This window comes from Aythya ferina (assembly GCF_964211825.1).
Source record: "Aythya ferina genome assembly, chromosome: 6".
Lineage (NCBI taxonomy): Eukaryota > Metazoa > Chordata > Aves > Anseriformes > Anatidae > Aythya > Aythya ferina.
In genome coordinates this window covers 31178926-31231912 of record NC_140303.1, presented here as the reverse complement: position 1 = coordinate 31231912, position 52987 = coordinate 31178926, and the positions used below count along the sequence as shown (strand labels likewise).

The 52987-nt window shown below is 37.7% G+C and overlaps 1 protein-coding gene across 1 annotated transcript; it reads right to left on the bottom strand.

The window, feature by feature from the left end:
• Positions 1-958: 958 nt before the first annotated feature.
• On the bottom strand, positions 959-39957 carry DARS1 (aspartyl-tRNA synthetase 1). The gene is made up of 16 exons (XM_084524240.1): positions 39823-39957; positions 38702-38759; positions 33289-33381; positions 28234-28336; positions 20024-20126; positions 18789-18869; positions 18294-18353; positions 10451-10562; positions 8529-8663; positions 7223-7370; positions 6079-6225; positions 5034-5076; positions 4306-4386; positions 3535-3646; positions 2582-2653; positions 959-1172 (listed from the first exon to the last, which is right to left on the bottom strand). The coding sequence occupies exons 1-16, from the start codon at positions 39898-39900 to the stop codon at positions 1081-1083; spliced, it is 1518 nt and encodes a 505-aa protein (XP_084380366.1). The 5' UTR covers positions 39901-39957; the 3' UTR covers positions 959-1080.
• Positions 39958-52987: the final 13030 nt, after the last annotated feature.

Here is a 52987-nt window from a genome sequence, read left to right as displayed (position 1 = left end):
TGGGGTTGGGAGGAGGAAGAGAAGTAGGTTTACATGCCACTGCAAAATAAGGAGATTCAAGGAGGTGATTCGTTTGATGTCTAGAATTTTAGAAGTACTCTGACTTAGAGAAACACCCAATTTCTCCAGATGTACAACTTTCAAACAGTTTGTGGCATTTATAGATGGAAAAAAATAAGATAGGTTTGCTTACATTATTTCCTTTTGTTTCATTGGCAATAGATATATGAAATCCTCATTGATTTACTTAGTTGTCATAGAGGCATGCAAACACTTGGCCTGTTCTCAAATTCACCATCCATTCATTTTCTGAGAATATTATATATCCCTCATGCATCCCATGAATGTATATAACCTCCTATCCAGTCTCAAACAGTAAAAAAATAAAGAATGGGCATGACTTCTATACAACTTCCAAAAAAAAAAGGCAAAAAATAAATTTAAACTTTAGACATTTATTACATCAGGTTTTTTTGCTTGTTTCAGTAAAACATTAACGATTCATGATTATCTTGTGAGGATATAAAGCAAAAATGAGAAAGGCATATCTTATCTAATTTATTTTGAGAGATTTATTGCAATCTGTTAAGATTTTTTGTTAAGAATGTTCCACTTCTCACCTGCTTTCTCTACCTAATACTCATGTAAATTAACAATTGGCTGGTTTCCTCCTGCTTTTTGAATTGCAAACATCCAGCTATTTCAGCTTTGAGCCACTTCTGTACTCCAAAACATTAAATCTTGCTGACATGAGTTAAAAATGCAGATTTTTTTATTGCATAATTTATTTAAATGTTTAGAAACTTGATACAATTTAATGTGACACTAGAACACTAGCTCCAAGTATCACATTTTCATTAAAAATGTGCAGTTGCCAATACAAAGTCTTGATCTGTTAAAATATTTTTTTTAAATAAATACCAAAGGGTAAAAAAAATTATTGTGGCACTTTAGCAAATGAGATGATCTTCTTTTATTGCATATTATAATGCTTAGATCAATACAGGTTCATCAGTAGCAAGAGATATGCTCACAATCATATTCTCAGGGCAAATCACCTCAAATTTTCAGAAGCTCTCATTAGGGTGTCAGTCGTTTGGGATCCCGTGGGAACATGGAGGTCTGACGAACATTATGCAGCCCTAGGTACAACATAGTTACTCTTTCTAGCCCTGCAACAAATGAAAAGAACACACATCAGTATAGTAAGTCTTTGGTACCAATCTGAAGCGCTGGTTCCAAACACTTCAGAGACATTAACTGCCATAGGCAACTACAGTAAAAACCTGCTTGGGGAATTTCATTCCAAACACTCTACAGTGCAGGAATACAGATTCAGCAATATGTACCCACGTACCTATTTGCCAATATCTTTATGATAATAAATACTTCACTGGTCATTGTGTTCTTTCTTCCCAAAACCTTAGAGGTTTGTGCATACTGAAAAACGTGTAAAGATGTCCACATCCATGGGGCTAGATACGCACCCCAGCCACACTGACAAGAAACCCAGATGCCTACTCGTATTCACACACTGCTCCCCCTGTGTTAAAGTTTCCAGCTAAAACAACTAGAGAACAGTGATCATTCTCACAGCATCTTTGGTTTGGCAGATACTTGGGCCTGGCCTCTGGGATGTGTGATGAGGAGCATTTACATTGCAGAAAAGACACAGCTTCAGCTTCCTCGATATCAGTTGTGACTGGCCTAAATGATTGGGGATTGTCTATAAATGCTGATGATCACTGATGCTAACATCTTTTAAGTATTTCAAAACAGCTGTCCCAAAAGCATATTGCATTTCAACACATTTACTAAAGGCATACTTAGGAGGTTGTTCTCTTAACGTGCCAGGAATATATTAAGCGTACCTTACCACAGTGAGGCAAATGCAGAAAGACTGAATCAAAGAACTCACTGTGCATATTGCTCAGGACCTAACAAAGTATCTTATTTCCACATACATAAAGAGATTTCATTCTACTAATGAAAGCAGTGTCTATAAGTGAAAATTGTTATCATTAAGATATGAAAAAACTCTTTGTTCATTTTAGTATGTACAATGCTCACACCCAAGACAGGAAGGCTGTAGACATCAATACCTTTGCAGAAACTATTAGCATCAGCCGAAGTTAATCAGTAACATTCAGTCAAATTGCAGTGAATAAAGACAGAAGCAATCACTTGCTTCTTTTCACTGCACAACAGCTTAATCAAATGCATTAAGATACCAGTGGCTTCTGGTATTAGTAGACTGTGATATATCCATACATAATGCAGTATTTTCTTGCCTCCTTACATTTTTCTCTTTGGTAAAATTCAAAGATGACCTGCTAGGCTAATAAATCAGTGTATTTTCTCTTGTGATCACCTACCTTTTAAATTTGGCACACTCTGCCATTATTTTTTGCCATTACATCTTACTGTTTACTTTCTCTCCTTAAATTCCTCAGGATAAACATTTCCACACATTTTGCTAACAAGACTACTACCATGAATTTTATATTGAACCCTGACAGAGAATGAACAGCTTAAGTTAAGGTCAGGCTAACACAGAATATAATAAAATAAACATACTTACCTATACCACCACCAGCATGTGGAGGTGCACCAAACCGAAAGGAATCGATATATGCCTTTATTTTCTCCAGATCTAGGCAAGAAAAAGGTGCATTTGGCTTGGGGTTCATTAAACAGGTGAGAAACATGTAAGTGACTAGGGGACTGCAAACAAAACAAAAAATCTACCAAGGTGACTTAAAAACTAGCAGTGTGGTTTCACTCATAAAGTGCAAATAAATTACCCAGCAATGTCTACAAGTTATGCCCATAGCAATTTTATTCTATTACTGTTAATAATTTAAATCAGGGAACTGAGTAAGAGCTAAGCTTGTCATCATTTATGGAAACTAGTGAATTCCTGAATAAACTGCAATGAGAAAGTAATGATTTAATAACTGTTTTTCTCTCATGCTACAGTGAGAGATACTCCTTTTTTGCTAGTATCTTCTTGACATTTCACTTCACTATGCACTGAAAGCATAATTTCAATCTACACTTTACATTCCCGATCTCTACCAAATTTACTCTTCTACCCTTTTACTATTAGTCAGCTTTGTCCTTAAATTTCATCACTTATTGCTTATTTGCTCTCAGTTCAAGATATAAAAAAGGGACAACCAACCACTCTGCTGGAGTACTCCACAAGAAGTCTGTGAGAGTACAGAATGAGACTTGTTTGCCTACCCTCCTTCTATTGAAGGTATTTCCTGTGTTACGTCCTCTCTAAAGCCCTTGGAAACAATTCCTTTTCATCAAGGTGTTGCTGGGAAACTAATTAGTTTCTTAATACCACCACTCTAGATTAAAATGGTTGAACAATTAGATGGATCAACATTATGCATGAAACAGTGTTGTGATTTTAGCATTACCACCACGTATTAAATTCTGTCCCAAATTCTTCCTCTAAACAAAGCTAATCCAATCACAATTTATAATCTTTTAAACTGAGCTTTAAGTTGTTTATCTTGTTACCAATGCCGTGATGCTGGGCTCTTTCTGTCAGCAGCTGAGGATCATGAATTCTCTGAGCTCCAGACAAAATCTCTTCTCCCCTCATGAACATATCATAAGAGTTAGAGTTTTTCTGGAAAGACAAAGATTAGTTTATTTCCCATCTAAAGTTGCTTCATTCTTAGATGGCAAATACACACCTCTCAGTAACTTCACTTAGATATCCAAAGCTATGTAGTAACAGTGCAATGTATGTGGGTCTGCCCTGGAATTAGAGTATATTTTCTCCCCTCGTTAGTTTTGAGTCTATTTTAAAGAACAAAAGTTCCTCCACACACACTTTGAAAAAGACATTGCATCTGCAGGCAGTAATCCAAGCAAAAGACGCTGTAAAGATATTTACTCTGTATTCTGGAATAAACTGGGGAATTTTTTATCAATGCAAAAAAGTGGATTTCTGTTGAAGTGTCTGTTGCCCTCAAAGAATGTTTTTGTCTCTTTTTAGTGATGGAGGAACTGGAGATCTCTTCTAGTGGCTGTGGAGATCTCTTCAGTAAAGCTCCTCCAATTTCAGCTATATATACGTATTTCTTTCTGGTATGTTTTCACTGGTGAAGGGCAACTGTAAACACTTTGTGGGCCACATACAACTGACCTACTCTTGTTACCAGAATTTCAATTACAACAGCAGATCATATAAAAATACTTTATCTATTCTGTCAAGTTATCCCTATACAGTGTAATTTCAACTTCAAGAAAGCCCCCCAGACATCAACAAAGAACTTTACTTACAGGGTTTACTGGGTCTGGCATTGTGTAAAAAGGCCTCACAGCAAGAGGGTATTTGTCAAGTATATAGAAGTCTGTGTCATACTGAAAGATGATGATTTTCAGAAGTTAGCAAAAGTGAAAACAAAGTGAAGAACAATTTAATACTACACACAATCAGTGAATCTTTGAAATCTTAAAAAAAAAATCCCATTAACTTTGCATAAGTTTGACAGTATTATCTTCAAAAATGAGTTATCAATAAAAGTAGTATATTATTTATCCATTTCCCAATACTTCTTCTATCACGAACTTAAGAATTTTTAGCAGCAAAACATCTTGCCAAAGTAATAGCCCCCCCGCCCAAGATCTCATTTTTCTTCCTGAAGAACTTAGAATCCGTTCTGCTGGTTTTTAATTATCCTAATAAACGTTTTTTCAGAAGTACTATCCTGTTTGGTATGTTCAACATAAATAGTAAAATATTGAAAATGGTTTGGAATATATTATTAATAAAGACAAAGCTGTTGGTAGATTAAAATGGCAAAAACAAAATGGTAATGCAGTCACACAATTAGGAAATGCTATGCTAATCACAAATCCTTCACAACTTTTGCATGTTGATACTGTTTTCTTAATCAGTGTGTAAGAAATTAAGTTACACGAAGTAGCCATTTATATGTACCCAGTGATTCCATTATATCAGGCTTCAGATTCAATGACAAACATATTTATTCTAAAATGATCATTACCTTTTCCTTTACCAGGCGTCCCAGGAGCTTTTCATTAGGTGTGCTGAAAAAGATTATCATCATTATCATTAAGTGATTTAAACTTTTACTGATTATATACTTCATAAAGCTAAAAAGACTAAGCTACAGGTTTGCTGCAGTCTGTCCTTCAGAAAATGTATTCTTTGTTTCTGTGTGTTTTGGATTGTACAAACAAATTTCAGAAATCAAGTACATTTATTTCTGTTCCTAAGTACTTCGTATGGGTCCTAGGAGTCCCTTAAATTAACTGATACCTAACAATATTCTTGTTCTTATTATAGCTACTTTCTAGTCACTGTATTCATATTACTGAATACTTGTGTAATCTGTTTTATATGGGCATATATCTTGTGCAGTGATTTCTTTTCAGACACAGTGAGAAATGCTCTAAGCAGCTAGCGAGGAAATTATTTTGCTATAGCAAGGTCTTACAACTGAAATGTCTTTGACACAAAGTTCCTTTAATTGTAATATCACATATTATCCTAATGGTTCCGGATATATTATTGGAAAGAACAGAAATGTTTTATCATAGTAAGCATCTTCAGAAATATCTATATATAATCAGTTAATTAAAACCATCTTTCAAGCCAATCAATGGGAATGCAATCAACTGCTTAACCATTTTCCTCAGGGGTGGAAAAAGGTAATGGGAAGGCATTACTGAAAAGACAGACCTTAAGACTGAAGAATCTTTTTGTTTAACCCTATCCAAATACATACATCAATTCACATGAAGGACTGCAATTGTTATATAAAAAAGCGCTTCTTCTAACCTTAGAAGGTTCAAGTTCCTCTCACTTCATGTTGTAACTTTTAGTTTTTTAAATTTTAGAGTTTATATGTATAGCCTACAGTAAGAGAAAGGACTACTTCCATATCCATTCCTTTATTTGTCAAGTGATCTGGATATAAGTGCTGTTTATTCCTCTCAAACTTTGCAGTTCCTTCTTGAGGGCTCAGTTGCACAGTACGGGATTTAAACCTTAACTTCGACTGACACATTTGGGCATTGCCAAAGTACCTCAGGTCATCTTCATCACCCATCTCAACACCAGCCTCCCTAAGCATGGCCACACCTTCACGATATTCCAGTCTCAGAGTTGGCTCCAAGAACTTAAATGGCTCACATGGGAACTGTTTGTTCACAGTCTGAATTTCAGTTTGGAATCTACACAGAAGAAAACAAGAATAGACGCAAAATACAAAATAATTATGAAGCGTATCTAATAATGATTTTTCATTGACCATACAAGAATAATACAAGTCTGCCACAAGAGGTCCCTCTTGCAACATAAAAAACTTTTTTAAAGCATCTTCCTGGAGAAATTCTGTATAATCCCAATGAAATGTTTCACATAATGTTTCACAAACGTTTCACATGCAATCCAATGATATATGTGTTAATATTTTACTATTACTTCTGTTTTACTCCTTTTGTAAGAAATAATTGACTAGGTCAAATTTTCACAGTTAATACATCTAGAAACCAACCCTTTCATTTGTAATCTTTAGCAGAGATCTCCTTTGATTTAAGTAATACCCTATTTCAAATATAAAAGAGAAATTTCTTTCTAGACTGATGAAAAGATTTGCATTTCTTCTGGCAAAATAGTCTAACTTGTAAGCAAATGAAAACCACTTCCTAAACTTCTGGCCTGGCTTTTTAATGAGTTAGACTATGAATAATGGAAACTAGTTTTTGTTGCTGTCATGGCAGAGACGCGGGCTGTTACAATAAATTTTATTCAGGAAAGCCACCTTAAACAGTTAATATTGATCTTAATTTCAAAACAGAACAATCAGTCTACCTGTGGTGGAACAACAGGAAGCATATTTTACATTAATGATAGATCATTTGTATTAGAAAGCCCATTCAGCAATGAACAGCAAGTTTTTGTGGCACAAACTGGCATACTGTAGGAAATTCAAGTTTGGCTAAAAACAGACAATGTACTGGCCTATGGTTTTAGCAAACTTTTGAAGTCAGGTACAAAGAAATGGTTAAGAGCAAAACAACAGTGTTTGAAGTTCTCTTGTTGTAAATCAGGTTACTAGTGATTGATTCTCTGACAGGCTGAGGACAAAATGCTTACCCATTTGATACCACAGTGCAAGAGATTTCAAACAAATGAAGTTGCTCATGAAATGGAAAATGTTCTCATTACCTCTCCTGAAGTCCCTTGAATATCTGCACCATGGTATCTGCAATCTCATCTACCACTTCATGATAGTGATAGTTAAAAGCCATTTCAATATCCAGACCAACAAACTCGGTCAGGTGTCTGTGTGTATTGGAGTCCTCAGCTCTAAAAACTGTAAAATTAAACAGAAATTCTAACTGACCTGAAATTGTAATTCTGTTTTGAAAAAATAACACAGACAATCAAACACATCAGTAATTGGACCACAGACAATGCTGTCTCCAGACACAACAATTTTTACTGAGAAACAAGAAGAAAACTAGCTGCCTCAAAGCATCATTTCTAACAACAATGACAGCATTATTGTAGCTGTGGTGGTCAAAGGATGCAAGACAGACAAGACTTGCAGAGAGGTAGTACCTCTTGTCACACTAACAGACAGAAGCGGGAAAAACAGACGAGCCTTCAGGCACACACAATTCTCAGATTTAAAAACTACCTTTTTCACAGGAAACATACTTGTATGTGTGAATGTTCTGATTTTTTTTTTCAGGTATATGAGTCTGACATATAAACATGCCTTCCTAAAAAACACGACTCGTGTTAGTAATTAATGAGACATTTAAGGTCTTCTGAATTACTTGCTTTTTTTTTTTTTTTTAGTTTTACATGCTGTTATTGATTTGTTTTCCAGCATTTTCACTTTACATATCTTTAAACCTGTCTTTGAGGTCTTAGCAAAAGATGCTTTATTGCCACCTGATAGGCAACGTCCTATCAGCTTATGAGAAAGACAGAGTATGAGACAAGAAAATATTAAATTTGGATTATTTACTGACAGCCCAGTTACAAGTACACATTTTCTACATAACGCTGTTTGGTACATATACAAGAGCAAGGGATAAGTACTTGTTAATATGCAATCTGAAGTACATAAAACTTAGCTTGCCTATTTTAGCTGCTTGCCACTGGGCAACTAAAGCATGCTTAATAGCCAACTATGGCTTCAGTAATTGCAGTGTTCTTCCAAGTTCTCCATCATACTATTAGCTTCCAGTGCAACTCTATTCTTTCTCCCCAGAGAACAGCAGACACTGGAGAAGACAATTCCATCTGTATTTCAGCATCTTAGTTATACTTCCAGCAACCTCCCCGTCGACTTTATTCTCATTTGTCACCCCAACTGAAATTTCTGTTTGGTGTGTGAAACCATATTAAGTGAAAGCATTCAAGGCTTTCAAGTTATGTGATATCTTACTTGTAACTGCTAAAAGCCATCACTGCAAACATCATAATATAGATAAGCCAATGCATTTCTTATGTTTCTTACCTGGCCCAACACAGAAAACTTTTTCAAAGTCAGCACATATACACATCTGCTTGTACAGCTGGGGGGACTGAGCCAGGTAGGCACTGCTTTTGAAGTATGATACAGTAAACACATTGGCTCCTCCTTCACTGGCAGCTGAAAAGCAAATGCTTAATCATTAAAATAAAAATGTAAAAAAAAATATAGGTAAACTGATAGCCATACATCTAAAGATAAGCAGATTTTTGTACAAAGCATGTTAAGAGGAAAAAGATAGGCTTTCTTAATGCTAAGGGAAGCTTTGCAGCTCAGGACTGTCAGACATTGTCTTGCAAATCTGCAAATTGAGTTGAGAGAGTTTAATATGTTACTATTCCCAGCTGTCCCTCACCCTCACCTTTTAGTGAGGACGGCAGAGAACGTATGCTCATACCACACCACATCTACTTGCAGCCCAACATTTCTGTAGAAACCAATCTTTATCAGCGATGCAAGCTTCAAAGACAGTTAACTGCAAAGGCCGAGATCTGAGGCACATCCTGTTTTGCCAGGACCGTCCTTTCTAACAGAGGACTGGGCAAATGTCTGAGTTGTCTGAAGGCACTAATATATCTCAGAGCCCAAACTAGATTTAACATTACTTAATAGTCTTTGAAGATTCTTATGTTAAGATAACACTAAACAAAGTGCTAATTACTATTATTACTAGCCTTTCCACTATAATTAATCTTCTTCTTTCATCACCACTACTCCCACTGAAATAGTTTCAGTGACTTGTTATTTTTGAATACAGGTAACCTTTTAAATATCAAATCTTAAAACAACTATGATATGTAGCTTCAAAGTTTAGTAAGGACTGCATTGATTTAACTTAGTTATTTTTTAAAAACGTTATCTCATTCAAACAATAGGATGCATGCTTGCTTGCTTGCTTTCAATGGTACATTGCACAGTAAGAATAGCACACTTCCTCAAAGGTCCTAGGTAAATAAACTGGCTGCTTGGGAGTCTTTAACATTTCATGATATTCATCTGTCTCTGTAGGAAAAGTTATCCTATTTTCAATGATACTTTCCATATTGTAAGAATAGTTGCTTGAATGAATTTTCTTAAAAAGTCCTGGTTTCATCTCAATCAAGAGCTGTCTTCAAAAATATAAATACAGAGGTGTAAAACTCAGTAGGCAAAAGGAATGCATACCATGAGCACATACAATGAGAATAATACAAACATTCTACCCTCCAGTAATGTTTTACATGTCTTAGTGACATCAATAACATCTAAAAGCACACCAATAAGATTGAAGAAAAAACATCCACCTGTAAATCATGGATTTTGACAATATAACAGATCAGCAACAGAATCAGAAGCAAAATCAACACAGCCAGACTTTTAGTCAGGCTAAAACCTTTGGACCATACTAACAGGAAAATGATACTACCAATCCTCCATCCAGCCATCTGTTCATCGGTACAGAAGTGACACACTTTATACAGTGGCATCATGTTATACCATGGTGTGTTTGTTGTAGCTTCTTTATGATGCAAGCTGCTTTTAGTCTAATTTAGAATTTTTTATTTCAATACTGGGAATGGAATTTTAGACTCAACACTAAGAACACTGATCTGAAGACCAATGTATATGATCAGGCATCCATATTTAAACAAATTAAAACTTTAAAGGTACTGCCAAATACCTAAGTCAGGTATATACAGAATTTGTCTTATCAATCTTTTAGCATCCAAAGACAGGAGAAGAATGAAGAACAACTTCCATACTTCCTTTGTTTGTTAGGTTGTCTAAATTTGTTTGTTTGTTATCTAAATGAGAAATACAATTTTATTTTTTTGTTAATAAAGTAGTTACCAAATTTTTAGCAGATAGGTACACTGAGCAAATATAAAAGAAGCAGATCTATAGCTCCTGGATCAAATATACAATACCTGAAATGATTTTGGGAGTCTGAATTTCCACAAATCCTTTGCGAATGAGAGTTTCTCTGAAAAGCTGACAAATACCAGACTGAAGGCAGAAAACTGCCTGACTGGTGGAGGTCTATAAAGAGAAGATAAAATAAAGAATCCTAAGTTAGTTTAATTTTCCCAACTCTGTTGCTTTTTCTGTACAGCTGTCAGAACAATATAAACTACATTTATTCTCTTAGGAACGGTAGGCTGTTGTATTTGCTTAAACAGAGAAAAGTGCAGTTTAGTAATTATTTAATACACAAGAAGAAATAGGGATGGAAACAACAGAAACTCCTCATTTCAGTTTACAGCATATTCTGTTATAAAGGAGGCATTATGGTCAATTCAACATTTAAACACTGATTTATAAGTTATGCTTCTGCAAATAAAGGTTTTATAGTAAAAAATTGAATAAAAACACTAAACCTATTAAAAAGCTTTCAGCACACTTAGCTAGAACAGTTGCAGCCATATACCATGCATGATAAGAGCAAAGCCCTTACTTACATAAGGTCAAAATGTTTGTGCCTACTAAAGACTACAGAATACATGTTTGTCACGTAAAACCAGTCACGTGCTAACCACATATGACACAGGCACAAAAACATCCTCAAAAGAAGGTCTGAACCCCCAACAGCATTTAACAGTCCACGTAGCACCTGATCACATGAACTGCAGTTTTTCTGTTCTTTCCAAGTTTACTTCAGAAGTACATTTAGCTGAAAACCTGAACTGATCAGCTTCTGCTTGTTTATGCACATGACACAGGTAAGCCACTTATCTGGTTAACAAATATCTACACTAAACATTCTTTGAACACTCTTGGGTTTTAGTGTGAAGAAAAAAATCCCTTAGCAAATGCTCAAAGCACTGCAACACGTCAGCACTGAACCCGTATCTGATTTTGTGCTTGCAGCATTTAAGAACTGGCAGTTAGCAACCTACAAACGTAGACAGAACCTAACGAATTCCTGCAAACAACTTAGAAAACATTTCTTTACGACAACCTGCGTCACAGCACTGTTTACTTCTCCTTTCTGCAAGGTACCCTACTTGTCAGTTAGGGTAAGGAGAGCCTTGTGGGCTTTTTCACATGACTCCTACCAAACCACAAAACAAAAGAACGCAGTCAAAACAAAATACATAAGCACCCAAATTTAGACAGTCAGTTAGTGGATATGTTGAAATAAATCTACATTTATCATCTCTGGGAGATGAAGATAGCACCTAACTGAAAAACTGAAAGAAAACTGTAATAATACTGCATATTTGTAGTAATTTGGAGTTATCTGCAATTTTAGCAGACTGGTATCTCAGGAGCGTAAGGGGCTGAGCCTAGTCAATAATTGCTAGCAGCTCTCGCTGTCTGATAGCATTAACCACAGCCACTACTCTTACTGCTTTCAAAATGAAGGAAATGAGGTTTTGAGCAACAGTTACAAAAGCACCCTCAAACTTTTTCACCTTTTTTCCACAGGTCTCCCAGAGTCAGACATATGCTAGGACCAGAAAGGTAGCCCAAGCTGGGTGTGTAATTTGTGGTAGCGTTATATCAAAGCACCCAAATGATTCAAAGGGATATAATAAATACACATTTTACATATGCATATATCTATTTAACTATCTCCTATTTAGAAGCTGAAAGAGATTTTACAAGAAATTACAACCCAAACAGTCACATTTGGGTTTACCAATACAGTTTTTGATAAAGTACACAAGCTTTAAAAAAAATTAAGAAACAAAACGTGCAACAATTACTTAAGGTAGGACAGTAACAACGACTCCTCTATCCTTCTTATGAACCAGCACCAGCTCCATGCCAGAGCAGGTAGGAATAGTACTAAGGTATACACTCTCAGGAAAAAGAGAAATGGTGATGTGCTAAGCCCAATCTGAGAGCAATTACTTGCTCTGAAGCCTAGAGGCGTGCACAAAAACACAGCTGGTAAATAACTAACACACCTCTACTAATAATACTTTGCCAGGTAGTAACAACCCTTTGCCTTAGTGAGGATGCAGAGCAAAGACACTGTCTTCCCAATCCCATCTGTAATGATAAACTATCTTAAAAAATAATGCTTATGAAAAGAGCCACATTCATTGGTCTGGACACACTGAAGCTTTTGCTTTAACTATAGACCAAGAAAAGAACAAGCAGCAATTCTCCACACCTCAAATTACATCTGACAAGACCACTCTTCTTACTACCAAAGGTAACTGAGCTTCAGTGCTCATTCATTCAGAGACTGCCAGAAGGGTAACTGTTGAGTATATGATCCTGCAGTCAGTCTCCTTGCAAGAATTAAAGAGGCCAAGAAGACAGTTGAGATAAACTCCTAAAGAAGTGCATCTATCAACACGCAGTGGAGTCAAATGGATGACCTCAAACTACAACTTTCCAAAGATTTTAAATATGTGTCTACACAAAGCAATTTTTTCGGATCCAATTATGTCCTCTGCACTGGAATGTTTGGGACAAAAAGAGACTAAATTTATCTGAAGAAAATAATTCATGCTGTTGTCTTTAACTGAGACACTGGTATGTGTGTTATGAGGTCTGGTTATACTGGTAGGTAACAGTTCCCATTTGAGATACCACACTTAGCTGCAAACATAACAATCTGAAGGCAGAGACAGCTGTCAAAGAGAATCGATTTTTACCTTTGTCTCAAACAACATTTCACTATGGCATTCTTTTCCTGTGGTGTTTACTCTAATATAAACTCTTCCCCTTATATACTGGGAAATTCTTGTCTGAGACAATGACAAAGACAGTAAATGATCCTTCAAGTGTGAAGCAGAAACTGAAACAAACTTATGCCACTTAAATGTTGTTGCTGTTAACAGTGTTGATGTTTAAACTTGGTCAGCAGAATTTATTTCACAAGAAAATTTGTTATTTCTAATAATCAAAGCAGAAAAGATGTTTAGCTAACAATAGCTTACAGTTGGACCAGATGATCTTGGAGGTCTCTTCCAACCTTAATGATTCTATGAGTGCTGAAATACAAGTTTTCATCATAACTTCACTGTGTTTAGTATTTAAATGCTATAAAGGGAAGTGATATTAGAACAGAGTAGCTTAACACTGTACAACTATAAAAACAATTATCAAATTCTATTTAACACAATCTGCAACATTAAAATAATTGCATTTATGTAAGTCAGAGATGAATATGTTTCAGAAGAATCAAGGGCAGTTAACACCTTACATGATTGTATCTCTAAGAGGTGTGACTGAGGCATAGATGTGCAAAGCTGTGAATTTTGTTTTACGCACATCAGCCACGGAATTTGTTCTGCACTTTTTACATTTTTGTTTGCCTGCTGTAGCTACCTATCTTCTATCACAATCACTAATACATACTATGGGCTAAACAAAAAGGGAAAATAATGTCAACTATTGTTTCAAATAACATACATTATTTTAAATAAGGTAGATAATTTCCCAAATCCTTTATCTTATATGTGAGGAATCAAGTTTTTGCTAGGAAACCAGGATTATTTTGCTAGGAAACCAGGATTAAAAGATTGTTACTTAAGGTAAATCCTAAGTGGTTGAAATCAATTGTTTCATTCACATTCAGTATCAGTTTATAGTACAACAGAAAGATATGAACGTGAAGTTTGCCTAAGAGACTGGGAGTGTGTTATGTCATCACAGCCAAATCACTACACACAATAAAACAAGCTGTATATCAGGTTGTTCATTATAGCTTTAAGTCAGTCAGGAAAACTACAGCTTTTGCAATGAGTAAACTGAATTCAACACAATGAAATCAAGCTTAAAGTAATCAAGTATTTTGAAAAACCAAACTACATTAAGATCAATGAACAGCACTATCACATAACAGTCTGACATCCATAAACTACTAAACATACAGGTTTAATGGTTATGCACTACCCTGAGCAGTTTAAACAAGATAATATTGACTCTAAAAGGACTACGCTTTGGTCTCAGTGAGCTGTGCATTAGCAGACATAATTATAGCATCAGGACCACTAAATGCATATAATTCAAGCCAAATGCAGACAGATACCATTAAGATAAAAACCCTGCTGGACATCAAAAAATAAGCCAGAGCAAGGACATCAGTCAGGACATTGTTAAAACCCAATGAACCTGAATTGGTTTTTAATTCAGAGCAAGACATACTAGGAAGCAAAATCCAAAAAACAGTGTTTCACTTGATGCCTTGTCTTTATTGCTTTTTGCTTACCACTAATCTTCACGAAATGTCTGTTTAACAATTTCTGTAGGTGTTCTTACATATATGATAAGTCACTGAATACTGCAGTCAAACTTTAGCACAGCAGAAAGTAGAGATTTAAAAATACCATCAGTACTCTAGTTTACTTTTTTTGACTTGTTCCAAGAAGGAGCTATAAAGGAAATGTATACAGAATCAAATACTTGAACTCCATTAAGATATCATGAAAAACGGATACTTAGGTCAGCAGCAGTTTCCTCACAGTCACCTGTGGCTAAGTTAAAGGATATCTGATCTGTACAAGGACTCCTCTTCATTCACACCATCTCTCTTGACACTAGACCCTCAGTTTTTCTAACTCTATAATTATGGGATCTGTATTTTATGAGTTAACTCATCAGGAAGATTCTACCTAAGTCATCATTCCTTGGAAAGTTGTTTGTTGTTGTTGTTTTTTTGTTTTTTTTTTTTTTTCTGAAAACCAGCTCCTTTCATTTATGCAAGTTTTACAGCTCCACTTCATCATGATTTCATCCCACCCAAAGAACTCACTGTTAATCACTACTTAAGATTAGATAAATCACTACTAAACTACTTTAAAGATTGTATTAAATGGACAAATGTAATTTTAGTTCCATGCTAAGGATTTTTTTAGTCCATGTCTAGCCAAGGTACATGCATTTAGTTTAAATCTTCAGTTTGTTAAATCAGTATCTTTATTTTTTATATTCAATGACCTCCTTCTTCCTTAAAAAATTGGGGCGCTAAGGAAACCAGAACTAGATGGCACATCTGTGGTTGGACTTCCTCCCGCACCTGCAAGCACAGATCATCACAGCATCTCCATCAGAACTGTTCTGTTAACATTTCTTCCCTGGCGCCCATGATTTGGTTGTACCAGAAAGAAGAGGTATGGAGGAACAAAGTAGCTAACAATGATTTTAGATACCCCTGTGAGCTTTTAATACATCATGCCTAATCCTCCTTAGAATGTAACTTACGCAGTGCATTTGAAACACTGGGGGCTCTCTGAAGTCCCACTTGTACTACAGCTTCAGTCTATGAAACCAAATCACTGAAAATCAATTACTACTTGTCAGGAATTTTTTTTTCTTTTAAAGTTATTTTGAAGGATGAACTGCCTTCTTTTCCTTGCTTGTGTGCATACAGTACTTTGAATGTGCACATATATATTAGTACATCTGTTCTCACTGGGATTTTCCCTTTCTGCATTAAACACTTTTTCTGCTTTATCAGCTCTCCCCTTTAAAAAAAAAAAACAAAACACATAACTACTTAGAATCCTCTTTTGCACAAGCATAGCTCCTGCAGAACAGAGAAAGCAAACATATGATTAGGCATGAGCCTACCCAAAATAACCTTTGTTCTGAAACAAAGAATGAAGTAAGCAACAGAAGACACAAAAATGTGACACAGGCAGACACGGGAACTTTTTCTACACGTAGAAGGAAGGCAGAATAGATAACTAACCCTAATCAAGGGGAAGCTGTGGCCAGGTTACATCCAGCCACAGGAACAAGCAGAGAACAAGACATATATAAGGCTCTGAAATTTGATATTTCACCCTTCCATTAGTTTAGTAAAAACTTAATCTGAATTCCCTTTTAGCATGAAAAGAAACAGCTGTTTAGCATCTTTATCCAGTAGCTGTTGGAAATATGGAGAAAAATGGCTTCTACAGAAGACAGAGTTAAGGTTCAGACCTCAAAATGAGGGGCCAAACAGTAATTGCTGAATAAATGGGATACTGACAATGGTTAGGCTGTACCATAATCATAGAATCATTAAGGTTAGAAGAGACCTTCATGATAATCTGGTCCAAACATCACCCTACTACCAACAGCACCCACTAAGCCATGTCCCCCAAGCATCAGAATCGTCTACAGTCATATAATTTAGAAAAGAAAGAAGGATCCACTTAGGTCAGAAGTTGCACCCTCCAAGTAGACTGGTGACAACTTATTTATTGGCAGATACATCAGAAGTATTTGGAGAGTCCTGCTGAACTACTGCCTATGTCTAGGGATGGAAGAATTTTAGCCCATCTCTTTGTTTCATCTCTTGTATTTACTCTGGCATTACAGTCTTCCTTCTTTTTCCATTACTAGATACCTTCTCAGGTTTTACTCCACAGATGCTCTCACCTGACATAGCTTTCATGCCATTATTTTCAGCTATTATTTTCATGTTATATCCATTTGTATTAATTCTCTCTTCTTTTCAGGGTTCAAAGCTCTTTTCAGTTTATCATACAGGTATTTCATTCATTTAAAGAGTTTTCTTAAGTTTCTCTGGCATGTTGTTCAGCATTTTTCTGCATCATCAGAAGCTCAAGTGAAACTTTACTTTTTAAGATCCCAGAGTTCTACCTTCAATTTAGAAAACTGCCTTACCATCACCATAATGTGACAATCCTTTAAATATTTCTCACTAGTACAGAATTCTTTCTGTGAAAGACTTAAAACAAAGACAAAAAAACTAATATAATGAGATACTAAATATCCTGAAAAGTAATTACAAATCGAAGTTGCTAAGTATCACACATGATAAGGTCAGGTGAAAAGCCATTAGCATTGATCCAAATAAAACAATTTGCACAAGTAGTTTTAGTTGCTGAAATAGAGATCGTATGTTCAAATGCTTTAAGCACCTCAGTCCCAGAACTTTTCTACATTTTCCAATAAATAAATGACTTTTTTATTTCCCAGGCCCATGGATTGGTTTACTGAGAAGCTACCATAATCCTAATTTTGAAGACAGTACTAGAAACACCATAAAAACAAGCTAAGCACACTCATCATTCAATGAAAAGCTAATTAAAATTGTATCATGGAGAGCCAAGTATGACAAAAAGAAACGTGACCAGAAAAAGTCACGTCAACAGGGCTGCAGTTAGTTAATTATGTGTTTAGTGTTGCTATTTTTATTTTTTAAAGAACAGTTCTGCAATTTTTTTTTATTGCTGATCAGAAACAGTAAGTATTTGGGAAGTATATTAACTAGCAGAAAGCTGCAAAGAAAAGTATTCCAGATAGAAAAAAAAAAAAAATGGGTAGAAGAAACAAACAATGAGACTGGCGTGACAGCCTGCTACAATTTCACTTGCAAGAGATGCATTACAGCACCTCAGCTATATGTTAAGTTCAAAATTTCCATCCTGTATTTCAAAACAGAGCTCTTACTACACTTTCTGGTACTATACTTGAGAAGAAATGTTGTCTCCAAATTGTCTTTATTCAGTCACCTTTGACTTCTGGAAATAAAAAAAAAACAGCTGTAGATGGCCACATGCCAAATTCTAAATGTTCACCTTTAAACGACTAGTAAGTGATTCTCTCATGAATGTCAGAAAAGTTGCTTTTTTTTTTTTTTTTCTGTTGTTTGCATGTCCACATGTAGATGAAACTGAGTTCTCACAATGTCACTCACAAATTGAAAAACATGTTTAGTTTAGTAAAAAATTGTTTAGTTTTCCCTCTGGCCAACAAAACATTTCCATCAAATCCACTGCTTTATTGCTTCATGGATATGAGCGGTGTGGACAATCAATGCTTGCAGGTAAGCACATAACAAAGCATATTGCTTACCCTCAGATCAATGACTCTGTTGTCCAGTCTTGTGTCTTGGTTTACAGTAGCTCTTCCATCCTAAACAGTTGTGCAAAAAATACATAATGAATATTAACACCTAAAAAAGATTAGTAGAGAAAAACATCTTTTGGTTAAAAAAAAACAGGGTTACTTCTGAATTCAGAACTTCCAGATCAGTCTGAAGATCATACAATAAACTGCCAGTGTAGCAAGGCTTAAGGTATAACTTCCCAGTGGTCACAGGCAGAAACCAGCTAAGAGGATCAACAACACAAACGCAAGACTTCAAGCCCTCTGGTTTTGTTTTTCTACTGCAGTTCAGTAGAGAAGAAAGCTATAGAAATTTCTAACATAGTTCTGGAGAAATATAAGGGAAGTAAAATGCAAGCCTAACAAAACCCCAAAAGCACTGCATGAAGGAAATGCCAGGCTTTCATGCCTTTCTTCAATTACAGATATAGGAAAACATGTTTGAAGATGCAAAGTTTTCACCTCTTCGCCTTCCACTTCTGGACGAACAGCATCATCCAGCTGTAAGGGGAGTCGGGGTTCAGCTAAACTGATCACATAGATCTGAAAGTGAGAAGAACAAAAATAACATGAACTTCAGCTCACAAAAGGAGGTGTGATTTACAAAAGGATATTTTTGGCATAAACATGAAACAGTGTTTGCATAGGCTGTTAGCTGGAAGACTGTGATTTTATTCATATAGCCAAGATACATGGGTGGATTCTCACAATAATACTCAAAGTGCTTAAATCTGATTTTCCTTTGGAAAGATGTTTATTTTTTTTCCCAGGGAGTAAAAAAAACACTGAGTTGAACAAGTACACACTGCCTACAGGACAAGCCTACTGGCACTAATGTCAGGTCTGGAACTACAAGATTTCACAGTTTTAGGTTCAGCTTGCAGCCAGATCTTCTCATTCTCTCTGTTGTTAAAGTACTGTTTTACTTACCACCTAACTGGAGCTGAAAGAGCCATTTCAGACTGGTAATTCATTTGACTGAAAAAGCACAGTCAGAGAAAGGCACCTTGACATACAGGCTAGTCATATGTGCATGATTTCCATAATGCTGTTAACTTAAATTTACCTTACTACTACAACTATAATAGCTATTGTACTCTACTGTCGAAGTGACTGTGTTTCAGTAGTTCTGTAAACACACAGTTTGTATATTGGCTGAACACCTTTAGATGAAGAATATACTGCATAAAGGTTTAAATACACATTCTATTTAAATAAACTATAAAGCTACGCTTCCTCCAGACCTATGGCACAAGCTATGGAAAATTTAGATTTCAAGAGCTCCCCTATTGTTAAGCCAGTACTTTCCTTCAGCTGAGAGTTATGTATTCCACTCCATTTCACTAAGGGGAAGATAGTAACTCCCTGATATAGAAGAAACTTCTGTCTTGCATTACAGTACCTGCTGCAGTTAAGAATCAAAACAAAATGACAAGCACTCTTAGCCAAATTGTTCCAGTGAGATTCTCTATTTTACTTGCTAGCGTACTTCAAGTGGCAGGTAAAAATCAAATCTTTTAAAAACAGGGATGTTTCATGTTTATGTATTATATATCAAAGTTCGTAGTTTAAAGCAGTATTATTTCTCTGGTATTGGACCGCTTACTTACAAGGTTTATAAATGTAAAAAGACAGACTAGATAGGACAGATAATTTCTCAAACAATTAACCAGTGCTCAGTTTTCTCAAAAAATTACCCTTTGAACATGCAGCTCAACGTCTTGCTGAGTACAACCTCCAATTTTCTGATGTGCTTTCCTCACAACGCCTTCTACATCCACAATGCTCTCTTTGTTGATGCTGTCAATAAAGATAGTAGGCTTACTAAATTTCATTGCACACTGCACCAGATTCAGTATACTTTGCACTAGGATGTTCATGTGCTGTATGAACTGCTGGAACAACAAAACAGTTAAGGATTTAGATAGTTCTTTATTATATATAATCGCTTAATAATAAAGGATGTCACTAAAGTATTCCCAGCCACAACAAACTCAAACTGGGATGGAAGACTTGGGAGGGAAAGAATTATAATTAAGCTCAGTGATTGCTCATTCTTTGTGTGTGTATACATTAAGTGACAAGTTGCATAGTTCTTTTTCTAGGCCACATATACTCTTGCATGTGTCAGTTGATGCAATTATCTGAAAGATGGGTCTTGAGCAGCAGAACAACAGACTGAAAGGAAGTCCTAGATCTGGAAGGGAAAATCAAACTGATTGAGCTTGTTTAAACTAGATGACTTGTTACTGAAAGATGCAAGATGCTTGTATGCCATTTCTTTAAGACAGAGGACATCTTAATTGCTCTCCATTAACAGTCACTAATAGTATACTAAAACACTATATACTATCTTGAAAATCTTCCAACGATATGATGGAAAGTATGTGTGCTAAGCAATCAGTAACAAAAGCCTCAAGAGCGACAGATGAAAAACAATTCCTACGAATGGTTTTCATTTAGGTACTTAAATATTGGACTTTAAGCCAATTACTTTCTACATGTAATTTCATCCCTACTGGAAATACATCTTTACTTTGTGTCTTTGGCAGCCTGAGTACAAAAAGCAAAATATCTGAAAATACTTATCCTCTTTTTGAAAAATAACTGTTACCATTAACTTTATCTTTCACTTCTCAAGCACTTTTGAGATGATTGGAAAGCGCTTTAACTCATCACTTGACCATGTAAGCCCTCAGAAAGCAAGCAGGTAGTAGACCCATAATTTGACTTCAAATCAGTTGAGCAAGGATGTCGTTAGACAAGTGGGCCACTACTGACTTTGGGAAATCAAACATCAATTAGCAATCTTCAGGTTTACGAGGTCAGCTCACTAGTTAGCAAGACTCCTCCCCACACCCCAGAAATCCCCAAAACAATAAATCCTCTAACTTAACTAAATGGCAAAAGGTTGGGTTAACAAGAAATATTTTACTGTACAAGACTGAGGGGCAATAACCCCTGCCCAGTTAAAGAAGAGGACACAGTGCAAGCAGATACAAGCTACTGCTGATGGTAACTGCAGTCCTAATCACTTGCATCTGCATCAGTTTATCTAGCACTGCCCAGAGTCAGCCTAAGAGAGGTGAACAAAATCTAGATATTCTAGACAGACAGTCTTTTTGTACAGCTACAGTAAAGCCACATGAGAAACTCATTAGGATTAAAAGTTCTCTTTTTAGAAATATGTATGTTTGGAACCAGTCATCCTCTCACATGAATTACCCAGCTAAACAAAGAAGTTTCTCTTTTTAGTTGATGAGGGGAACTTGGCCTTCTTCTCTGACAAAGCCCAAGTGCTTTGACCCAGAAGCAACGGAGATGCAAAACAGTACGTGTTGCAGAGTATGACTACTCGCTTGTCCTGCTCTCTACTATTCCGGAAGCATCCACACAAGTCCTAGGAGAAGCTAGATGGATCTTTGGTCTACAAACTATTTTATGTTATGAAGTTAAGTTCAAAATCTAAGTTATTTGAAGTTATTAAAATTATTAAGTTTTTAATTAAAAAAATAAGTTATCCAACCGATTTTTTGAATAAAAGTGATCAAAGTTTTTAAAAATCTATTGAAGTTGAAGTAACAGTGGGCAATTCAAGCACTAAAATTCTCAAAACTTAACAGCATCATTAGAAATCAATCAGAAGTGGCTAAAAAAAAAAAAAAAATCAGCATTTTAGCATTTCAGCATTCAACTATTTCTTTGATGGCAATACTTTCAGGTGATAGAACTCATTGGCAGCTGCTCTAAAAGTTACACAGACCACGGTGCTTTATATGCCTAACCATTAGGTAATTCCATTTCCTATTTAATATTCCTGAATAGTGTGCTTTTTTGTTTTATTTATATTTTGAAAGAGCTACAGTTGCCAAAATCAGTATAACAAACAAATGACTGAATTTGTAAAAAGCAAAGGCCAACAGTAGGCTTTAAATCAGAATTCATTAAGTAAAGGTTGAGTGTCCATTCATCTCAAATACTGAAGATGAGACAACAAATTCAGCACATAGCAATGACAGTAAGTGCTTACAAAGAGTTTGCTCTCTTACAAATGGTTTTGTTTAAAATTACTGAAAAAGACTAAGGCAGGAATACATCACTTTGAATGCAAAAGACAACATGAAGATAAGAAATGCACAGAGAATGCCTCATGGTAAAACAGTACTAGGTGTAACTACAAATTCCACCTACTTTTCCAATAAGTGAAAGTTTAAAAGAAAATAAGTTGTACTCTTCTGCTAACTTTCTCCCCCCGCCCCAAAACAGTTCTCTTCTAATTCTCCTGCTTCCTTTTTCACATCAACATTTTGTCAAATGCCCAGAAAAATACTACTAATGACACCAACAGCAGTGTATTAATTGAAATTATAATTTTCTAGTCTGCTGAATAAAACCCCTCCCACAAATAATTGCTAATGAGAATGCTTTTAGTGCATCAAAGCAAATTCTACATGTTGCAAAAAAAGAAAATAATAGTTAAATGTGTTTTATGACTCAAATCACAGATCCCATGGCGGCAAACTGGTATTAAAGAAGTCATTACAGAGCTATGCTCAGAACGTGCCCAGAATTCACAACACACGGAAGTCTAACAGTTTAAAAATACAGGAAGAAACTGACTTTTACATCATTGCAACTGTAATATCACTTTGCAAACTTGCAGAACAACTCCAAAACTTTGCAGTTGTGATTAAGTGCGCTTTCACTTTTTTCCCCTCTCTCTCTGAACTAGAACTACAATTGAAACGATGTATTTCTTGGTCTGGAACACACTTTAAAAACCGTGACATCCCTTAGTCCCTAATTTTTTTGGAACTTCATGATGCCTTTGAACTCAGTTCCTACCAATGTAAATACCTGCATCCAAATATGCATGTAATTGCCTGGACATACATATGTACCACCAAGTTTTCTACTGCATATAAACATCTTTACATCTACAAATATTCATAATCTACTCTAAATGTTCATCTGATAATTATAAAACATACTTTTCCTCATTCAGACTACATATCTGATCTGGTAGTAAAGTAAAAGCTCATGCTTTGAGTTCTATTTGAACTGAATTCAGCAAAATCTAGTGCTGGTGAAGCCTAAAGTTCCTAATGTAGTTCATCAAATGTAAACTACAGAAACCTAGAAGATGCTGCTTTCATCCTAACAGTTAATTCCAAGGATGTTACTGAAATGGTAATTTCAGTTCAAATTAGAACAAAAAAAAGATGCTTTAGTTAAATGGTAGTAACTACAGCAAGATCTTCAAAGTGTTCCCTACAACATCAGTCCTAAACCATCTCAGTAACTTTTTGATAGAATTCCCATGAGTAACAAAAAACAATCAAGCCAAACCAAAGTGAACAAAGAGCAGAAAAACACCAAAGCTATCATCATTTCCATCAAAGACAATAACATTTCTATCTCTAACTAAAATTGCAAAGGACCAGAAAATAAATTGGTATGCATGAAGAAGACAGATGATACCCTTATGTTGCTTAACCCTGAATAAAATTATTTTAGTGACAGACTCAAAGCCCAAAGCTAAAAACTTCCTCTGTATATCAAACTTTTATTGTAATGTTTCTTCCCAAAAATCAAGACTAATTATTAAAATGTCCATTAGATGCCTTATGTAGCTTTTAATTATCTGTGTGCCTGTTAGCCAAGACTTTCTCTTCTAACCACAGGATTGCATTATTGCAGTCTGTATGACAACACCTTTCATCAACAGCTTCATGTTGCAAGCTGAACCCCATGTGGGCCCCTCTACTTGAATCATAGTATTTTCTTGATCAAAAGTCTAAAAAATTAGAAGAAACTTGATTATTTATTTACTTTAACTATAAGATGTTTTAATTAGTGAAAGCATCTATACTTCAGACATTTTCTTTTTTAAGACTTATGCAAGCAGACTGCACAAGTCACAATATGTATACTTTATTAAATCTTAAAACATTAAATAATTTTTATAAAACAATAATCAGTTGTCATTTATGTCAATATCAGAGAAAGCTGGATATAAAAAAAATACTTAAAAAGTTCACTTGGTAGTTGAAAGTATGCACAGGTACCATCAGACTGGGATTAATTTAAATTTTACCTACTCTTGGATAAACTAGACAGGTTTCTTCAGCCTCAAAGGAAAGCAGATTTACCTGACTGCATGACTTCATCTTGCAGCTTCATCAGCAACCTTTTCTAATTTGACATATATTGAGAAATAAAGACAACAAGAATACAAAATCATCCAGAAATCATCTGACTGACAACTATTTTATTCTTCTTTTTCAAAACTCACAAGATCTTCTAGCACAGTAGGGAGGAGACCTGCATGAACTCCTGTTAAGTTGGTTATCTATGATGATCTCAATGTCCTAATGACATACATTTTTCAATATTAATCCTGAACATATACAAAATCTGACCTAAAGTTCACAAAGGGACAAATTCAAATGGAAGAGTATCAGAGTGATTACTCCAAATAAGCCCTAGTCACTATATATCCCGTGGCAGTAATCTAGTCACCAGTTTACCATTCCAATTGCTGTGCCAACAGCAAAAGTAATGACTGTGATTTCAATTTTCCCTGGTATTACCAATTCATGTAACCAATCAAGTTAAGTATACTTTTCTACAATCTAAGTTTAATCCTAAAAGTTTACCCATCACATTTTTATTTCTTCTTATGTTTTCTCTCTTTTCTAGATTTTCGTTCTCTAGCCTGCCACAGAGAGCCATGTACTTTCTGAGAGAGGGCAAACTGTTTCAGCAGCTAAATTAGGATCTGGTAACCACCTCCCTCAGCTGCTACATCATATCACTGCTATTTGTGGATTAATGCCAGTAGTGGGGTAAAGCCCAGTGCTGGTTTAAAAAAAAAAAAAAAGAAAAAAAAAAAAAGAAAACCAAAAGTGATCACACCCAGTACGTTCTGGAAAAAAAAAAAGCAGGTTGATAAATTACTAATTTCACCACTGGGCACCTTTGCTGTCTGAAAGAGACAACTGCCTCTGTAATTCCTTGCAGGAATGTGCAGAGGTTTTCTTTGATGAAGGACCTTATAGGGAACTCCATAGCTGCCAACCCTTACTGACACTACACTGCCAGCTCTGTATTTTTTGAGAAACTTTTTACAGTTAACCTCACAGAAATCTCTTTTAAAACTGAGATAAATCAGTGTGAAAAGTATCTTTCAATAAACATAACTCACATTGCTATGATCGTGGAGAAGATCTGTATACGAATATTATGTTACTACACGTATATTCATATTACATTCTGTGGTTTCTAGACCACAGAAGGTTATGAAAGTTTTGTTCCCATGTGCCAATATCTAAAAGAGGAACTGGTTTGTTTATTATTTATGAAAATTTGTACAGAAATTGCTCACAATTTAACCAACCTTTATCTTAACCTCTCCTTAAAATTCATGACCTGTAATTTCACAAACTGTTTTAAAGAAAGTTTTGGACCCGCTATCAAAATGAGAAAGCAGCACAAGTAAACTAAAGTTTACCTACTGCCAATGAGAAAAGTTTAGTTTGCATTGAAATTGAAATGTAAGTTATTAACTATTTTATTTAATAAATGTGTAGGAAACAAGAGGAGATGATGAAAAAGACACCAAGAAAGGCAGAGAAACAATATAGTTATTTTTAGACATCTGAGACCAGCTTCATCTGCTAATAATAATGGCATTATTCCACAGCCCATGAAAACAAGCAGGAAAATGACTGAAGACAAGGCACGTACTGTCACTGTGCTTCAGGTGTTACTGACGTGGTGACCACAAGTGCACTTGGAAGTCAGGGAACAGCAGCCTCTGAAGGAAAAGAGGCAGCTGCAATGACGGTAGACAGAATTGTAGAACAAGATAAAACACTGGAAAAGCTGAGAGCATGGGAGGATATTAATGAAATAGGTTTGTTGGTGGGAAGGAATCCTAAGATGACTGCACTAATAGTGTTTAAAAATAAAGTAACTCTGCAAAACAAAACCCAGGATGGTTGTAGTACTGAAAGCTGTATCAAAGCACATTATAGTCAGCATACAGGCATTTCAGAAGCACAAATGAGTACAATATGCATGCTATAAAGTCTGAAGTATCAGGATTTAGACATAGAATACTACCATAAAAGGGAACAGATTGAAAAGTCAAAACACAGTACAAACATGAATTTGGCTACTCAGGGGAAATCAGGTCTGTCACATCAACAAAAGTGGGGAGATGAAAGGGAATTGGAAAGAAATTAAAGGATATGGTTCCATCTGATTTAACAGCTCACTGCTGCCAGAAGATAAAGGAGCTTTGCCCTCTGCTCTTTCCAGATACCACCTCTTGGTAGCTCTGCACCTCCAGGACCTACTTTAAATCACTACCCTAACAGAAAAATAGCCTAGTATACAAGATCAGTAAATCTACAAAGGGTTGTGGAAGGCTTACAAGTGGCAGTCATTTCACAGAAGAGTAAGGACCAACTTCCTTTTCGCAAGCTCCTACCACAGAGCTCTGCTACTCGTGAAACAAATGTCAGACATCCAGTCGTGGAGCCAAGAAACATGAAGAAAAAATGAAAAAACAGATATTGAAGAAAACTGGAGGATAGGAGAGTATCACTACTATAAAATTGTTTCACTGCTCTGTAGTGCAACTTTGTTGAGAGAGCACAGGCAGACTGTTAGTGGGTTACAAGGAGAGGAAGTGGGGAACCGAGAGATTGTGCACTCAATTCTTTTCAAAGCTTCTAAGTGCTGGAGAGAAAAAACTACTTCATGAAGAAACGGAACGCTCTGGCTCATGAACACCTGTAAACAGCATGCTTCGCGCTGGCACTGCCAACTCTAAGCACCGCCAAACAACGAACACTGCTGGTTCTGTTCTCCCGTTGCCTTGAACCTCAATCAGCAGAGGCATTATCCTAACCTTCTTAACTTGGCTTCTGCAAGTCTATACTATAATGAATCCCTCCTCTCCCTGACATATTGAAGGTTGAAGGCTGTGGCACTCTTGCAGCTAATTAGTGGGGGCTCCCTTCCCAGGCACAAGAGTAGTGCCAAGAACTACACAGAAGCAACTCGAGTACCACATGTTAAACATACTACTGCACTGAACTGATCCACATTTCTGTTTGTGAGTAAGTAGTTATACATGACTAAAAAGCTCTATTATAAAAACACCATTGTCATGTGAACATATTTAGTAATGGACAACCTGAAAGCACAATCCTGAAGCAAGAAGTAGGGGAAAATTGTGTTGGTTTTTTTTATATCATTAAGAATAAAACAAACCAGCTAACTCAATTTAAATTGTTTCAAACTTTTTATTTTTTTATTTTTATTTTTTAATTAGCAAGTCTAAATATTACTGCAAATAAAACCAGAATATTTTTGAAAAGTAACTCAACCTCCTCCCAACTTTTTGGGCCAAAAAAAAAAGGCATGTAAATAAGATTAATTCAGGGCATAGAAACAACTCTTAATTTCAGCTCAGTAAGACGCTTGTAATGTGGAGCTTCTTTGCACCAGTTCTAGCTATATAATGTTACTACACTGCAAATCTTGTAGAAGAAAAACCCTGAACACGTGCAGACACACACAAACATCACACAAAATGAAGTGCCCCACTAAGCTCGGCTTGCCAGACTTTTTGTTAGCCAGCTTGAAAGTAAATGTAGGTTGTCTACGGCGAGAGAATGCTGCTTCAGCAGTTCAGAATGAATTTCAAGCCTGTTCTCTATTTTATCTTTTGTCAGTGTAATGTATTCAATGCAATAGTGAACTGACAATTTAAATAACTACATTTTAAAACAAACGAAGCATTGATGTTAATGTGTGAAAATGGTCCCAACCCCTGGGAGTCCTGGTTCCCACCATTGTTTACTCTGACAACAGGATATAATTGCTTACTTACTTGGCAGCAAACTTTACCATCTGCTTGCTCGCATGCTGTCCCACAGCCACAAGAGCCTGGATATTAAACTGCTGCTGACGCAGGACTAAGAAACACTGCTTCCCTGAATACAAAGAAAAACAACGCAGGTGTATTAAGGACAAGTTACTCGATAGCTTTGTGAATGAGAAAAATGCTTTACTGTTTTGATATTAAGCTGAGCTCTTAAGGGGGAGACGGGAGGTGGAAGGTTCCCTCTCTCCCTCCCTGTCTAAATAGCTAGATCTAACTACGTTCAGCTCTGCAAGTACACACACCAAACTTGAGATAAATCAAGTAATTCTGACTTACAGAACCTGTGAACAGACACTTTCTTAAAGTACCAATAAGCCTTCCAAGATAAGTAATATTTAGACAGAACAAACTGCAATTCATAACTTTTTGAATATCAAGTGTTCTTCAACTGTAAGAAGAAATCATACTTGTTGCCTCAGTCACAACTGCTTCAAGTATACATTATTTTAAAATAAGTTCTTCTCTTCTAAAATGTACTTCATCACTTCTAAAATTAAAGGCATAGAGCTCATTTGAAAAATGTACTCTGAGAGAAATGGGCTTGATTTTGCACCACAAGGGTCTATACCAACAATGTTCATTCTATAATACACCACACACTCAGAATGAACGGGAACAAAAGGAGTATTGATTCTGATAAATGACAAGAACCTAAAAGACCCAAATAAAAATTCCTGCAAGAGCAATTTATTCATGAACAGCTTAGGGAAAAAGAAGTTAATAGGACGTAATAGTAATTTACAAAGGATATAATGCACTTTGTTGACTTTTAAAATGGATATTTCCAAGTCAACAAAACTCCTTTAATTTGTTCAAGTGACAGTTAAAAATCATTTCATATTTCTGTTCACATCTCTAATAAATATTTATTACTTAACTTACATTTAAGGAAACATGGTGATTTTAAATGTTTCTTCAGAGAGAGAATACTGACAACAAATACTCACTGTTGCACAATGACAAAATGCATCAATACTTTTTCAGTTCCAAATTCTGACTCATAACATGACATTTCCATTAAAATTGTGAGAATAAGGAGCTAGCTTTGTTAGAGCTACTTCCCAATTACTGCTGCCTTACACTAGAAAACATTCAAAACAACATATATCCAATGTGAACAGTGATACCAAAAAGACAGTTGTGGTTTTCACTTGTGATTATGTAGATTACAATTTGACACATAGCTGCAGATGATTTAAATGATATTAGACAATCATGATAGATGTACATCATGACATACAATGTCAGAAATAAAATCAAACACATAAAACAACTAAAATGCTATTAAACATAACAATTACTTGAAATACCTTTATCCTGTGATTGTGATTTCAAAAAAATGCAATAAAACTAACTGCATATTTTCAGGAGAAAAAAAAAAAAGCATACAACTATTTCCATATTCCAGAGGCTGCAATATCTTAAGAAAGCTAATATAGTAAGGATTTACATTTTTCCTACAAGCAAACGTTAAGCCATAGATTTAAATTAGAAAAGTACAGGCTTCATAAATTAAATACAACCTTCAGCAATATATATGCCTGTGTTTCAGCAAGTTGACAAACTAATTAAAGTACAATTTTTCCATAGGACATTACGTGCTAAGGGTTTTTTGGATAAGCTAGGCTTATCTCTCATCTTTAACATCTCAATATTTCTTACTTAGTCTTGTATTTGATACAGTATTTCATTGAAAACAGTATTTTTCTCTGTGATCTCAGTCACAAAGAAGTTAAGGAAGTATGATGGAGATTCTGCAACACAATATTAGGTGTTCAAACGAAAATACAGAGCTGAAGACAGCAACAATGTCACTCAACTTGTATAAAGTTAAGGAAAAGCAAGTGAAACAAATGAGAAAACTTGTTTGGCAGTTGTATTTAAACCCAAGACTGTAAGTCTGATCGATATTTGCATTTCAAAAGGACTCAAATCTTGTCATGAGTAATGGTAGTTGTTTCTATGAGAAAAGAAAATGGTTTGTAGAATATAATCATTTGTAATCACATGGAAGATAAGTGATGAAACAAACCTCACTGATAGAAATAATTAAAACATTGGAGTTACAAAAATTGTAGTAGGAAACAACTTTTCCCCAAAGAACTTAATGCGTGCAAGATAAAGTACCAAACAGATGAGGCATAACCAAATCTAGTTCACGATTAGATGCCGTTCCAGATCAAGAGACGGGAAAAAAGGAAGCATTAGAGTGTGAAAAAAAATAGGATTATGGGATGCTCTCCATGTGTTTCAAAATCTTTACATGGTATTTCAGTGAAAAGACCAACTTTAATTATTCAACAACAATAAACAATTTTAAGCTTCTATAAAATAAACCAATATTGTATCCTATACACGAAGACCTAAAAAGATGAAGAGTTTCAAAAGAAAATTTGGTTTAAAAGGTTTGATAGTTTATTGGTAGAAACTTTTAGTCACTGAACAAATAAGAATACATCACACAGAATCCCATCAAAATGAAGCACGGAAAACCAAACAGGAATGGATGTCCTTTCTTAGAAATACCAAATGACACGAGACCTTTTGAAAGAAAAGGATGCAAACAAGAACTTTGCATAAACGGTGAAAATTTGTTTGTCATACAAACTAATACACCGTTAGTTACAGACATCTATCAGCAAAGGAAAAAAACACTTTTTAAAAAATAGAATTTGGTCCACTTGCACTTCGTGGTCGTCTTATTTTCAGACATACTATTTTGATGTTTTATAAAAGCTTTGCATCCATAAAACAAAAACAAGTTCCAGCCTTCCATGCCACTGAAGTCCCAGCTGCCTGGCAGAACCCAGACTGATTTCCCAACTGCTGTTCAATGATAAACGCAATCAGTAGCTTAGGCTGGCTTTAAAATAAAGCCAGAAATAACATTTCATCTATGATAAAAAACACAGGGCCTCAAGCACTTTAATTTTAGTGCAACTCACAGAAAGTCCCAACACCCCATTCTTTACACATCTTTCAGTTAATTTCCATTGGACTTCATGAGTGGCTCGCTGTATGAGACAGCTGGATTTTGCAGTTGTTCACATTCATTTATTTGGTTTATTGGTCAGAACCAGACAGGGTTAAGTAAAGGCTATGTTGGTTATTTAGAAGTCAAATCCAAGCTTCTAAGAAAAATAAAGCTATTTTTGTGCAAGATTTTCCTGTTTCCTGCAAGATTTTCCTCTCCATAACGGTAGGAATAGCGCCACAGTGTGTGTGGGAAAGGCTAACATTACTTTTTATTCTTAAACATTTGCTTTTGTTGTAAGGTTCTTTCCTCCAAAGCTTAAGTAAACAACCATACAGTATTCCCTAAGAGCATTCCCTGAACGTCAGAATTGTTCTGTCTTGTCAGTCTAAGAAAGGGTACAAGAAGCACAATCAATAAATTGAGAACACTCTGTGTCCATAATCGATTCCTTTGCTTTTATTCTTCAGGTTGCACTAAGAGTTTTGAAAATAGACATTATTATTTCATGAAGAAACACGGTCTCTCCTGAGGTCAAAGTTGAAGGGTGAAAAGCAACAGCTTCCTGGAAGTTAATGTTGCCATGTTACATGTTGTTGTGACTGAAGTAAATGTATGTTTCATATTAGTTATCTTGTATAAAATACATCAAGTAATAAACAACAATTCCATTTTGTTTTAGAGGTCTGTGTAAGACATCTGTCTTTAATACAGTAAATGCTGTCAGTAATCCGAACTTTTCCTCTACTTACAAAATAAAAAGCCATGAGGATACTCATGTTTGTATACTAATACTAACATTTAAATTAGATCATGTCTCCTGCCTGAATAATTCCAAGTTGTAATGACTGAGGTTTTCACATCTTTTGGGGTTACAAAATTTCTGTAACTAGCAAAGAACAACTTGCATGTTATACCATACCACAAAACTACTGAGGAAATCACACATATGTGATACATATATATTTACATTGAGCTCCTTATCTTAACAGCATTACAGACAATCATCACAGGACCTTTTTTTTTTTTTAAAAAAAAAAAAAAGAAAAAAAAAAGAAAAGAAAATGAATCCCCAAAAAAAGAGAAAATAATCTACACTCTGTGACAACAGTATGCACTGGATTTTCATCCCTAATTATTTGTATTATTCCCAGTTCTACAACTACTGCTAAGCTTCATTTATGAAGATCATTTCTTTATGCTCTTTTCTTTCAACTCTTGGGAAGACAATGCATTTGTATCTCACTACAGAGCTGCCAAACATAACTGAAACCAGTACAACAGTTGTCAGCATCTGATGTCAACTGAAAAGGCCAAAGCCTGTTTAAGTTTGCATATGGCAAACTGATCTCCAGAGAGAACTTCTGATTCTAGTGAAAAAACATGGCTGTCAGACAGCCAACTGTGACAGCCCACACCATGCAGAACCCACAGAAGGATTCTCCTCTGCCTTACATCCAAACCGAAATAATTAGATACAGACAACCAAAAGAAAGAAATCTGTAATTTTAATACATGTTTTTGTTTCCTAACAAAGAAAAGGTACAGTAAAACTATTCATACGCAGCAGAATAAATATGGCTGGCCTGACAACTGACGTATTTAAAGTATTTTTTTTCCATAGAGCCTTAAAATTGGTTCATCTCAACGCCCCCAAAGAGCTCCCCCAAAGCAGAATGACCGTAATTTTTTACAATTATTATTTACAGTTGTCCACACAGTATTTTGTAATGTGATAAAAACAAAAATTACTTTTACAACAGTGTAATAATAATACCTGATTTTCTGCTCAGCTGAAAATGAAATGTCCTCTTCACCTTTCAGGAGAAGAGGAGTGGAAAATAGAGTAAGCCAATTGAAGTGCACACTGAGTAACCAAGTGGCAAAGTTTTATTATATGCAAGACATAATTAACAAATAGTAATTGCTTTGCTTCCTTTTACTGAAAAATCACGAAACCAAAATAAATGTCCAGTTTATACCAACAAAATGAGAAAATAAAAATCAGATCCCTGGAGGCATCTCACCTTTAGCTCTGCTCGTATGAATTCTGCCACGAACCCAAACCACCTCATCAGCCTTCTCCTCTGTCAAGTCTTTTATTCGAATCAAAACTCGATCTGCATTACAGAAAAATAAGACATTTTAAAATTGTTTTTTGTAGGAAAACGTTTTTCATTTAAACTCCAGATACATTTTCTATCACTGTTAAAATTTACAATAAATCCCAAATACTATTTTGTGTACCTACAGCATAATAGAAGTTTGTACTGAAAACACACAGGATCCCGTTTCCTTTCTCTGTGAATAACACTTGATCAAGGAGTTTTAAATTGGCTCAAGCTTAACGTTTGACTTACACAGCAGCGTCAGTCTCCCCTAAAACAAAAGCAAGACTTATTGTAGTTTGTGGATGGCACACCCAGAATGACTACATTATTTTGGTAGGACTTCACTCTGCCGCACCGCAAACCTGGACTTACAAGCCTGGATTTCTGCTCACTAAGGGATCCCTGCCTTGCTCCACCATACAAGATGGACACTGGTATGTTGAACATATGGCTCAAAGGAGACATTGCTGTTCTCTTTCTATACATTAGCAGGGTGAATATCGCTGTAAAATAATCATTATTTTAAATAAAATGAATCTACAAACAAATGTGCACTAAAAATTAAAGGAACATTCAATGCAGGGTTAATAAAGGGTAGAATTTGGGTAATAAAAAAAATTAAAGAAAAATATTTCTAAACAAATCAGGACTTTATAGTTCGTATGCAATTAAAACTACTGATTATACAAAAATATGTTTTTCATGGGAAATACGTAACAAATTCCCTGTCTCATCACAAACTTCTCCCATGTTGCAAAACATTAAGTTCACCAAGACTCTTCAACTAGTCTAAGACTAAGGCTTCTCTTCCCAACAAAACTTTTTCAAAGTTTGTCTAACCCAGCTTACCATCTGCCATTCTGGACTCCTTCCTTCTGTCCCTGAATATTAGTCACAGCTTGCCCTGAAATCCTATTATTCTGCACTGGACTGGTATTCTGAGCTCTGCAAATATGAAAGGGGGTGGTAATGTTTAAATGTTTTGTATGCCCTTATGCTCAGGGTAACATTTTTTTCTTCATAGACACGCATCAAAATAAGAACAGAATGAAAGTGCATATAGAAACGTGATACAAAATTGGCTTGAATATATTTGTAAGTGTGTGCATGTGCACCTGCACTTGGGAAGGGAGAAAGGGGAGTAAAGATGTTACTGCTTGCCAGCAACCCCTGTTGTTCAAACTTCATCAGTATTATAGGAAACTAGGAACCAGCATAAACTGTAAGCTTTAGTACTTCTAAGAGTTTGGTATTTAAGAGTTTTACAGTTAAAATTACCTCAGTCAACTTAAAACTGTATTACTAGAAACCCAAAATATTTTCCAGGCACAATCATAAAGACAAAATGAGGTGTTACTCTTTTTATGGATCCTTAGCGTTTCAAGAACCATCTGCATTAAATAAATATTTCTTTAAAATCTTTTTGATACATTATGGTCCATATTTCACCAAGATGAAATGACACCTTTAGTGCAAAATAGATATATACATATACATACATATATATATATATAATTACTAAAAACTATTTCAACTTCCATAAAGAGGGTAACAAAACAATATCCAAAAAGAGGCACAATTAAGGGATTTTTTCAACAGTAGACACAGCAACTTTCCCATCACTGTTTCCCTATATGCCCCCAAATCCGGTCTTCTTTCATCTTGCTTCTAAAATGCTGGTAGTTCACAGTGGTGTCAATGCTTGTTAGTTCATGGCAATGTCTATGCTTGTTAGCATAAGCAATCATTTATCTTTGTCACTCATTTTCTCTTGTCCAGCCAACATATTGTAGCTCCTATTTTCCTTCTGTATTCTCACCTATCATTTCACATGGAATTCCTTTCAGTTCATTTCTATCTTTTCCATGATAAAAATGAAGCTTCTTGTTCTCACCTTTGCGGTTCTCCCACCATACTCTCCAGCCTACCATCTATTTATTTTTTCGCAAATGCAAGCTATACTTACATTTTGTTTTCTTGCCTCTTCTTGCTGCATAAACACTTACAGATAATATTGCAAAAATAAAAGACATTTCAAATTATGCTACAGTTGCAGCGAAGACAAGGGATACAGATTAAAGATCAGACAAAACACTCCTTAATTAAGTCTGAATTTACATGGCCAGCACCCATTCAATGTACATTCTATTTTACCTTCATTGCTATTTAAAATCATATTTAAGGAGAACCTGATTCTATTTTTTTTTTTTTTATTTCATTTCCTTCATGTATAGCACAACCTCTTCTTTTCAACATACTAAATAAGGATTATCTTTCTTGCAGAGCTCTACCATTTTTTAAGCATGGGAGGAGAGAATAAAAATCCAAAAAGCTATATGGGTCGTATAAGTCAAAATCACTTTTACATACCCTTTCTTCTAGGTTTGTCTAACTTACATCACTGAATTTTGAAAGGGCGGTAAGTATTTCTGGTATCACTGTGAAGTGCCATCATTACAATGTTGGATAAATTTGAAAAAACGAAGAAAGTGGAAGTTTAATAATAATAAACTAAAAGCCAAAAGCAGTTTAAGATGAAAGCAGCTTCCAGAGAGGGGAGGTGAAACCAACAGGTCTGGACAAAAAGGGAAAGGCAAATGGAGTTTACTAGTAATCATAGCCTCGAGCTGGCAGGAAGGACTGTAAAGACATGAAGTAATGGGACGTAAGCACACCACACAGGCAGGGCAGCCAACACTAGCACAAAAAAAGACTGAGGTGGGCCAAGTATGAAGGCACAGGTGTGGGTGTGTGAATACAGTGGAGTAGGGCAGAATATCTCTGCATAAACTTTGTGATCAAGTGAAAGACCTTTTATTTTGCCTGGAGAAGAACTAGAATCTCCAAGTGCAGTGAAATGACAATAAACTCTTCCCTTGGAGAAAATAATTTGCTCCAATCCATCTAAACATTTTAGCTTCCCATGTCCAGCCGATGTCCTCAGCTCAGTGCAGCTACTACATCGAGCCTAAAACCAACCGTACCACAGGCATCAAACTGAGCTCCGGCCCACACCTGTGCTCTTGGCGGCAGTTCCCAGACCGTACGCCAATCTGCACACACCACCCAGACCTCATTATTCTGACTTAGACATGGCACCTATCCACATGGACTTGAGAAAGAAATTAAATACTGCACAAACAGATGGAAAACCCGCATTCGTGGCACCCCATGCCCCATGCAGTAGTTCCTTCAAGACAGTCAATACGACCAGAATACTTCAGAGAAAAGCATATGTGTGCTACTGATGTTGAATGATGACTACACGCTCCCATGAGTCCTTTGATAAGAGCTTTCCCTGGCAGGAACTTCTTTTAATTTAAAGTGCATCAATCTACAGCAAGGCATTGGGCTGATCTTGAGATCTTTTATTACAGACATTTTGTTTTTTATTGTTACCCGATTTGGTGTTCTGGGTAGCAACTTTCTAACGAAGAGAACAGCAGGAGTGGATGTAGGGTTTATTTTATGTCTGATGGAAACCCTACTAAATCTTGTCCATGCATTGGCTGAGACTTTTTTTTAAATGATTGAGGGGACAACAACCCGACCTACAGCACTCTGCCCTTTTCACATCGTTTCCCATAGCTTTTACCATTTGCCTTCTCAACGTATTTTTTCTCCAGAGTATTTTTGAGTGTTTCTTTTGAGTATGAGACAGCTGGCAGTGTAGACTTCCTCCAAGACAGCAGGACTCGATCTGCCATCCAAGCCTGCAGCTGGGGCTCCCACAGAGCTGTTGATAGAGGGTGTGAAACTGGCACAGGGGACAAAGCCTGCAGAAGCTCTGCTGAGCCAAACGCCATCACAGAGAGTGCAGGGTGAGGAGCTCCAACAGCGTGATCCTTCAGCCTACAGTCAGCAGTGCAGTTTAACTAGTCAGCTGCTACTTCTGAGAAGGTGGCTTTTTCTTGTCATTGCACCCTTTGAGTTATGGCTGCACAGCATGCAAGGCTGGATGGCTGTGCTGCTGCCCCTTCCAGCACCCACCACACCCCCAGCCAGCTTCTTTTACTTTGTTAAGCTGGCTAAACAAGTTGATATTGTTCACAATTAAACACGTTGAAATGGAGCACAAGACCAGTGCAGCCAGCAGCTGGGCTGGCTAACATAGTGACAGAATTTCAACTTTAGTCCTGTTTCTTTGGCAACTAATGCATATTTTATTCAATAACAACTGTTGATACCGTCTCTGGTGATTTTCTTGTCCTGCGATTTTTTTTTTCATAATGTTCCCCTTCAGTTGTTTGCAAACTATGATTGTTTTTGTGGCCGCTCCTCTTCCCTACATTCTGCATTTCCCTTCCTAAGGGAAGTCAACCCAAACAACCATCCAGAGGAGAGAAAAGTTACCTAGTCAGAGAAAATGTACTTTTTTTTTTCATTCCACTATGAAAAAGTTACAAGTAGCCAGTCTGTTACCTTCCCTCATTCCTGTTTCATGAGCTGAATAACGTGAAGATTTAATATTTCTTGGGATGCTGATCTGAGACACCGTTCTCTAGCTGAAATGTCTTCCTGAATCCCAATTCTGTACCAGTATGAAATAAGGATTTCTGAGTACACAGCAGTGTGAACAACAATAAGAACTATAAACATTTATATATCCTACTCAGAGAGAGCTGTTGCAGCAAAACATAGCAGAACTTACTCAAAAAAGACCCCAACCACCCGACACCTCAGGAGTTGGTATATTATAAATAACAATAATCGAATACAAGAAAGTCAAACTTGCAGTGACAAACGGTAAAAAAACTGACAGGCAGCACAGGGCAAGGTCCAGGTGAGTGCAAAGATTGTAATTCCATAATCTCCCTGGACCCTGCTCTGATATCCAACTATTATCGCGATTTTCTTTTCTTCTGTCCAATCAGATTTTCTTCTGTTCCAACGTATGTCCATGACCTCCTGTCCGATTGCCACATACTTTCAAGAGTCTGGCTTTATCTTCTCTATACCCCCCCATAAAGTAACCTTAGATAGTGACAAGATCATCCCTCAGCTGCCTCTCCTCCACACTGCACAAGCCCATTTCCCTCTGCCCCTCCTCAGGGATCCTGTGCTCCTTCCCCTGCCCAGGCTGTCAGGGCTCCATCAACTGGCTCCACAAATGAGTGTCTTCCTTGCACTGGAGAGCTCAAACCTGGACACAGCACTTCAAATGCAGCTTCACAAGCACCAAACACATTCAGATAAAGGGAAAGAAGAGCAACAGAATCTGAATGAAAAAGTTTGATAAGTGATTTTTCAAACAAGTACTGAAGATACGTAGTACATAACTTGCCCTCTTTGGTCTTTTTCAATTATTATTTTTTGTTTTTAAACTGACCTGGTTTCTCTTGGGATTGTATCATTGATGACACTCCATATCTTTCCTTGGCATAATCCTAAAAAGGAGGTGAGAAATATATATCAAAGAACTACACACAAAATGACAAATAAAATCATTAGTTAACTGAGGTAATATAGAACAATTAGCTGTAACACTGAAGTGAAGAAAGTGTGTTTCAGACTGACAGATGCACAAGCAAAATAATTGTGCCCTGTGAAAGAAAAAAATTCAACACCACACATGATAGGATCACTCTGCTACACAGAAGTTAGTACAAATGCCTCTACAAAGAGTTTACTCCTGAAAATATATTTAATTCCCACAGAAGTAGATTCATTGCTAACTATTTCCTTCCAATATTCAGGTCCCCTGAGAAAAACAAGACTGTATGCCAGTATGGCAGCCAAAGCAAGCCTAACAAAATCTGTTAGGTAAGGCATGGGGATGGGGCCTTTTCTTTAAAATGATGACACTTCTACATAGTTTCCCAACTAAGCCCATTCATTTACAAACAAGAAATAAAACTTGTTTTATATTATTACACTGAGCAAATGAATGAGCTCACACTAAACACTTTAGATGGGGTGGGTCCCGGTTTCTCAACTTTTGAGGAATTGTGGCCAACATACCAAATTTTACAGAATCCACCTGTAGTGAGAACTCACTGCTGATGCACACTTGGCCAAAGAAAGCCAGCGTGACACGACGTTACAACGAAATGAACTGCTGCTCGTTACGGCCACGTTTTTCCTTCCCGAACAAACCCTGGCCTACGACACTCCAGCAGGGCTCTGAGGCGTTCAAGCACAAGCCCCAGCCTCCAGCCGGGCCGGCAGGAGCCAGCTGTGCCCCTGCTGAAGCAGCCTGGCGCTGAGCTGGCCCGGGTACTTGGCAGGGCCCGGGATGGGGCAGGGGCTGGGGCTTCCTTCAGCGCCCCCCACCCCAAAAACCCCTCAGGGGACGCTGCCGCCTCGCTGCCACCTCCCCACACCCCCCCCCCAGGCCGGCCCCGCGCTAGGCCGGGCGCTCTCCCTTCCCCCTTTCGGGGCCCAGCAGCTCCGGCAAAGCAGCCACAGCGCCTCCCGTCCCCTCCTCGCTCCCTCCCGGCGGAGACCCACATCGGCCGCCGGCTGCTCCCCGTTCTCCGGGCGGCGATCGCGCTCCGGGCCCTGCCCGCGACCGGCGGCGCTCGGCATCCTGCGGCCCCTCACGGTGCCTCACGGCCAACTCTCGCGAGATCTCCGCCAGCCCGTGCTACCGGCGCAACTCTCGCGAGACTTGAGCTTGGCGGCTCGGAGGGCGGGACCGATCGCCTCAGAGCTGCCCACGGGCAGCAGGGGCAGGGGGTGGGCGACGCCTCAGCGCCCCTGTGGGGGCGCCCCATTTTTCTGCAGAACGCCCCGTTTTTCTGCAAAACGCCCCATTTCGGCTGTTGCTGGCCCCACAGGGCTTGTCCGGCCTCATCGACCCAGCCCGTTGTCACTTGGGGGTGACACGTGGCGCTGAGATGCTGTGGCATGCAGCCTGGTGCCAACCAATGCGTGATTTTGGTGTCTCATAAATAAAATTGAGTCACCAGTGCCTGCCCCGAGTTTCCTCTCTTCCTCTGAATCCTGCAGTTTATTATTAGCTAGCTAAAACCCAAAAGTAGCCCTGGTAATTTGGGGAGAATGAGTATTAGAGAAAATCCAGGTGTTTCCCTCCAGCTGGGTGCCTAAATCAATGCGGCAGTATTGAGGCCGGGCCTTGCTGCAGGTGGCAACTTTCAAATACCCAAAATCAAAGTTGCGAGCAGCTGTTGAGTCCTGTGGCCACAGTTTGTTTATTTTATGCAGGACAAGAAGAGGGAGTTAGCTGTCCTGATTTAAATTGCAGTTTTGAGTTCTCACATTTGACTAACTAATCCCTCTTGCGGTATCGATTAGAGTTCTTCATTTCCTGTCCTACAGTTGTTTATTTTACGGCGTTTTGTTCTGCATTAGTTCAGCGTCTTTTCTGGTGGGAATCCCCTCGCAAAGTTCCCCTTCTGCCTCTGTCTCACAGAATTACGCACTTCACCACCAAAAGACCACACAGCTTTCACAAAATCCTTTCTTCGCATGTGAAATGCTGTTTCAAGCTATTAAGATCCAGTAACAGAAAGGACAAATCACAGTTTTTATACCTTCTTACCACCAGACACAAAGTTCTGGTGGTAGGGTATCGAGTACTCTATTTAACAGTAATGTAACGGTAATAAACCACGTGGATTTCTTGCAGCACGCCAGTTGTGTCTTTTCTGTTACCTGTCGCCTAGATCACAAGGCTGAAGAGAGCCGCTGCTGAATCTTAACTAACAGGCAGATGCAAATCTGGTGCCTCATCGCTGAGCAGGCAGTACCATCTGCGTGACCGAGCGCTCTGTGATTCTCAGCATTTCATTGGCTTTGCTGCAAAATTCAATAAAAACAAACCAACCCTGTAAGCCTTGTTTTTATGCTGGGAGCCTTCCAGTAGAGAAGAGCATAATGACTATTTCCTCTGTGGGCAACTAACCTGAAGGCGTTTCTGAAGGAAAATCCCCTTTTAACATAATGGGGGTGTTAACTGAAGATGAAATATGGCCGCTCAGGGGGCACTCTAGTTAATTACTCCATTGCCAAATTACCAGGAACATTTTCCAGAATTCATCCTCTCAGGCTATTTGTCTGGAATACCTTTGCCTTGCAGTGGCAGAAACTGGTTTTTAGAACAAAGCTCTACAAGAGACTGAAAACAGACAAATAAAACAATTGAAGAAAAGTTTCACTGGCAACAGTTACTTCATATTTGGTTAAATCCCGCAAAATTCTGAAGTAATCTGGGTCTGTGGCAGAAACGCATTTTGCCACATCCATCTCACCGGACTTGTTACGACTCTCCTGTGAAGAGCACAAAACGCTGCGTGAGGATGCTGCAGCTCATCTGCTGCACCTCCTGTCTCGCTGCAGCGCTACCACCAACTGCTTAATTGGGGCAGTACCTGCGGCCAGCCGAGGAGTGGAAAGTGAGAGGAAAAAGCCGCTGCTGGGCCCAGGGGGAGGCGGAGGGCTGGGAGCTGGGAGCCCATCGGCCGCCAGCAGCATCCCGGGGGCCTCTGCGAGGATTTCCAAATGGAGGTGACATCAGCCACAGCCAATCCTGTGGCCCCGGGGGTGCAGCTGGATGGGAGCCACAGTCCACTTAGGTAACAAGACATGACATACCATGTGCTAATGCTAAATAATTTATCCCTCAGGCATACAGCGAATTGCACAGCCAAGCTGAGGCCTGGTCAACAGTTTGTAGTTTAAATTAAAGCTGCCTTTTCCGTCTTAAAGGGAGAGAGAAGCCTGTCAAGTGTTGGGATCAATGGTGAGATGCAGAAATCCTCCTCCTCCTCCTCCTCCTCCTCCTCCTCCTCCTCTCTTCTCCATCACTATAAATACTGATATTTGATATATCCTTGAAACTTAGGCATTAGCACCTGCAGTATCCTAAACTGAAGCTACTGGTCATATGTACACGTATATCCATCTTAAAAACTTAAAAACATTACATAGGTGTTTCCATAGCAGAGTCACTAATGCCTCTCTCTAGGAATCCAGCGGCATTTGTCTCTGTGTAGGCTGAAGATCACCCTCTGTACTGGATGGTTTGAGCTAGCAGTGAACAGAGGCTGGATGTGATGCTAACCACAGCATTTCTTTGCCTGCTGGTGGCTGCTGGCACTTGTAGTGTAGTCTTTCCAGCTCAATGATCCAGCTAAGCAGGGCCTAACCTTTGACATATTTCTGTTAAAATATAGTGCTGCTTTTTCTTAAGGGCTGGGTACCGCATCATGCTAAACTGAAGCCATGAGGAGTTGGAGGTAGACAGCACCTTCCACTGTCTATGCTTATGTAGCACTTCACAAAATTGGTTGCTCAAATATTCTTTAATCTTCCAGTTTACTGTTGATCAAGAAATGGATGGTTATATATACACTGTGTTGATGGGAAGAAGATAGGAATTTCATTTAAGTTATTTTAGCGTATGAAATTAAAAGGGCTTCTGGTTTATGGAATAAGTGAGATTATATTTACCTAGCCTACATATTTGGCTAGATAAAACCCGGAGAGTTAAAAGGAGCATGTGGAAAAAAATACAAACCAAATTGGTAGAGTCTCTGAAAGGTCTTCAGGGAATTCAGCTTTACTGCCACAATAGTACACTTTCTAGTATGCAATTACTCGTTGTCATGGAAAGGGATTTTGAAGATTTCTCTTCTTCTGGATGCTGCAAAGCATACTTAATTTAAATAAGAGGTCACATTTGATTTTTTCCTTTCCATATTAATTTATATATTTAGGTTCTTGTGTAAACCTCATCAGTCCATTAGCCAAGTTCCTCTTAGATAACAAAAAGGGAAAAATACCGAAAAAAAAATCAACAGCTAAAAAATAAACATGTTATTTATTTTCTAAGTTAAGTAAGTTCATAGTTCACTGTGATAGAGAAAGCTCTCCTATTTATAATTCCTTGGCAAAAATGCATAATTTTTTTTTTAATTGATCATTCTGTTTATACTCCAACATTTGTACAATGAATAACAAAGGCTTTGCATCTAAATCCAAGTAGGAACAGAATTTGGCAAATCTAATTCCTTCCTGGATTTTCGCAGCTCTACTTCCTTTAGGAAGTTTTTAGTCAATGGGAAACAAAGGCTTATTGAAAGGATTAAAGTTACAACTATTCCCTTTGTTTTAGAGGTTCAATCACGGTTTTCCTCTAGTAAACAACATTTGCAATTAATAAGACTTCTAAAAAAACAGGAACTTTGGGGAAGTACGTGATTATGATAAGCAGCAGGATTTCTTTTAACAGAACTCTATACAAAGGTGTAGTCCTTTTAAGTTGGGACAATGATAAACAATTGAGTTTCTCAATGCATTTTGAAAGTGTTCCTTCTGATAAACACAAGACAACATGCTCTGCAGTCGGGGATGGGCAATATATTTAAATAGGATAAATCTTGTCAACGGTTTATTGTGTCCCAAAATGATTTTAAATAGCTGCAAACAACTCACATTTCATATCATGCATAAACCCAGTAATCGTGTCTTACACAATGAAGCATCTATGCCCATTGGATATACAGCACTGCATATATTTATGAACTATTACCCATAAATTGTTTATTGTTTCCTTTATGGGATGCTTGAAAAAGGCATTTGGATAGCCGTTATCTGTGCATGAATAAGAACACATGGAATATTTAATCTTTATAATTTATCTTTTGCTGGGTTTATGTCATGAAATATCTTATGAATATTTTTATGTTTATGTCAGCTCTATTTTTCCTCCTCGCTTTGTGTATATTCCCAAGGAGTAGTCTCCTGACAGAGGGAAACTGAGGGATATGCTGTGAGTTTGTGGACAGCCCTCCCTGGAGGGCAGTGTGGAGCTGCAGGATGACTGGGAATGAGCGTGCCAGGAGACATTTCATGAACAGCTCATCTATTGTTCTGACCCAAGTGTCCAATTCTTTTTCGGGGGTGGCTTATGTCCAAAGGGTGCTGAAAACAGTAAACTGGAGAATAAAGGAACAGCAATTCTAAGTGGCCCCTGAAGTGCAAGCTCATTGTTATTTCTCAAATGCCATTTCTCATTTACAAAAAGCATATTAAGCCATTGTCCTTCTGATAATATTTTTTACACTTTTATCTCACACACAGGCAGATTTCTTCTATCAGAATTTTTGAGTAAGTGTTCTAGTGCACTTGCTAACTTCTAACCCAGAATCAGCTTCTGGTGAAGCTGTAAATCTTTAGAAACAGAAGGTTTTAATGGGAATCCTGACTTGGGACTTTCACCGTCAGGAACAATGCTCCGTTATCAGCAAAAAGTGAGTCAGGCACCAACACAAAATCTGTCTTTGAGATCATCCATTAAGAGTAAATGTTCTTTGTTGCCGTCTAAAACAAACAAGAAGCAGTGACAAGTCATCTAAGTGATTAAATGCGACACAGTGGACGCTAAATACTGTTTCTCAGACATTTTCCTATAGCAATCATGAGCTATTTTTTAAACAAAGTGTGTTATTGGTTAAGGGTGCTGCAACAGACATTCTGGCTGTATACATTGAAACAGACTGTGAAGACAGTCACATGGAAATTCATAAGTTAGAGTACATGGACAGACTGATTCTTAGAGGAAATAAGTGTTAGCATGAGAACAACAGCTGAACTAAAATCCCATAAGCCAGGAAAAACAGCTACACAATTACACTAACAGGTGGTTGGTTTCAAAACAAATTTCAAGGTCTGACAGCTCTGTGCACCTGCTTTGGGCTGATTTCTTTTAAGGACTTAGATTTGGCATGAACCATTGATAAAAACCATAATTCTTTGTGTCTGAGAAAAGTCATAATTACCATATAGTGATGATAAACTTCTAAAGCTTGCTAAAATAGTACTTAGCCAAAAGGTAACGTGTGTCATTGTGCACACTCTGTCATTATAGCTCAAGCTTTTCTCTACCAGAGAGCTTCAGGCAAACACCATTAGGATCAAACCTCTCCTTCTGTAAACTGAGATAATTCCATCTCACTGGGGTGGTGTGATTTGAATTAGGTATGACTTCAGCCTTTTCTTTCACCCTCATAAGAAAAATCACTTTTGATGGGGGATTTAGACAAAGATATTCATCAAATTTGGTTTTAAAGGATGTACTCTGTTCGAATTTTCTTCTAATTGCAAACATTTTGCCGGGGAGGTTTTTCTGTTTGCTTATCTTTGTTCTCAGGTTATAGGTAATTTTTTTCTGAGTTCTGGAGAAAAGAGGGATAGTCATTTTTGTGTTGGGGAAAAAGGAGAATGTGCTTTTATTGTTTAAATTTCATGGTTGTTACTTACAGGAGGTCCTTTATGGATGGTTCACACGTGTCGGGAAGAAACAGTAGAGATCTTAGATTTGATCAGAGCAGGTTCACAAACGTAGTGTTTTAGGTTGAAGTTAATTACTTTCTATGGAATTAATTTAAGGTTTTCAGAATGATCTGAATACCTAGAATTCAAGCCTACAAGCATAGTGCCAAGTTTATCACATCTCTGTAAGATCTGGGCCTTCATTTTGAGCACCTCATGTTGCAAGCCTAAACCGTTATGTTTTCACGTAAGGCAATCCCAACTTCTGGAAATGTTTTGTTAGTTTCTTCCAGGGGGAGAAGGAAGAAAATGATACCAATTAGCAGGTCTGAGCAACCTGTGTGATTAACTGAAACTCATACCCATATAGTACAGTTCTGGGGCACCACTATGGGTTGTATGCTCTGCAAACTGCAGCTCCTATTCACTGCTATCCTTCCTCTTCCCCTTGTCTGGTGAGGAGAACTTGCAGACACTCATAGGCTTCATGGTGTTGAGGATTGTGGGGAGTGCACACAGAACTCCTAGGTTAGTTCTTTATTCTACTGTAGGTGTTTCCCCTTTACATTTAGCTGGTTTTATAGGTGATTCACTGATGAGGATATGGAGGATATTCACAGCCAATAGCAGAGAAACAGATAAACAGGGCGATTAACCTGTCACATCTCATCTCCTTTTTACAAATGAATATATAAATCTTGTATGATAATTGGTTTTGTTTTAACTTCCTTCATTCAGAATGACTCAAAACTTCACCTGTTGTCAAAATGTGTTGGTTTTTTTTGTTCTAAAGATACTGTTTTCCAGACCTTGACAGACTCATCTTTTTTGGATAGTTGAGAACATTCCTGTTAATTTGTGCTTGGCTGCTATCTATGATTTAACTCTGTGATCATCAAGGTTTGCCTGTTATTTTTTCATATTTTTATAGTTACATTTCAGATTCCATGATCTATGGACTTGAAGCCATCTGACTGGAAAATAAGACTCATTAATAAAGACTGAGATGCCCTTTTCTTTGGGTCATAGCACAGATGCTAGCACAAAGGCAACACCTCAGCTGCCTTCCTGGAGGAAGAACAGTTAGCAAAGCTGAGCATTAGGTTCAAGAATTGAGTGCAGGGTTTTATCATTTGGAGGACTGATATACAGAAAGAAAAAAAAATCCAGAGATCATGTGGATGAAGAATCTGGGAATCTGCAGATTTTCCGTAATGAATATTTAATGGCAAGCAGGGCCTGCAGCCTTTTCTACCAGTACAACCAGTAGAGGCTGTCTGTGCGGAGTGCTCTTACAGAAAAAGCACTTTCTCTTAGAGTACTTTCTCTTAAAGAAAGCAGGCTACCACATTGCTCTTGTGGTAACTTGCTTGCCTTTACACCAAAATTCAATGTGAAACCATGCCTCAGACTGAGCTACTGGTATAGATGCACCCCTGTCCATTTCAGATGGGGTCATCCAGCTGAGCAAAGTTCTTCAGTTTAAGCTAGCCTGGCTGACCTTACTTGAAACAGAGCAGAAAACCCTCTGAAGAGCAGGCAGCATAGATAAGGATTAGTGATTTCCACTAAGTGTGGCACGATGAACAACTGAGAAAGAGCCAGTGGGCAGTAGCTCGTACAGTACGGCTGTTTGCAAAGGCAGGCTTGTCTACAGTGTGAATCATTCTGAGAAGATGTGAAACTCAGGGTTTGTTTTTTGTATTTGGAGACTACCACTCTGCTGTCTGCACTGCCGTGACTAGGAGTGCCTCAGCCAGCTTGAGAGCTGTGTCGTATCTGCAGACTCCTAACTGCTATGGGGGGATCCTTTGGCAGGTTGTTAGAACGTGGCTGTAAGCTTTTCAGAAGCTCAGGACAGATCAGGACGTAGCTTTAAATGCTTGTCTCAGAGACCTTAGTGCTGACAAGTGCTCAGATTTTAAATGGAAAGATTTGACCCACAAAGGACAAATAGAACTGCAAGTAGGAAGCTCACCTTTAATAGCATGTGAACTATTTCTTAGCAAGCTTTACAATTGCTTTGTTTCTTCCTCTTTCAGTGCTATAAACATGGCTAGCTGAAAGAAGACCTTAGAAAACAACTCAAGGAAGCTATGAAGACTGATGGGAAGGAAAAGAAGCCAACTGGACTGGTTAGTGTTAAACACAACCTCTAATAGTTGTATAGTGACACACAGTCTCAGAGAAGAGGTGTGGTCAACATGCTGGAGGGAAGGGATGGCATCCAGAGGGACCTGGGCAGGCTGAGAGCTGGGCCTGTGCAAACCTCATGAGGTTCAACAAAGCCAAATGCAAGGCCCTGCATCTGGGCTGGGGCAATCCCAAGCACAGACACAGGCTGGGTGGATTGAGAGCAGCCCTGAGGAGAAGGACCCAGGGCTTTTGGTTGATGAGGAACCCAACGTGGCCTGGCAACATGCACTTGCAGCCTGGAAAGCCTTTTTCTTTCTTTTATTTTGAGATAGTGCAGAGCCCACAGCATTGTCTTTGGGGACATTACTACATTTTTTAAACAAGCAATGGATGTCGGTAATACGGGCACAGCTTCCCTGCTTGAATCTTCACCTGGTGTTGTCAGTAGTTTGTAAGTGTTGCAGCAAGCCCTTCTTAACAAGAACCAGAAATATAGATATGAAACAAATAAATGAAGGTAAATCTAGTGTTGTTTTTTTTTTTAATGGGATGTTGCCGAAACATTGTTTGACTTTCTGTTCTAGTCATTTAAGGTAAAGCTGGGATTTGCAATTTAAAGCAGTTTTCACAGGTAAGTTCTAAGAGGGTGCACTAGGCCCTAATAATGGAAGCTTTTAATGTGGAGTGATTTCTCCACTCTCCTCAGTAATTTCAGATTACATTTTTTGAACTGGTACAATGAAGCAAGTGGGGGCATTCTCATGCATAAAACTCCGTTTTTAATGCATGATAATAGGCTGGATTCTGTTTGCAGTCTTCACATAGGCCTGGTAAATAGACAGCTGCTTAATCTAACATTGAACAGGAAAAGATTTTAGTACATCCGTTTTTCCCTTGCAGTTTAGTGACTTGGCTTTCTCTCATTTTTTCTCATTTTCGACACAATAACCACAGCAAGCACATTTGTCCAGGAACTGGGAAATACATCTTATTTATGTAATGTCAAAATTCTGAACCTCTTGCTTAGGAGGCTGTACTGTTAAGAATGTTGAATTGTTAGTAGCGTGTCATATTTTATATCTGAAGATTCAAGGAGATGGGGTAATATTGACAAGTCATAGGTTAAAACTATGAGTGAAAGCAAGTTTGTAGGTACCAAATCTAACTCTTCCTGGTTTGTGATGTGTAAGAAAGGTGTTGGATCTAGGTGGTATGGTTGATGAATGCAGGTGTCTGTAATTTGAAGTGATCATCATGCACTTCCAGAGTACCTATTACCACGGTCACTGTAACGTTACGTAGTGTCCTTGATCCCTGTTCTTTGCTTAATGGTGCATCAGTGGAAACACCATGCAATGCCTTTGTTGTCCAGGGTGGTCTCGGCAAGCCCTTGCACTGTGTGCAGTGCTCAGTGGGAGGACTGGATGTTTCCTGGCCCTAACTGCTTTGCTTTCCCCTTTGTTCCTCCACCGTGCAGCCTGCATCGCTCTCCATGATGCATTAAGTCTTGCTTGCAGGCAGATTTGGCCGTTTGGTACCTGTCAAAGAATGGCACTGGGGGCAGGTGTCCCTCTGTCGCTATGTCCTACCTCGTGTGACAGTATTTAACCTCTCTTCCTCAGATTTTCACTGCCTCCTATTTGAAATCTTAGAGGCAACTCTGATATAAATCAAAAGACATTTTCTTTTCTTGTTACATCTTCAAGAGCCCAATTCTCCTTGCATAGACTAACTCCCATTTGTAAATAGTAACTCTGCCTCTGTGGTTGGTTAAGTTATTGAACTACACTTCTCATTTTAGACTTCATTTTTATTTTCAGAAAAGCAATCTACGACTCTTTACGTTAGGAATGAAGGGGAGGTTTTACTGGAACATTTTGCAAGCTGAAATGATTCTGACATTAAAAAAGAAATTCTCATCTCTGTTAAAGGTTTGGCTACATTTAGGAAATGGTTTTATCCACAATAATTTATCTCAAATTGGAGGGAAATTTGAATTCTAAAGAGACACCATATGAGATGAAATATATTATGCATGCACAGCAGGAACAAAAGGAAATGTCTCTGTGTGAGGGATAGCAAAACTGAGGAGACAGGAAGGAGGAGAATGCAATTTTTGCAAAAGGAATATGAAACAAGCAAGCAAACCATTTTGTGTAATCCATGTAGCAAAACAGAGAAATAAATGCAGCAAACAAGACAGGATTAAGAAAATGTAGTTAGTTGTACTCAGTGAGCTGATCGATCTGGAATTGTCTTTTTATGTCATAGACTCTCTTGTAATTTGAAACCAATTTGTAGTACACTAAACAAGAAAAAAGAAAAATGCCTAACAAGCTAGTTTTGACTTTGGATGTTTGAGCTGTGAAATGCTTTTGTTTATTTATTTGTTTGTGATGTTATCTACAAATGGTGACTGATTTCTTCCTGTACAATATCCATTCACTGCAACTAAAGAGAGGGATGGGACATTCAACCTTTGTCTTTGGAAGAAGAGACTAAGTTGTGCATGCAAAGAGAACAAGTTATCTCTATTATTGTTGTAGTTGTCCCAGTATTTCTATACCAAGCTCTCAATCTTTGCAAGTCATAAATGTCATATAACTTCTTCTGGAGTAGGCTGAATTACATTTCAAATGACTTGCTCAGAGAGAGCATTACCCGTGTCTTCTCAGACACAGCATTACTATCTCAAAAGCTTTTTGGTTGGTTCCATGTTCAGGACAGGTTTTCTTTGCAATATGCTGCTTCAAACTTATTATGATTCATAATCATTAGTGAACAGCAACTTCATAAGGCAGTTCAACATTTAAAGTATCACAGTGCAAACTTAGAAGAGGTCTCAGTACAGCAACAGTACTTCGTAGTCTTCACTGCAATTACAAAAAAAAAAAAAGATTTAAAAGATTTATACATGTTGTTCCCATTTGATTTATCTCAAGCCATGCTCTTATCATGAATTCTGTAGCTTTCTTCCTTTCTGCTTTGTTTGCCACGAGCCATTTTCTGCTTAGGTGGTTAATTTTAGGTTTGCTTTGGAAGGGCTCATGCTCTGGCTTTGTGTCTAGAAAGCAGTGGTGTTAAACTGAACAGAGTGCAGCCTGGAATTGCTTGGAATCCAACTGCTTCCAGTAACATAGGGATGGCTCCTATAAACATGACATGACCTCTGAAGACAGAAATGGAAAGATCTGTTTATGAATGGGAAGAGAAACTTTCTGTCTAGAGTAACTGATTTAAAATTCATGTCTCTATTTCCTAAACCACCTCCAAAGGAGATCAGAATGATGCTTAGGGTTTAGTTCAGCTATTAGAATTAGTGGTTTAGTTAGCTGTAGCTTTCCACTGAATAGCAAAAAATGTATATGATAAATTTATAAAATGATTCTTTTTTTTTTTCCTTCACTGTGCTTTTTTCCTATTATCTGTTGTTTTTTCCCCTTCTCTCTTCTCTTTTGTCTCTTTCTAGAAATTCCTCTCTTCATTTTCTGGGTTTGTTTCTTAGTAATGCTTCATTTCTAGCAATTGGCAAAAGTTCTCAATGAAGGCTATATTTTTTCTTTTAATATAATATTTCCTTTCCCCTTTATTGACTTTATATGTTTTAGTCAGATTGGAGAGCTGTTGCATTTAACTACAGGCATCGTTAGTGAAGATCCATGTGTACACAAGTGAGAGCAGAATTGGCTCAAAGTCTACTTCAAAAGGAAATTGAGTAGGATCCTGCAATCCCTACCTGTTTCCCTTTCCAACAGCAATGAGCTGAATCAGAAGGAAACTAATGAATTCTGGTTGATTTCCTTCAGCGCACCAAAGCTCTTTAAACACCTACTGAAGAAGGGAAATGAAGTAGGATTAGTCCATTTCCCTTTGAAGCCAGCTGTGTGTTCACAGTGCGAGCACTGGAACGTTATTTCACTTGCCACTTTCTGGCTGGGCGCCAAACTCCAGTATCATCTTGAATTGATGCAGGGGCTGAAAACATGTAAGGTAACACAGGCTGCTTCCGAACAGCGAGTCAGAAACTGATACCTGTATGGCAAATCAACTTGTGCTGCTATTCTTCAGTTCTTTACCTCTTTTACAGGGGATCACCTCCTTTTTTCTGTAGCTTTGTCGTGGCCACAAGCAATTTTGGGGCCTTATTTTCCTTTTTAGATTCCCTTTAGGTTTTCCCCTTTAGACTTCAAATGGGAGTGTGAATTTTTAATGTAGTGCTAAGACATTTTGTTGTTTCTTTAGTGCTATTAAGTTGTGTTTCATCTTGTGTGTTTGGGAAGGAAGGATATTTGAGGAACTGTATACTGCAGTATACGTGTGACTCATGCAAGTACTATTGTTCTGCATGTGTATAGGATTTTTCTCTCCAGAAAGTCTTGAACCATGTTGTAAATAATACAATGATTTCATAGCACGTGAAACTATCAGGGACTGCAATTCTCTTTTTGCTCCCAAACGACAAGACTTCACTTTTACCACTGCATTTGCTTTTAGAGTTCCAGAACAGTGGCTACCATGCAGCTCAACAGTTCTGATCCTTTGTGTAGGACATAAGCAAAAGGTAAGGAAAAAATAAGCAGAATCACATTCAGAGCAATATACACATAAAGTACACTGGAATGGAAGTGGCTGCAGTCGTGTAATTACTGTGTCATAGTCGTGAAGGGAAGAATTGGAACATTTGGGCTGGGACTGCTCTTCTACAGAGAGCTCTTGGATCTCTGTGTCCTCACAGAGTCTTTCTTAATTGTAATGTGTCCACAGACATTGGCCTCGGCCTTGTCTATTACAGAGCATCTGCCATGTCCGTGTTTTTCCATGCCACAGTGGTTCTTGCCTGTTTAGTTACGGCACATTTCTGAAAGGTGCAAACTAAGCTGACAAATGTGCTGCCCTGATGGCATAAATGAGCCTGCAGCAGGCGTTCACTGGCATGGCAGTGTCAGCTGGAGGTTACACACATTTTTCACGGTTTGTGTTGATGTAGCTATGCTGGCAGAAATTTGTACCGTAGTGCTGACTCAAGGGATCAGGGGATGAAGATTCTTGGCTGCCCTTAAAGTAGATGTATACTAACCAAATTAGGGATTTGTAGATTAGGACTGGGACTTCAGCCTTGGTCCAGAGGTGAGAGGAGGATCGGTGGAATACCCAGAGCCCCAGAGCAATATCAGACGGTGTCAGGCTGAATTCAGCACAGCTTCTCTCTGAGTTTCACGTTGGCTTGCAGGTTGAGGGAGCT

What these genes read in the sequence shown, in the direction of transcription:
- DARS1 (XM_084524240.1), bottom strand. Translation starts at nt 39,900, where the DNA reads ATGCCGAGCGCCGCCGGTCGCGGGCAGGGCCCGGAGCGCGATCGCCGC. An exon ending in ACAATCCCAAGAGAAACCAG is followed by an intron (nt 33,382 to 38,701) that starts GTCAGTTTAAAA and finishes TCTGTAATGCAG; the next exon opens with ATCGAGTTTTGATTCGAATA. An exon ending in GACGCCTGGTAAAGGAAAAG is followed by an intron (nt 4,387 to 5,033) that starts GTAATGATCATT and finishes ATCATCTTTCAG; the next exon opens with TATGACACAGACTTCTATAT.